Source organism: Apium graveolens, chromosome 1 (genome assembly GCF_009905375.1).
Source record: "Apium graveolens cultivar Ventura chromosome 1, ASM990537v1, whole genome shotgun sequence".
Lineage (NCBI taxonomy): Eukaryota > Viridiplantae > Streptophyta > Magnoliopsida > Apiales > Apiaceae > Apium > Apium graveolens.
In genome coordinates, this window is record NC_133647.1 from 191,168,655 (window position 1) to 191,227,949 (window position 59,295).

The window sequence follows — 59,295 nt, forward strand, 5'->3', positions numbered from 1 at the left end:
CTTGATGTTAATCCTAAAATCTAATGATTGGAAATTGTTCAATGATATTTGAACTTAAATTTTCATGTATGGTTTTAAGAATTTTCTTAATGAAATACATAAGAAATGAGAGTTGAAAGTAGCTTGGAAAAGCTTGGAAAAAATTTTGAGAATGTTTGTCCCACATTGAAATAAATAAAGGGGGTTGTGTGATTTATATGGTATTACCCACATGAGTAGTATACAACTACTAAGGTGTGTGATGGTCCATTGTGTTGTTATGTGCTTCACGCACGCGCACACACACGCGCCGCCACCCCGCCACGCCACGCACCGCACCGGACCGGGTCGGGTCGAAGGGCGATTTGGGCGAATGTCTCGGCATCTCGCGTACGCGAGGCGACCTGGGCGAGGATTTTATTTATTTGAGAATTAATTTTAATTCGAATTTATTTATCAGTGATTGGATTATTATAAATTGTTGGGCTTAGTCTAAATACCTTGAACCTGGACAAATAATATAATCTGATCTGTAACTGATGAATAAAATCAGAACTTAAGTTCTGATATGATATCTCAGAACTTAACTTAAGTTCTGATATCAGATCAGAAATTGACTTAAGTTCTGATAGTAATGTGGGTGTTAATGTGAAAAGTTACAAGAAATTTAAATTCAAAATCTGATCAGTTTTGATTTTTATTAATGAAGCAGTTTAATTCAGACATTAAGTGTGTGGACAGTTTCATTTTCTCCTCTCCTATAAATAGAGGTTAAAGTGAATGTATTATATACACTACATTCTCTTCTCTTCTCTTCAACCTCTCTGCATTTCTCTCCCAAAAGTCCTGAAGTGCTGATATTTTCCGGCGACTGAGGTGCTAGTCGAAGTGGAGCTTTTGTTGCTGCTGTTAAAATAAACTCCGAGCTGTTTTATCCTGGTGGAGATATTGTGCGCATCCCAAACGCAGCAGGTAGGGGCTATATTCTCTTCAAGAGCAGCCAGGACTTCGAGCAAGGCCTGGTGACTCAGCTGTGATCATTTTTCTTGGCATTTTGTATCTGTGAACCTTTATTTCAGTCACTGTTAAAAGCTATGGTTTCGGGTACATCTTTCTTTCTCTCTTCGTTATTTCAGTTACTGATTTTGTTTACCTGCATTATTTGTTTTGTTAACTGTGGTCTTGGCCTAAACTTGCTAAATTCTTTATATACTCTTTTCTATGTTGCTATATTTGTTAGTGAGATTTACAACAGTTGTAAAGCGAAGTATGCAGGGTCGTGAGAAAATGTAAAGAGGTCAGGTGGTGGGTTAGGGTATAGTTGTTCTTCAGATGGTGTTTCCAGTTGAATTAGTGGATCAGAAAACAGAGTCACATTTTCAGATTGCACAATAGTAAGAAACTTAGCTTGGCAAACATGGCTTGGCCTAAATTTTTAATCACATTTAAAATAGAGACCTTTGTCTTTGCGTTGTTGAATTTATGTGGGTGTGAGGCGGCGAAAAGTGTTGGAGTTTGGTGGTGTTTTAGCAGAGGACACGGATGTTGGTGGTGATAGAAAGAAGCGCGGGGGTGTCGAGGAGACAGGAGGTTGGGAAGAACGAAACTGGGTTCATGGAGTTTAGGAGGCTAATTTGTCTTCAATAAGAGGACGGGGCCGGTTGCTTGAGATATGGAAGTGGGATGAAAAAGTCGTAGTTCACGCTGAATTTCAAGTTTTAAACCAGAGAGAAAGCAGTTAAGGAGCGAGTGTGAAGAAATACCAATGACACGATTTGAAATGGACTCGAAGGCTGTTTGGTAGGTAGAGACGGATGTGGTCTGGTGGATTTTATATAGTGTAGCTTCATGGTTAATAAAAGAAGAAGGTCCAAATCGTAATTACAGGGCGCGTGTGAATTCAGGCCAGGTAGTTAGCTGGTTGTTTTGATACATCCAGTTGAACCAACTTAAGGCTTCGCCTCGGAAGAAAAAGGATGCAACTTCAATACGATAGTAAGGTGCAGTTTGATGGAGGTTAAAATATCTATTAGCTTGAAGAATCTAATCTAATGGATTAAATCCATCAAAAAGAGCAATTTCAAATCGAAGAGGGCGGATTATAAATGGGTTTGTGGAGGCGGGGTTAGTATCAGTCAGTTGAGGGCGAAAGAAAGGATTTTTATGAAGTTTGGTGAAGATGGATACGTAGGTGGAGTAATTGGGCATTTCTGGAGCCGCGCCAATTGGGAGGCGATGGTGGAGACAGATTCACCGAGAGAGGTGAGGGTGGTGGAAACCTGATCAAGCTTGGAGTTGGTTATGTGGGAGCGTTGAAGAAGTTCAGGAATGGAAGCATCATGGGACGCAGCGGTAGCCTAGAGTTGATTTGTAATTGAAGTGAGTTGAGATATTTGTTCATCTGTAGTTTGTCATCTGGTATTTGGAGCCATGGAGATGGGTAAGAAGTCAATGAAAGCACCATTTGATAGGTTAATATTCATGTTTCGAGTACAGGTTTACACCATGAAAGAAAAAGAAGAAAATATGCTTAATTTCCATTCCTGAATATCCTAATATTTTACTCTAATCCTCTGTATATAGAGGTTGCAGTTACATAATAAGAAAAATACGTGGAACTAAACATGGGTGTAGGGCCTAATAGAATAATATCGTGGCTTAAAGCATACACTTTAGTGCTAATATGCAGACTCCTAAATAAATGCTAACAGGCAGTTACAAATTGAAACTAATTTTACAGAGTTGTTGCCCTTTTTATAGGAATTATCCAACAGTGTAGTCAACAGACTTTTGAGGAGCTTTTCTTATCCTATTGGTGCGTGCCTGGGGTTGTGGAACCGTATCAGATCCTCACCCCCTCAACTTGACTGTTAGGAATATGTGTATTAGTTTGATGATAAGTTAAACAAAACACTTAAGTAGAAATCTAGTGTTTGTAGCCTCAACGGATAAGATCATATTGGCTATCCGTTGAAGGAGTAGCTTTACTTAGCAATAAGTTTAGTATTGTAGCACATTTCATTATCTGGATTTAAGTTGTAATTCTTAGATGTTGTAGGAAATTATCAGTCATGTTGACTACTAATGGATATGCAAATAGGAGGGCTAATTGTAAATATTTCATACCTTGTAATTTTGTATAAGTGAAAAAGTATCAACGGATATTGAAGACCTTCAACGGATAAGAAACAAAGCTTCAACGGATGTCTCTAATGCTTCAACGGATAATATCCATCAACGGATAAGTGCTTCAACGGATAAAGACTTCAACTGATAATGCATCAACGGATAAAACTTCAACGGATAAAGCCTCAACGGATAAGGCATCAACGGATGAAAGCTTCAACGGATGCTTAGTTTATTAGCAGTTGATAGTGACAATTCACAAGCTGACAGAGGCACATGGGTTGACAGAGACAAACTGGAATGTGGAAACCTCTAGGAGGAATCAAGAAAATGCAGCATTTCTATTCTGATGCAAACAAGGGAGTATTCAAAGATTCACAGATTATCCTAGATTGCATTGGATAGAGAAATGAAGAAGAAACATGTGAAGAATCTTTTTAATTGTATTTTACAGTTTTGTCTTCACTTGTAAACTTGGTGATATATAAACCAAGTAGCATCTAGTAATTAGAAAAGAATTTTCCTGAGCTGTTTAGAAATATCCAGAGAGAAAATCATCTAGTTTGTACTAGGAAGCAGCTGTGATTTAATTCTTTGAATCACAGATTTTCTGAAATAACACATCTCTGGTGGAACAATAAATCCACCAGAAAAGTTTTTAAGTTCTTTGTGTTCTTTACATTTGTGTTTGAATATATATCTGTCTGTATCAGCTTCAAGCAATTCACACACATTTGTTCACTTAAACACTTAGCCTTAGAAACTACTCAAAACTTGAAAAAGTTTTGAGATTTAAATTCAACCCCCCTTCTGTAAATCTCATTGTTAGTCCACTGGGAATAACAATTGGTATCAGAGCAAGCTCTTAACATTCAAAGAGTTTAAAGATCTATTCTGCTAACATCATGAGTAAGAAGGATATTGGTGTAAAGATTCCAATCCTGGAAAGAGATAACTATCATCACTGGAAGGTGAAGATGCATTTACATCTTCTCTCTCAAGATGAAAGCTACATCAACTGCATTGAGAATGGTCCTCACATCCCACACAAGGTGGCAACAGCTGCTACTGCAACAGTTGCTGTTGAACAGTCTATTCCCAAGCCAAAGGTAGAATGGACTGTTGAAGATATTGAAGAGGTCCACAAGGACAAGAAAGCCATGAACATTCTGTTTAATGGCCTGGATCAAGATATGTTTGACAATGTCATCAACAGCCAAACTGCTAAGGAAATTTGGGATACTGTGCAGCTTATCTGTGAAGGTACTGAGCAAGTTAGAGAAAACAAAATGCAGCTTCTCATTCAACAGTATGAATATTTTCACTTTGAAGAAGGAGAATCATTGAATGATACCTTCAACAGATTTCAGAAACTGTTGAATAGATTGAAGCTGTATGGGAGAGTGTACCAAGTCAAGGACTCCAATTTAAAATTTCTAAGGTCTCTACCAAAGGAATGGAAGCCTATGACTGTTTCTCTAAGAAATTCTCAAGATTATAAGGACTTCACACTTGAAAGATTATATGGAATTTTGAAGACTTATGAACTTGAGATGGAGCAAGATGAGCTGTTGGAAAAGGGAAAGAGAAAAGGAGGATCAGTTGCACTTGTAGCTGACAGTGAAAAAGTTGAAGCCAGGAGTGAGGAAAAGACAATGCCAAGTCTCAAAATTGGCACAAGCAAATCAGAATCAAGCAAGGGTAAAGAATAAGTTGCTGAGGATGAAGACAATTCCAGTCAGGATGACTCTGATGATATTGATGAACATCTGGCCTTTCTGTCCAGGAGGTTTACAAAGATGAAGTTCAGGAAAAATACAAAATTCACTAAGCCAAACAAAAATATGGTGGACAAATCAAAGTTCAAATGTTACAACTGTGGCATTAGTGGACACTTTGCAAGTGAGTGTAGGAAGCCAACTTCTGATAAAAAGAAATTTGAGAAAGTTGATTACAAAAAGAAGTATTTTGATTTGCTCAAACAAAAGGAAAGAGCTTTTCTCACTCAAGATGATTGGGCAGCAGATGGGGTCAATGAAGATGATGATGTGGAATATGTCAACCTAGCCCTGATGGCTAATTCTGATGAAAATGAAACTAGTTCATCAAGCAACCAGGTAATTACTACTGATCTTTCTCAGCTTTCTAAACATGAATGCAATGAAGCCATAAATGATATGTCCAATGAATTATATCATTTGCGGGTTTCCCTTAAATCACTAGCTAAAGAAAACACTAGGATCAAAGAGAATAATGTGTTTTTAAGTGATAGGAATGATGTGTTAGAGAATCAGGTAATTGAGCTTGAAAAGATTAAACTTAAATGCTTGACTGTTGAGAGTGAACTAGAAGAAGCTGTTAAGAAAGTAGAAATTCTTTCTAAACAGTTAGAAAGTGAGCAAGAGGTAATCAAGGCCTGGAAAACATCTAGGAATGTTAGTGTTCAAATTGCCAAGGTTCAGGGAATTGAATCATTCTGTGAGGATGCCTGGAAGAAAAATAAAAAGGAGTTAGAATTAATTGATGGATTGTCAACGGATGTGGAATCAACGGATGATGAAAGTTATCCGTTGAAGGAAGAAAAGGAGCATCCGTTGAAGGCTCATCAATTAAAACAGGCAAGTAATTTTAAAAATAAAAACCTTAATAAGAAGAATGATTCTACTCTCAAGAACTTTGTCAAAGAAGGAGCTAGCACATCCAAAGATGCCAGTAAGGTGAATATAGGACACATGACTTTGGATCAGCTGAAAAATAGGCTTAAGTTGGTTGAGGATAAGAAGGAAATTAAAAGAAAATCTAAAAGAAATGGGAAGGTAGGGATTAACAAATATAACAATTACACACCTGATAGGTATGCTCCTAGAAAAAGCTGTGTGCATTGTAAAAGTGTTAATCACCTATCTGATAATTGCAAATCTGTTAAAAATGCTCCCATGCCTTCAAATCCCTCCATGCCTAACATGTCTATGTCACCTCTGCATGTTATGCCTGTTATGTCTCATCAGAATCCTCATGCACATTTTGCAAACATGCCATATATTAATAATCCTTATTTTACTGCATTTAGTATGCCTCACATGTCATACAATATGCCTATGTGGAATAACATGTTTGCACAATCTATGCCTTATCAATCAAATGTGCTAAATGATTCTGTGACTAACCCTACACTTCAACCAACCACATCTGAGATCAAGGTTGACCCAAAGTTACCTAAGTCAAAAGATGCAGGAGGAATGAAGTCTAGGAAAAAGACTAACAAGGCTGGACCCAAGGAAACTTGGGTACCAAAATCAACTTAATTGATTTTATTGTATGCAGGGACAAAGAAGGAATCTATGGTACTTGGACAGTGGCTGTTTAAGACACATGATAGGAGATTTCACCCTGCTCACAGAGTTTAGAGCTGGCCCTAGCATAACCTTTGGAGATGACAACAAAGGATTCACTATGGGATATGGCTTGATTTCAAAAGGAAATGTCATCATTGATGAAGTTGCATTGGTTGATGGTCTCAAACACAACTTATTGAGCATCAGTCAACTATGTGATAAAGGGAATACTGTTTCATTCAATTCTGAAGCCTGTATTGTCACAAGTAAAAAGGACAATAAAGTGGTTCTAACTGGAGTTAGAAAAGGGAATGTGTACTTAGCTGACTTCAACTCTACATATGCAAAATCCATTACTTGTCTTTTCAGCAAAGCAGGTGCAGTTGAAAGTTGGCTATGGCACAAGAAGCTGTCCCATTTGAATTTCAAGACAATGAATGATCTAGTCAAAAAGGACTTGGTTAGAGGAATGCCTCTAGTGGAATTCACAAGGGATGGACTGTGTGATGCTTATCAGAAAGAAAAGCAAAAGAAAGTATCATTCAGTAAGAAGCTTGAATCTGCAATTGATGAACCATTGCAACTGCTACACATGGATCTTTTTGGACCAGTCAATGTATTGTCAATTTCAAGGAAAAGATATTGCCTAGTGATTGTTGATGATTTCTCTAAGTTTTCATGGGTCTATTTTCTTGGATCAAAGGATGAAGCTAGTGAAATCATTATCAATCATATCAAGCAAGTCAACAATCATCCTGATTTCAAAGTAAGGAATATTAGGAGTGACAATGGAACTGAGTTCAAGAATTCAACCATGAAGTTGTTCTGTGAAGAAAATGGGATCATGCATGAGTTCTCAGCTCCAAGGACTCCACAACAAAATGGTGTGGTGGAAAGGAAGAACATATCACTAATTGAGGCTGCAAGGACAATGCTTGAAGAGTCAAAACTCCCAACTTACTTTTGGGCTGAGGCTGTTAACTGTGCATGTTACACTCAGAATATTTCTCTAATCAATCAGGTAAAAGGCATGACTCCCTATCAATTATTCAAGAGAAGAAAACCAACTTTAAACTTTATGCATGTCTTTGGTTGCTAATGTTACATCTTAAGGAATCAATCTGATCACAAAGGGAAGTTTGATGCAAAGGCTGATGAAGGAATATTTGTTGGTTATTCTACTGGAAAATCTTATAGGGTCTACAATCTAAGAACCAACATTGTCATGGAATCTGTGCATGTTGTGTTTGATGATAAAAAGATTGATGGACTAACAGATGAGGAACGTCATGAAGGACTCAAACTTGACAACATTGAGATATACTGTGATGATAGTGAAGATGAGAATGATGAAGAAGGCATCTCAAGAAGAATTCAGAATCTGCCTTTGGATAATGCACAGAATGCTGCATCCATTGAAAGTCACAATTCAGCTTCCGTTGAAAGAAGCAATGCAGCATCCGTTGAAAGACAAAGTGCATCATCCGTTGAAGTTCATAATGAAGCATCCGTTGATCACAGTCTGTCAACGGATAATCAATTCACTTCATCAGTTGATAGAGCTCCCAATTCCTTTTAAAGGATCAGCAACTCAGGGGAAGTTTCAATCAATCAACATTCTATCTCACATCATGACAATACTGAGGCAACCTCATCTAGAGCTAATCTACCACCTCAAAGGAAATGGACCAAGAATCACCCTTTTGAACTGATCATTGGTGATGCTACATCTAAAGTGCAAACTAGAAGGGCTACTCAAGATGAATGTCTGTATAGTAGCTTTCTATCACAGGAGGAACCTAAGAGAGTGGAAGAAGCTCTATTGGATCCAGATTGGATTTTAGCAATGCAAGAGGAGCTAAACCAATTTGAGAGGAACAAAGTATGGAAGCTAGTACCCAAGCCAAAGAACAAGAGTTCTATTGACACAAAATGGGTATTCAGAAACAAGATGGATGAAAATGGCATCGTCATAAGGAATAAAGCCAGATTGGTTGCTAAAGGCTATTCTCAATAAGAAGGAATAGATTTTGATGAAACATTTGCTCCAGTTGCCAGACTTGAGGCCATCAAAATCTTTCTAGCCTATGCAGCTCATGCCAATTTCAAAGTCTATCAAATGGATGTCAAGAGTGCATTTCTAAATGGGGAATTGGAGGAGGAAGTTTATGTAAGCCAACCTCCAGGATTTGAAGATCCAAACTTTCCAGACTATGTGTATTATCTGTTGAAAGCACTCTAAGGACTAAAGCAAGCACCTAGAGCCTGGTATGAGACTTTGTCAAAATTCCTTCTAGATAATCATTTCACAAGAGGTACTGTTGACAAAACTCTCTTCTTTAGAAATGTTAATGGCTCTAAAATACTTGTTCAAATTTATGTAGAAAAATTTATATTTGGATCTACAGATGATAAGCTTTATAAAAAGTTTGCTAAGTTAATGCAAAGTAAATATGAAATGAGCATGATGGGAGAGCTAACTTATTTTCTTGGTTTACAAGTTAAACAAGTTAGTGATGGAATTTTCATTAGTCAAACTAAATATATTTATGATCTTTTAAAGAAGTTTGACTTAATGGATTGTTCATCTGCAAAAACTCCCATGGACACTGCCACCAAGCTTGAATTAAACAAGGCTGAAAAGTCTGTGGATATTTCAAGTTATAGAGGCATGGTTGGCTCACTTTTATATTTAACTGCTAGTAGACCTGATATAATGTTTTCTACATGTCTCTGTGCTAGATTTCAAGCTGACCCTAAAGAATCTCACTTAGTGGCTATTAAAAGAATATTCAGATATCTCAAAGGGACTCCAAATCTAGGAATTTGGTACCCTAGAGAGTCTGGTTTTGATCTAATTGGCTACTCAGATGCAGATTATGCAGGCTGTAAAATAGACAGGAAAAGCACAACTGGCATCTGTCAATTTCTAGGGAACAAGCTTGTGTCATGGTTCAGCAAGAAGCAAAATTATGTTTCTACATCAACAGCTGAAGCTGAGTACATTGCTGTTGGTAGTTGTTGTGCACGGATACTATGGATGAGGAATCAATTATTTGACTATGGTTTGACTGTTGACAAAATTCTAATATTCTGTGACAACACAAGTGCCATTTCCATTACTGAAAATCCAGTGCAGCACTCAAGAACCAAGCACATTGACATCAAGTACCATTTCATTAGGGAACATGTGATGAAAGGTACAGTGGAACTTCATTTTGTTCCAAGTGAAAAGCAGATTGCAGACATATTTACCAAGCCACTTGATGAATCAACATTCACAAGATTAGTAAGTGAGATAGGTATGCTTAATTATTCATAATTTATGTTCTCTATATAATCTGTCTTGAAGCCTGAAATGAATTTGCTGCAAGAACAAAGTTGGCTTGAAGAAAGACCTATCCTATCAACGGATATTCCCTATCCGTTGAAAGCCAAAATTGTTCTATCAACGGATGTTCATTATCCGTTGAAAGACAAATACATTTCTGGTAATTTTATCCCTCAACGGATAAAATAGTGTTGGTCATCAACGGATAACTATTTACCTTATCCGTTGAAGTGTCACATCAGTTACTTTCAGTAAATCACAGCCGTTGATTTATTTACTTAACCGTTGATACAGATATACACTGTTGTATGTATTTATTTTAAAGGCAGTTTAGAATTTCTACAGTTTTATTTATTCTTAAATGGCTGTAATTTACTTAAAAGTATCATTTTATTTACGTTTTAATTCAAGAAAGTATAAAAGCCCATTCAACTCTTATTTTTCACTTTACGCTTTCTTGCAATTTTCATTCTCCTTCTCTTCCAAAATTCTCAAGTTTTTCTCTGCAACCTCTACTCACAACAATGGCACCAGTAGTCAAAATTTGTCTCAAACAGGATTTGTTTATGAAAAGAATAATTTTGTAGCCTTGGTTGAAAAGAATGAATCCCATTCTGATTATCACAAGATGATGGACTTCATCAAACACTGCAAACTGAGCTATGCAATGCTGGAAGCCCCAACCATCTACTGTGAGGTGATTGAGGAGATTTGGACAACTACAGAGTTCAACTCCACAGATATGACTATTGCCTTCTCTCTCAAAGGTAAGGATTATTGCATTAACTGTGATGATATACAGTCTTGCTTTAAGTTGCCTGAGAATAATGCCATAACACCACACACTGATAAAGATGTATCTGCTATGTTAGATTCCATAGGATATGCTTTTGATTCTGCTAGTTTAGGTAGTATTAGAAGGAAAGGCCTTAGGAAAGAATGGAGTTTTCTTGGAGATGCCTTTATCAAGGTTTTCTCTGGGAAGATTAGCAATTTTGATGCCATAACTTCATCTCTTGTTAATATGCTCTACATGCTAGTTTCTGATAGGTACTTTAATTTTAGCAACTGTGTCATGCTAGAATTAGGTTCCAGATTAGGTAACAAAGCTAATAGACCACATAATATCTACTATGCTAGATTCTTTATGTTATTGGCTAACCATGTTGCTGAAGGATTGGTCATATCAAATGAGAATAATAAACTCAAATGCTGGGCACAAGAGAAAAGGGTCCTTGCAGACCTTTTGAGAATGAACCTCAACAGCCAGGTGTCATTGGTATATTTGTCAATCATGAATGCACCACATGTAAGTGAGGTAAACACTTCTATAACTCCTACTATCTCCAATCCCATTGTTTCTTTGTCTTCAAGTGTGGCAATGGGATCTGTGTCTTTGCCCAAACAGGTTCCTACCAAAGCCACCAAAACTAAAATTTCAAAACTCAAGTCAAAGAAAACTACCTCTGTTGTTTCTCAAAAGACAACAGTTGTAACAACTACCATAAACCCTGAAGGGAGTGAACAGGGTGTGAGTGGTGAGGGGAGGGGTGAACATCAAGAAACCCCCCAGGATAAGGTGGGAGAGGTGAGTGGTACCCAAGCCAGCCAAGCCACAGTCTCTCAAAAGACTGTGGTGGTTCAAAAGGAGTCTAACACATCCCTAGTTGCATCCTCCCAAAAGGGTGCAACTATTGAAAATAGTCCCCAATCAGGGACACAGACCAAAAGAGGGAGGAACACTGAAGCCACACATTCACCAATTAAAGCCTTTTCAAGGAAGAAGGCCAAGACCCTAGTTTCCACACAAGGGGCACACACAGCACAGATACATCCACCTGTATCTATGCCTTCACAAATTCAGCTTGATGTGATTCCAGCAAATGTGGAGTCACAGCCCCATTCTCTCATAATAGAAACACACCAATCATCAAACTCTCCATCACCCTCTCTGGATGTGGATATGATATTCACATCAATTCATGATTCTCCCTCATTAAAACTAAGGGAGGAGCCCCACTCAAAACCTGATGATCATCATCTTTTAGATGATTTGTTGGATCATCAGCCAATTCTTTCAGATGTGGTTGAAGAATTTGTGTTACCTCACTTAAAATCAATTCACACAGATTCAATAATTATGTCACTTTCTATATCTACATCTTTTCCTTCTTCAACGGATATCTCACATCCGTTGACAAGTGGTTGTTCTTCAACGGATAAGCTTAACAGCAGTTATCCGTTGATACCATCAGTTTCCACTTCAACGGATACTCCCTATCCGTTGATGGTCTCTACACACATAACAGAAACAATTCCAACTGTAGAGGACATGGCTACTGTACAATCACTTTTAGGTTTGAGGGAAGGGAGTGATCTTTTGAGTGAGAGGCTGGGTTGCTCCCAGGCAAAAGGAGAGGTTGAGAGTCACCATATGCATGCTATTTCTTCCAGCATGGCAAAAGTGAGTGAGGGGAGTGCCACCTTAGAAGGTGAGGGTGAGGGTGTGAGGGTGTGTGTGAGCCAGGGGGAGCCCCTGATGCAAGAAAATAGAGAAAAAGAGAGAAAGGCAGGTACAAAAGCTATAAGGGTGTATCCAGTCATTGCTAGTGAGTCAATGAAAGTGGATGATGCGGAAAAGGAAAGACAATTTCAGCAACATTACAAAACTGTAATTGATAACATTTCCTTGGATGCTGACACTTTTACTCATCCTGTTTCAGCCTATCAATTATTGGCTGCTCAGGGCAATGTGGAGGCAGAACAGATATTAAACATTGTACACACTTCAGAATCTCTTCTCAGAGACAAAGCTGCTGTTAACAAGCTGCCTTCTCAAGCTGGTGAGCCATCTGAAGAATTTGGAGTAAATTTTAATGATGATGACTCTGATTCTTTGGATGAGAGCATGAACTTAGGGGGAGTAGCAGGCCCAAGTTCTGTTCCAGATCTTCCTGAATGGGCATGGGCAAAAGCATCAACACCAGGAGAGTTTGGTGTCACTTTGGTCAGACAAGTTATGACAATTCAGAAGACCCTTCAGGAGACTACAGATGCTGGTACCAAGGCAATTCTTCAAGCTCATCTGGAATCTCTGCATCTCCTGCAGTTGCAGTACTTCAAACATAATCTAAGTGTGGATGAGCTCAAGCAGGATATTGCTGATCTAAAATCCTACAATGCTGAGAAGTTGGATTCAGTCATACCTTATGGTACTATGCAAGATTTGTTGGGGAGACTGAGGAAAGAATCTGATGCTGACAAGAGACTAGCCAGATTGGAAACCAGAGTTCAGATCATTGAAGACTCTATGGTCACCATTGTTCAGAATCAACAAACTCAAACAAATCTACTCATGCAGCTGGCAAATGCACAAGGCTTGACCCCTACCCTTGATGATAACAAAAAGGGGGAGAATAAAAGGGAAGGGGAAGGAGAGCCATCAACAAAAGTTCAAATTTCTCAAGTGCTAGTTCCTGCCATCACCACTTCTCCAATTATTCAAATCAAAGGAAAGCTTGATGGAATTGATCTAATCCAGATAGCAGCAGCTGAATTGCAAGTCAAAGAGCAAAGGAAGAAGATTGATGAAAAGATGCAACAAATATTTGGTTCTACAACTTCTCAATCACAATCTGTGAAGCATAGCACAAAAGTGGAATCAATTATTATGGAGCTCAAGCCAGTAGGGAGGAATAAGGTTGGAGAGACTTCTTCCAAGGATCTGAAACCTATGGTTCTCAAGCCCAACAACAGATCCAATAAGGACTCTACAAAGAATCCTCTGAAAGAAGTGGATTTTCCTCTTCCAAAGGCTGATGAGGACAAGCTTTTGGGTAGAAGTATCTCAAAACTCAAAGAGACCATGGATGTGGCGGTAAGGAGGAACATAGCTATTATCTTCAGAGAGGGAAAGAGCATATATGTGATGCAAGGACATCCCAAATTCTCAATAGCCAAGAGGGAAGAAACCAGAAGGTTGAAGGAAGAAGCCAAACAGCTAAAGGCTGACAAAAGAGCACAAGCAAAGCTTGAAAAACAGCTAAAGTCAAGTCAGGCTAAAGAACAGAAAGAAATTGAAGACAAAAGTGAAGATGAAGCTATGGGGGACATGGTTGATACTGATATGGAGGAAAGAAGTAAGGGAAGAGAAGAATGGCAAAAAGGGAACAGAAAGAAGGTCAATGCAAAGAGAAAGATGGTAGATGAGACTGAAGAAACCCAATCAATATCCAAACCACTACCCTCTATTCCTGAACCCATTGTGCCTGACCCCTTCATGAACATTCATGGTGAAACAATCATTCCCAAGGAGGAACCAATTGATTAGGACACCATCAAATTGCCCACCTTCCTAACCTCTTCTCCACCATCAAAGAAGCAGAAAAGAAGAATCAAATCAATACCCTCTAAAGCCTCAATCAAATTCACACAGAAGCCTAAGCCTAAGCCTCAAGCCTCTAAGGATGATTATGTTCACATCTGTGACATAAAAGAATTTTCAGACATTGAACTCTATTTGGATGAGCTGGAGAAAGTAAGGGGAATAGCTGCCTACAGACAGCTACCAGAAAGACTAGTGTTCAAATACAAAGGAGATGGGGAAAGAACCTGGCCTCTTTACAGAATTCTGAATGAAGGCTACTCTACCTTGATTAGAGTCTACTCAGCCATACAAAGGGATTCTGGCTTTACCAGGACTGCCAAGACTGAGATTCTCAACAAGATTGCCAACATAAGGAAAACTTGGAGGGAGCCCAATGTTTTGCCTAGAACATTACTCATTCAAGAAAGAGGAATTACAATTCACAAATCACCTCATTGGTTGATGGAGTTCAGAGACAACAAAGGAGTCAGAAGATTTTTCAGAATTGAAGATCAGCTCAAGATTGCCAGTAATGAAACTCTCAAGGATATGCAATCTAAGTTAGACATCAATGAAGAAGATGAAGTTGAATTCTACAGACAACTTCAACTTCAAATAGAGGAGAATGACAGGAGGCTAGGAAAGAAAACAAGGAATCAAAGGAAAATAAACTAATCTGCTCAGGCTAAAGGAGCACCCTTGAAAATAATGTAACTCTTCAATTCCATCTCAGCATACACATTTTTGTAGCACTTTTGAATTTCTGCTTTATTACAGTTTATATATTTGTCAAGTGTTTTGTTATCATCAAGCTAAACTCAAATTTATGCCTGCAGTTCTAGTAGACATAAATAGGGGGAGATTGTTAGGAATATGTGTATTAGTTTGATGATAAGTTAAACAAAATACTTAAGTAGAAATCTAGTGTTTGTAGCCTCAACGGATAAGACCATCTTGGCTATCCGTTGAAGGAGTAGCTTTACTTAGCAATAAGTTTGGTATTGTAGCACATTTCATTATCTGGATTCAAGTTGTAATTCTTAGATGTTGTAGGAAATTATCAGTCATGTTGACTACTAATGGATATGCAAATAGGAGGGCTAATTGTAAATATTTCATGCCTTGTAATTTTGTATAAGTGAAGAAGTATCAACGGATATTGAAGACCTTCAACGGATAAGAAACAAAGCTTCAACGGATGTCTCTAATGCTTCAACAGATAATATCCATCAACGGATAAGTGCTTCAACGGATAAAGACTTCAACTGATAATGCATCAACGGATAAAGCTTCAACGGATAAAGCCTCAACGGATAAGGCATCAACGGATGAAAACTTCAACGGATGCTTAGTTCATTAGCAGTTGATAGTGACAATTCACAAGCTGACAGAGGCACATGGGTTGACAGAGACAAACTGGAATGTGGAAGCCTCTAGGAGAAATCAAGAAAATGCAGCATTTCTATTCTGATGCAAACAAGGGAGTATTCAAAGATTCACAGATTATCCTAGATTGCATTGGATAGAGAAATGAAGAAGAAACATGTGAAGAATATTTTTAATTGTATTTTACAGTTTTGTCTTCACTTGTAAACTTGGTGATATATAAACCAAGTAGCAGCTAGTAATTAGAAAAGAATTTTCCTGGGCTGTTTAGAAATATCCAGAGAGAAAATCATCTAGTTTGTACTAGGAAGCAGCTGTGATTTAATTATTTGAATCACAGATTTTCTGAAATAACACATCTCTGGTGGAACAACAAATCCACCAGAAAAGTTTTTAAGTTCTTTGTGTTCTTTACATTTGTGTTTGAATATATATCTGTCTGTATCAGCTTCAAGCAATTCACACACATTTGTTCACTTAAACACTTAGCCTTAGAAACTACTCAAAACTTGAAAAAGTTTTGAGATTTACATTCAACCCCCCTTCTGTAAATCTCATTGTTAGTCCACTGGGAATAACATTGACATATGAAGTTGGAATGATCGCAGATCACGAGCATGACTTCGACTGCGAGCGTTGCTCTCGTGAAATAAAAAAACTCGTGGTTCTACAATTGCAGTAAAGTTATCTTACCACCAAACACCATTACGCATATGTCAAGTTTGGTGCTACTGACATAATCATAGAAAGTCTCCATCTCCACGGACTCACATTTGTTTTGAACAAAAAGGTTCATAGTTGTACATGTCAGCCATTGTGAACTGGTCCTCCCATGTTCGCCATATAATACTATGGGTGAGCAAACTAAAACCGAAAAACCAAAACCTAGCCGAAAAATCGAAAAGCCGTACTGAAAAAATTGAAACCGACAAAAATCAAAAAAGGCTGTAATCGAACCAAACTGATATTATAACTGTTAGGTTATGGTTTCGATTTCACCCTCAAAACCGAACCGAAAAACCGAATCTCTTATAATATTTATTAAGTTATTAGAATTATTTATGTCTGGTATCTTATTAAATATTCATAATAAATTTTTTACTATACATAATCTTAATAGTCGAAATAAACCACTACTTTGCTGCTTGTTGTATTTACTCTTGTCGTGTCCCTATTCATGTATATGTTTATGTTTATTGAACATATACACTTCACTATCAACAGTCTTTCTAGAATGTTGTTCAGTTTCATCATAAATTATGTAATAAATTTAATTTCTAAATTTCTAGATTATAAAGTTGATGGACTAAATACAATGGTAAAATGACAGTTATACTTTCTTATAATTATAGAAAATTTTAGTTTTTAAAATTAAAAACCGAAAAAACCGAAACCGACGTACGATTAACTGAACCGAAAAAAATCATTCCGCATGGTTTGGTTACGATTATTAGGTAGAAACTAAACCGAATCGATATACGGTTTGGTAACGGTTTTCAGTAAAAACCAAACCGAACTGATCCGTACACCCCCCTATATAATACCATATGCTACATGACTTGCTACCATTAGTGCTAGGTTTTAAAAATGTCGGTTATCACTCCACTATGTGATCTCTTATTTTGTACCCCTCCAATTTTTATAGTTCTTTTTTTATAAATCTGTTTACTTTTATTATCTTCCAATTCTAGATATTGAGAAAATGTGTTGCGAGTCTCCCAGATATCTCTTATGTCTTGTCATACAATTTGAATAATTCAAGTGAAATATTGTTTAGAGATCACATTGAAACATTGATACCAATAGCTGAACAAATTAAGTTAATATATTAACATTTTAATCAAACTCAACGACTAAAACCAGCAACTGTATGACAATATTTCCTCCCCAGCAACTGTAATATGTGTAAACCGTATGTTGTGGATCACATATCCGTGACCTCATATATTTTCTCTTTTAGATTATACAGGTATTTTGGAATCCACTTTCTTTGTATTGCCACAAGGTCATTACCTTCATGATATTTTTGAGTTGGGGAGCATATTTAATGCAAATTACACCGGTAATGAGATATATATGCGCCTTATATTGGCTTTTTGCATTATAACTAAGAAAAATGATAAGTCTCCTAATATTGTTATAATTTTTTTCCCAAATGATTTCCTAATATTATTATATATATACGCTAACTAATTTAAATTTGGCCCATTTGTCATGGCACGTTATTTTATAATTATTTTTAAAAAATATTTAGGTACGTAGCATTAATCTTTTAAGTTAAAAGGATAGATACATGATAGTAAATTAGTATAATATATTTTTGAAATTCTTTAACATATTCGTAGAATATTGTCCCTTTTAAATATGTTAAGTCCAAAATTTGGTATAAGAAGTATTCGGGTCAAAACCAGGTCGATTGAAATCACTTAGGACAAAGTGTCCAGCAATTGATTTATCTCAAGATAAAATTAGGGATCGCCCTCTTCCCGGAAAAGGGAGGACGCGCCTTCTAGACAACAAATTAGGGAAAGCCCTAACTTCAATAAAAGTTAGGGTGCGCCCTCAGTACTGATGCAAGATGGCGCCAACACAAGAAATGTTACGGTGCGCCCTCAATTCTACTTGGCACAAGATACGACTCAAACATGCTATTTGGATGGACTTTTTTGGATACTTTGGGAGGACGATGGATGATTATTACTAACCTATTTTTTACAGGTATTCTATTGAAGAACTACTTCCTGTAATGCAAGTACAAAAAGGTGGTGTCTGAGGTTAGAGACCTCCAGGACTATACCTGGACGGAATGCCTCCTCCTGTAGTCAATGAGTGTCTTCATGGGGAGCATTAATATCTGGTGTGTGCTCTATGAGCTATGTCTCTATAATCAAGGGGTGTCCTCGTTGGGAGATTTCGGAATATCTTGCTCTTTGCACCCAAAAACTTGGGATCACTTGTCCTGTAATTTGTTAAGGGCTCCTTATCTAGGGATAAGAATGCGTCCAATATTTGGGGTAAACCATGGTTATACCTGCGTCCACGGATTAGAGAAACAGCTGGTAGCGGAGGGTTATCCTCGGCCGAGGAGACGCCTTATCCGCGAAGTCTCGAAGCCATGAACGAGCATTGGGCCTTTGTGGTTAGACCTCATCGACGGATATTCCTAAAGCTAGTAGAACACAGGTTCCGATAGGTTTTCTACCGGAATTACTCGGGATGAGAAATCTAAGCACATTAGGTTTCCTATTTCCCAAGAACTACGTTGGTTTGATTTCCTATCAATAGGGATACGTAGGCAAATTTTAAGGGGTCTGAAGTTAGCGCAAAGGAGGCACCACTAACCCTAAACAATCTCATCCACCATTAAAACATGACCACCACGCTCTGTTCAATATTTCAGCAATGAACCACCGTCACATATATTGTTTCCGGTAACATACCTCGAATTTTGTTATTACCAAATTGCTCCGTCAACGAAATATCTCATATTTAAAATTATTTAGTAATATATCAACTTATTAAAGTTACATTAAAATCTCTATAAACTAATATCGGTGAGATCATTAAATTTTATTAATTTATTGAGATTGTTGAATTATCAAGGTTAATTTAAATTGACCCTATTATAACAAGTACAAAAATTTGTGTTAAAAATATTAATTTATAATGAATAATTAATTTATCAATTACTCCCTCCGTCTCAATTTATTTGTCATATTTGATTTTTTGCGGTCAAACTGACTCAATTTTGACTGAAAATTTCATATAGTATATAATCGAAAAAAATTATAAAAATTATATCATTAGAAACTACATGTAATCTATTTTAATACGTATTCCTCGATTTTTCAAAATATTGAAAAATTGATATTTAATTTATAGTTAAAATTGAGTCAAATTAATCACAAAAAGTCAAATAAGACAGATAAATTGGAACGGAGGGAATATTAATTAGCGAGACTTCACTTCATATTCCTATATATATTTAAAATACTCGTACAATATATTGTCTCTTCAGTATTTATGGACTTGCTTTATTTTCCTCGTATCGGTAATTCCAAACGTGTTTGATTTGTATTGTACTGTGCGCGGACTTTACGAGATTAGAAATCGAAGAAAACAACGTTTTCCAAATCATCCACCTAAACTCTCCTGTCTCTCTCTCTCTCTCGATCTCTCTGACTCTCTCTCTCTCTTAAAAGCAAGTCATTACATTACATCTCTCTCAACAGATTCATCAACTCTCTGTTGTTTTAAAACACACGGAACTGCAAGTCTCCATAGCAACATATATTTAGACTTACATATATAAGCTATGGCGGCTACGAGTTTTGTCAAGTTGAATGCAACCTCATCACAGTGGATCGGTCAACGACCGTTTAGTCAACGCTCTGGATTAACCTCCTTTTGTCCAGCTCGTCGGGTTTCTGTTGTTCGGGCCGGATCTTACAGTGAAGAGCTTGTTAAAACTGCTGTAACTTTCTCACCTTGTGTATTTAATATAATTGTTTAAATGTTGTGTTCAAGTGTACATTTGTGTGTGAATTAATTTAATTTGTGATCGATTTTGATTTTAGTATGTGTTGTAAATTTATTGAAGAGTGTTGATTGCTAGTTTTGTTTGATTATTGTTTTCATTAAGAATAATGATCTGATCGACATATGAATATGTATAATGAATTCGCGCAAACATTTTATTTCATTTCTGTCATTCTTTTGGTTGCTTGGGATTTAAATGAATGAAACTACATAAGAGTGTGTTGCATGTGAAAAACAAATAGGTTGTATTAAAAAAAATTGCGAGTAATGCTAGCAGGTATACCAAATTGGAACCGAAATAAATCATGAATATTGATGTTGAGATGTGCAGTTGGTTGTAATTAGATGTGTACCCCTGTGGCCCCTTTTTCTGAGAAAAAATAGTTATGAAAGTTGTTTGGAATCATGAAAATGTAGGATGATTTTATAAATCAAAATAAGGGAGCAATCTGATGTAATTTATCATGTTTTGTATTTTATTTTGTTTTTGTTATAGAAAACTATTGCGTCCCCTGGTCGGGGTATTCTTGCCATTGACGAGTCCAATGCAACCTGTGGGAAGAGATTGGCATCTATTGGATTGGACAATACCGAGGTCAACAGACAGGCTTATAGGCAACTTTTGCTGACTACTCCTGGTCTGGGTGAATACATTTCCGGGGCCATTATGTTTGAAGAGACACTCTTCCAATCAACAACAGATGGAAAGAAGATGGTTGACTGCTTGCTTGAACAAAATATTGTCCCCGGCATCAAAGTTGACAAGGTGTGTAATTTACACTTCAGAGAAAACTTCAATCCATATTCATACACTAAAACTTTGTCTAAAATTTCATTTTTAAATAATTATTGTTATCTTCTTACACTTCCGTTCAGGGTTTGGTTCCCCTGCCAGGTTCCAACAATGAGTCTTGGTGTCAAGGGTTAGATGGATTGGCTTCTAGATCGGCTGAATACTACAATCAAGGTGCTCGCTTTGCAAAGTGGTGAGTTATCTTTATTTCTTTTTAACATTTTTGAAATTTTTTAGGAAACTTGTTTTAATTTTGTTATTGGAGAAAGTATAGTTCCTGGCATATCTAATCTTTTTAGAGGTGTTTTTATATCTAGGCGCACAGTTGTCAGTATTCCTTGTGGTCCTTCTGCATTGGCCGTTAAAGAAGCTGCATGGGGACTTGCACGTTATGCTGCTATATCTCAGGTATCTCCTTGTGGTTTGTTTAACTAGTTTGATTTTAATTAATTGGTTGAAAGTAGCAGAATATAATTTGAATGATACACAGATACTTATTGAAATACTTGACCTTGTTGAGGATATTTTAATTGGGCAGATTTTATCATCAAATTAAACTTAGGAAGCAAACAGTCAATGTAAAGTGTCTATTTGTTCATCCATGAATGAATCTTTGCTGACTATGATCTTTATCCATAAATTTTGGGCTGGTTGTACACCAAATATCAAATATATGTCCGCATCTCTTTTGATTAAATGCAATACTATAGTAGCCATGTATGAAAACAAATCACCATCTATGAACTTTATGCTAACAAAATTTTATTTTGTTTTGTTTTAAGATAAAACCTTACATGTACTCAGTTATTTAAGATACAGCCTTTGATATTTTTGTATTCCCTTAGAAAACACTAACAGAATTTCTATTGTGTTTCAACTACAATGACTTAAGCTGAAGTCTAATTGCTTTCCCCATCGCTTTTAGTTGTTTACAATGACAATTTATGCTATTCTGACATCTTGTGCAGGATAATGGTCTAGTGCCCATAGTGGAGCCTGAGATTCTTCTTGATGGGGATCACTCAATTGATAGGACACTGGAAGTGGCAGAGAAAGTATGGTCCGAAGTCTTTTATTACCTGGCAGAAAATAATGTGATGTTTGAGGGAATTCTACTCAAACCCAGCATGGTGACTCCAGGAGCTGAGCACAAGGAGAAGGCTTCTCCAGAGACCATTGCGAAATATACACTCACCATGCTTAAGAGGAGAGTACCTCCTGCGGTTCCGGGAATTATGGTACGTGATTTGAGTCATTCCTAATTTCTATCTTGATATTGTTTTTACTTGATTATTAGTCCGTTTTTTTTAAAACCAATAGTATATCGAGTTACTACTTGGCCATATGTAGGAGACTTATACTAAAAATCACCTCTTATAATCATGTGGTTTAGAACTGAGAACTTGAGTCTCAGAACTTGATTATTGTGAATATGATTGATCACCTTGCATATTTCTCGTTCTTTTCTTTACATTATTTTAAAGTTCTATATTATAAATACATTGTGATAATTATCAGTTCTAAATATTTTAACAGAATACTTGTTTACAATATGTATAGTTTTTGTCTGGAGGACAGTCTGAAATGGAAGCTACACTGAACCTAAACGCAATGAATCAGACCCCCAACCCCTGGCATGTATCTTTCTCTTATGCACGTGCTCTGCAGAACACAGTCCTAAAAACATGGCAAGGACTTCCTGAGAATGTCGATGCTGCGAAACAATCTCTTTTGGTGCGTGCAAAGGCTAATTCCCTGGCACAACTTGGCAAGTACACTGCTGATGGTGAGAGCGATGATGCTAAGAAAGGGATGTTTGTTAAGGGTTATACCTATTAAGTCCAAATTAGTAGCAAAGGACAGCACTTGTTTAGTAGTGAGTAGTACTAGATCTTTACTGTATCCTTTGGGAACCTTCTGGTTTTTTATGGCAATGAATGCTGAGAAAGACTTGCTCTAGGGACTAAGCTTTGATTTTACCCACATACTTTGTTTAAGGAATTGTTACGAAGAAATTTGTCTATTAGTGTCACTCGAGGTTATGTAATACGATATATACTCGTAATTTTATAGATTCCTATTTGTCCCGATCACAAAAAACGGAGTAGCATGTGTTTACTTGGTTTTGATATTTGTCAATGTTTAATGAATATGTACCGGTCTAGGGTGTACACGTTCGGATTGGTCGGGTTCGGAGATTTTAACAACCCAAACTAATTAAATCGGGTTTATAAATTTTAAAATCAACCCATAAAATATAAATTTTTAATCTAATCCATTTAACGTACTTCGGTTTGGATTAATTTGGGTTGGAATGTTCGGTTAAAAAACAAGTAACTAATTTTTATGAAATAATAATAAACAAGTAACTTTTTAATTTGTATCAGTTTGTATATTTTTTTTTTGAAATCCAAAAGCAAAATCATTAGAATAAAAGAAGCAGTCACGAATGTATAATATATATATATAGATACTAAACTGCTCCATTGTGTAGGTGGGACTTTATTTGAACCGGATTCTACATAAATTTAAACTTAACTTATTAACCATGTTCATTATTTAAAGGGGCTTATAATAATAGCAGAAAGTCTCAGTGTTATTGTAACGCCATCACCAGGATAGACAGCTAAGGTAATATATTAATGTATATATATTTTCTAATCGGGTTGGATTGGTTCAGTTAAAAAAAACGAAACCCATATCCAATCCATTTAAATCGGGTTCACCATTTTTCAATCCAATTATATTCGGTTTAAAAAAATTCGGTTTGGATCGGGTGAAATAGTGTCGGTTTGGATTATGTTGGGCGGTTTAACCCGAACCGTGTACAATACCGGTCATTTCTTTGTCGAACGCATTATATAGCGCCCTTTTTTTGGGAAATGTTGGGTAAGACATAAATTAATTTTATAACCTTATATCTATATATTAATTTTTTTAGTTACATGATTATAATTTAACTGAAAATATTTTAAACTAGAGTGAAGGTCGATAATACTAAAATTTTCAAAAAAAATAAAATATTCATATTTGATAAATGTGAACCAAAATATTGACTACATAAATAAATCGCTCACGAATAATGATCAATTATCGAGTATAATCTTTAATACTCTTGATAGTACATATAGCTCCTGGGAGGACTACTCCTAGGCTTTTAATTCTATACAACTCCTAGGAGGACTACTCCTAAACTCCAAACTCCATATAGCTCCTGGGAGGGCTACTCCTAGGCTCCTACCTCCACATAGCTCCTGGGAGTACTACTCCTAGCCTCCTAACTACACGCAGCTCCTGGAAGGACTAGGCTCCCAACTACATACAGCTCCTGGAAGGACTAGTCCTAGACTCCTAATTCCATACAGCTCCTGGGAGGATTAGTCCTAGACTCCTAACTCCATACAGCTCCTAGAAGGACTGGCCCCAGACTCCTAACTCCATACAGCTCCTGGGAGGATTAGTCCTAGCCTCCCAACTCAGTCTAGTCCTAACACTACAGTCCTGACTAGTCCAGTCCCGCGACCCCAACCTTGAGTAATCCCAGCACGTGAGACGCTGACCCAAGCACATGATGGGAGTAACTGTCACGCATCAATCATGGAAATAATCAAGGCACGTGTCAGAGGATCCTCAAAACATTCATCGGCCAGTCCCGCACTGACACATGTAAAGCATCCACTCCCGTCAGGTGTCCTCCGCTCCCAGAACCAATGGCTACGATTCAAAGGTACCAACCCCAAAACCCTATCCTTGGGCTATAAATAGCCCAAGAAGGTGAGATTTTGGGGTTAATCATTCTTTCACACTCATATACACACACAGCCACCGTACATTCATATTCATCCTCATCTTCCCAAAAAGCTAGTTCTTACTCTCACGCCGGAGGCGCCGCGGGACTCCAAGCCCCCTTCCGGTGTTGTTTTATAGGAACCCAACCACAGCTACACCTCTACAGCGGCGAAGGATCCAGGACGGCGTCGAAGGAGCAGCCCCGCCACCAAGAGTTATCATTTGGCGCTAGAATTAATTTTCTAAGTAAAGAAGCCACCACTAGTCTGGACAAGATATTAGTCAGGACTAGAGCAACCATATTTACTTAGAATTAAGGCAAAAAGTAATCCTGGTCTGGGGCCATGCTTGAACCTGGACTAGCACAATGATCTTATACTTAGAAATATTTTTTCTAAGGCAAAAAACAATCCTAGTCTGGGGCCATGCTTGAACCCGGACTACCACAATGATCTTATACTTAGAAAAAAAAATTCCAAGGCAAAAAGCAAAACATTTCTCTCCTTCAACCCGGATCGGGGCAATAAACAAGCGCATTTTTCTCAAAGTAGACAAATTTTCTCTACTTAGACTTGGGTTGGTCTCTACATACCCAACCCGGATTGGGGGCAATAAAACAACAAGTTTTCCTCTCAAGCCAGCACAACTCTCCATCTTTGAATCCATATTGGTCTTACATAGTCCAGTAATACCCTGGGTCCCGCAACACCCTAATCCAGCAACACCCGGGTCCAACAACAACCAGGTCCAAGGACACCAATGTCGAGGAACGCCCGGGTCCAACAACACACGGGTCCAGCAACAACATCTAGGTCCCGCAACACCCCGGGTCCAGCAACACCCGGGTCCAGCAATATCCCGGGTCCAGCAATATCGCGGGTCCCGCAACACCTAGGTCCCGCAACACCCCGGGACCAGCAACACCCGGGTCCAGCAACACCCAAGTCCAGCAACACCCGAGTCCAGCAACAACATCTAGGTCCCGTAACACCTAAGTCCCTCAACACCTAAGTCCCTCAACACCTAAGTCCCAGGTCCAGCAACACCCGGGTCCAGCAACACCCCGATCCAGCAATACCCCGGGTCCCGCAACACCCGGGTCCAACAACAACCAGGTCCAAGGACACCAATGTCGAGGAACGCCCGGGTCCAGCAACACCCCGGTCCAGCAATACTCTGGGTCCCGCAACACCCGAGTCCAGCAACACTCGGGTCCAGCAACACCTGGGTCCAACAACACCCCGGTCCAGCAATATCCCAGGTCCCGCAACACCCTCGTCCAGCAACATCCGGGTCCAGCAACACCCAGGTCCAAGGACACCGAGGTCGAGGAACGCCCGGGTCCAGCAATAACACCTAGGTCCAAGAACAACACCTAGGTCCAACAACACCCAGGTCTAACAACAACATCTAGGTCCCGTAACACCCCGGTCCAACAATACCCCAGGTCCCGCAACACCCTAGTCCAGCAACATCCGGGTCCAGCAATACCCCGGTCCAAGGACACTGAGGTCGAGGAACGCCCGAGTCCAGCAACAACACCTAGGTCCAAGAACAACACCTAGGTCCGGCAACAACATCTTGGTCCCGCAACACCCCGGTCCAGCAATACCTCGGGTCCCGCAACATCCTAGTCCAGCAACATCCGGGTCTAGCAACGCCCGAGTCCAACACACTTGGACTCGACAACAACTGAAATTCTTCAACACAAGTCCGGGTAGTCTATTGCAACGCAATCCAGACTAGGGGGCAAGAAAATTACAAAATCTTCTAAGGACAACCAACTTTAGTCCTGATTCGCTGAACTCAACGCAATCCGGATTGGGGGCAAGAAAAGCTCAATTCCTGCCAAAGACAACCACCTTAGTCCTGATTTGCCGAACTTAGCGCAATCCAGACTGGGGGCAAGAAAAGCTCAACTCCTTACAACGCCAACAACCTTAGTCCTGATTCGCCTAACTCAGCGCAATCCGGATTGGGAGCAAGAAAAGCTCAACTCCTGACAAGGACAACCACCTTAAGCCTGATTCGCCGAACTCAGCACAATCCGGACTGGGGGCCAAGAAAAGCTCAACTCCTGACAAGGACAACTACCTTAGTCCTGATTTGCCGAACTCAGCGCAATCCGGACTGGGGAGCAAAAAACAAATGCTCAACTCCTGCCAAAGACAACCACCTCAGTCCTGATACGCCGAACTCACCGTAATCCGGACTTGGGGGGCAAGAAAACCTCAAATTCTTCTAACAAAACAGTCAAAAGCTCATGTTCTATAAAAAAACCCAAATTCACTCCCCCATCCAGAAAATCTGCATAAGGGAGTGGGGGACACATGATAGTACATATAGCTCCTGGGAGGACTACTCCTAGGCTTTTAATTCTATACAGCTCCTAGGAGGACTACTCCTAAGCTCCAAACTCCATATAGCTCCTGGGAGGGCTACTCCTAGGCTCCTAACTCCACATAGCTCCTGGGAGTACTACTCCTAGCCTCCTAACTACACGCAGCTCCCGGAAGGACTAGGCTCCCAACTACATACAGCTCCTGGAAGGACTAGTCCTAGACTCCTAATTACATACAGCTCCTGGGAGGACTAGTCCTAGACTCCTAACTCCATACAGCTCCTAGAAGGACTGGCCCCAGACTCCTAACTCCATACAGCTCCTGGGAGGACTAGTCCTGGCCTCCCAACTCAGTCTAGTCCTAACACTACAGTCCTGACTAGTCCAGTCCCGCGACCCCAACCTTGAGTAATCCCAGCACGTGAGACGCTGACCCAAGCACATGATGGGAGTAACTGTCACGCATCAATCATGGGAATAATCAAGGCACATGTCAGAGGATCCTCAAAACATTCCTCGGCCAGTCCCGCACTGACACATGTAAAGCATCCACTCCCGTCAGGTGTCCTCCGCTCCCAGAACCAATGGCTACGATTCAAAGGTATCAACCCTAAAACGCTATCCTTGGGCTATAAATAGCCCAAGAAGGTGAGGTTTTGGGGTTAATCATTCTTTCACACTCATATACACACACAGCCACCGTACATTCATATTCATCCTCATCTTCCCAAAAAGCTAGTTCTTACTCTCACGCCGGAGGCGCCGCGAGACTCCTACCCTCTTTTCGGTGTTGTTTTGTAGGAACCCAACCACAACTACATCTCTACAGCGGCGAAGGATCCAGGACGGCGTCGAAGGAGCAGCCCCGCCACCAGGAGCTATCAACTCTAGAAATAACGATAAATTATCGAGTGTAATCTTTAATACTCTAAAAATGATAATGAAATATGTGAATGCTTAATACACCGCGACAGTGAAAGATTAATTATATTATATGCCATCAATCATGGATTATTCACCTTTAAAATTGACAACAAATTATTTGAATGTTTAGTAATCCGGATACTAAAAGGAAGTATTTGAACATTTACCAAATGATGTTACTTATGATTTTAATTTATGGGCGCATATACATGCATGTGATATTTCATATTATTATTAAAAATCTTACCAAATATTCATATGACACATTATATTTGGAGAATTTTTTAATGTAAAAATTTGAGGTTTGTAGTATTTTTCTTTTATTATATATTAGCTCCAGAAACAAAATAACTTCTCCGAAAATAAAATAACTTCTCCGAAAATAAAATTTTCCTTTATTTATTACCATAATTGTAAAAATTAATCCCAAAAAACAAAGACGTGGCAGCTCCCCAAATCACGAGTCAGGAGCACAGTAAAACAAGCCACACCCATGACATACCAATCTTTTCCAACTCATTCAGTTGAACTAACTCAACGCGCCGCCACTTCCCTACGCGCTGTCATGAGGCTCAACTCTCGATAACTCCAATTAATACACACACATACATGCAAGCCACTTCTTCTCTTCAATTACTCATCTCTAATTTATCTCTTAAAACCCTAGAAATTTTCGCACAATCACTAAAAATGAAGGATAAGTCTCGACCGTTACCTAGCGCTGGCGTCTACGTTCCGCCGCACCAGCGGCTTCGTTCCGTTATCACCGCCGCATCGCCGTCGCCGAATTTATCGGCGGTTACGAATTTTAACTCGAATTCGAGCAGGACTGTGAAGTCGAGTAGTGTTAGTGATCCGTATCCGTATTTGTTTGATTTGCATGAGCTTCAGGAGAAGAAGCAGAAGCAGGAGATGAATTTGAAGTTCGATTCGAGAAATGTCGAATTGTCGAGTCAATCGGTTAGTTTGTTGTTTTTACTTAGTGTATTGTGAGTAGAAAGTTGTTAATTGTGTTTGTTTTGATTGAATTGCGAGTGAATTTACATTTTCGGTGAGTAGGAAGTTAGTATGTAACTGTCTACTCTATTCGATATTGCATCGTATGGCAAGTATAAGCTCATTGTTCGTGTTATTGTGTGTGTATTACATTTTTTATGACTTGAGGTTGTTATGTAGTGTATAAAGTGCATTGCAGTAAAGTTCGAGAAATGGAGTGATGGAGTGGTTTCTGAGCAACTGTTGACTCGATTGTTTATTGTATTTTTGTTATGTAATTGTTTTGCAAGTCTTAGCATTAACCTCGTTGATTGAGTTTGTTACTGCATGTGAAAAATACATTTTCATTGATTTGAGGTTGTTGTGTAAACTATGAAGTGTTCTCAGTTTGATTTGAAACTGGAGTAGTTTATCACCAACTGTCGACTCGACCAGCTAGTGTGTTGTTTTTTATTTATTGTATTGCTAGTATAAGCTCAGTAAGTTTGTTTCTCTATTTAAATATGTGTTTGAAATTTTGAATTACAGTTTTTGGTGACTAGAGGTTGTTATGTGAGCTATTAAGTATGTTGCATGAAGTTGCATATGTAAATATAGGCAGTGATTTATCTGAGAACAAATTTTAATGTGAGAATGCACTTCTAAAGAAAAGCAGAACAATACAGCATAAAAATGTAGAAAGTAACAATACAACATAAAATGTAGAAAATGTGCAGAACGTAAGAAAGTGTAGTACGCGACCCGTATATATATATATATAATAGATATTCAGATATACAACTGAGCAACTACTTGCTTTCCATTGACCTACATTTGTCTGTGTAATGCTAGGTTTTTAAAAAATATACTTGAGAAGAGAAAAGGGTGCAAGTTAATGAGGCTTATAAATCCGTGAAATCTTAGTTAGTGATAAAATTGTTAAAGGCATGAAGGCATTCAAGACTGGCCCACAATGAAGCAAAAAGCATATTTCTACCCTAAGAGTAATGGAAGGGCAGATTATGGTTGCTAGTCAGGCTGTAATTTGAATTAACTACACTTGAGCTTCCACTTACTGAGCTTGATGTTTTCGTTATGCTGAGCTTGACTTGTTAAATGGAAAAAATTGGTGTTAGAGACTTGGAGCTTAAGTTTTCATTTATATAAAAGTGGTCAATTCGAGTATTAACTTATGGATGATATCCTCTTTGGTAATGTGAATTATCAGTTATAGTTACACCTATGACGAGTGTTGCTACTTTTTGTGCTTTTTCCCTCTCCAAACTCCCAAATAATAAGCATAACATAACTCTTCGAAGAGAAAAACAGCACACGTCATCCACAAAAATATGTACAAATATATATCTATAGAATCAAGTATAAGAGGAGAGTTCCAGCTTCCAACAATGAAAAGAGAGGTCAATAGTTCCAACTATTTCAATATCGAGGCATTTGAATTTTTAACTGTTGTTACCCTCCATATATATGTGTTAGTATAGGATGTGTTATTTTCTTGCCAAAATGTGATTCATTTACTGTTTTTAATCTTCTTGGCATGTTCATTAAGGTTTTCAGCCTGCGGTACAGAGTGGGGAAGCTAGTCATGTTCTTAAATTTGTGGTTACTGTTTGTTTGTCCATATTTAAGGGTTTAAATAGTTTTATTTCAATGTTAATTGCTAGGGTGTAGCTTCTACCTCGGATAATATTGATGCTTGGAAATGGAAATTAATGACTCTTATACGCGACAAGGACAAGCAAGAGATAGTCTCGCGGGAGAAGAAGGACCGTCGTGATTTTGAGCAGATAGCTGCTTTGGCAATCCAAATGGGCTTGCACAGGTATATTACATGTTTATCAGGACACGTTTTTGTGCAAAATGTTCTTTGTACTAGGGAATGTTTAACCAAGTTACTCCTTGCAGCTGTTTATATACTAAAGTTCTTGTTGTCAGCAAGACCCCGTTGCCTAACTATCGACCTGATCTCGATGATAAGCGTCCTCAGCGAGAGGTGATATCATCTGCCTTCTATCAATTGGTTCCTGTTCATTTCTGCTTTAGGGTTTGTTTTATTTATCACGACAATGCTTTATGAACTAATTGTCTTACAATCTATTTGTTTTTTTATCTTTCACTGAGAACGGAACATTCTCTTTGGAATAGATTTTGGAGCACCTGATGCTTATGCATGTTTCAGAAAGAAAAAATAATTATTATATTCTTCGCAAGTTTCTAAAATGTTTAGCCAAAGCTTTATTAACAGGTAGTGCTGCCTCCTGGGTTGGAGAGGAGAGTTGATGTGCACCTGAAAGAGTATCTTTCACTGAAAACAAAAACTGCAGAAGGTTTCCGGCATGTATTCACCCGGTCAAACAGTGATGGTAGTATCTCCAGTGATGAGGGTATTTTTGAGCAACCAGAGCCACTATCATCTAGTAAAGCTGCAATGGAGAAAATTATAACGAGGAGGAGTATGCAACTGTACACTGAGCAAAAAGCTTGGCAGGTTTGATCGCTAGAGTTTTTTGACAATATGATCTATATCTGTGTTATTTGTTACTTTAATCTCTCTTAAATATAATTTCTTTCCAGAACCACATATTTTTTGTGTGCCACATCTCAGCTAATCAAGTATTTACATGATTTAATTTACTTCCCAACATTATGCAACTATGTTATTGGTATGCTGATTTGTTAATGACACGTATATGAGCACGATAATTGAGGATCTTATTGAGACACATATAGAAAATAAACTATATTAGTATTGTTATGCTAATATCTCTATAACTGGATCTATTTCTCTCTTCATATTTTTGTGAATTAAAATAGATACATATACTAGTATTGACTGAATATTATCATCCTAATTCCCAAGTATCTAACTGTTATTTTCCTTCGAATATTATCATAAGGTAATTCTCTATAAAGTATGAATATAATGTGTATATCTAAAGAAATGTCATTTCCAGACCAATGCAAGCTTATATTTTTCCGTGCTAGACATGGATCATAGAACTTACACTAAAAGCTGCTTTGGAAAAAATAATTTCCCCACTTTTATTTTCCGAAGATAGGAAATTGTATACATATTAGTGCCTCTATTTGCGGTTCATATCATACTACCCTGTCGTTGATAATCGTGCAAGGATAATGTGTCCACAGTATTTAGTTTCAAACAGAGAGAACCATATAGATAGATATTAATATTGCGTTGTTTGAGTTTTGTTACAATATTAGCGATTCCTTAACAGGGTACTACCACTCCACAGTTTTTTCTTCGTACTCTAAGATGGCTCTATTAAGTTCAAGGACATTATGTGTACACTACACCATATATGGCCTATTGTAACAGGTTTTTTCAGTGTAATCAGCTAAAGTGTGACCATATCTCTCTCTCCCTCCCTCCCCCTCTCTCTCTCTCTCCCCCTCTCCCTCCCTCCCTCCCTCCCTCCCTCCCTCGCTCTCTCTCTCTCAAGAAATTATTCGTCTTTCATAGTGAAGTCGGATTGTGAATTGAGGAAGCAGCGCCCAGTAGTGCCCAGCTGTAATGACCCTAAATGGTTCAGCTGGGGTCGGCTCTCTCTCTCTCTCTCTATCTCTCTCTCTCTCTATCTCTATCTCTATCTCTCTCTCTCTCTATCTATCTTTCGTAACTTTAACTACAATCCGGTCTTGTTTCAAAAAAAAACTACAATCGGGTCTGCATTTGGGTCTTCAGTATATACATATGTGTGTGTGTGTGTGGATGTATTGTGCTAAAATCTTCTTGTACTTTTAAAAATCAGGATATCTTCTGATGCTAATTTGAAAATTCTAATGCCTCTTGTAAAAAATTGTTGCTGTGACGCAGAGTCTTGCACCTTTGATAACTAAAGATTCCGATCTTGTTTAATTTTTTATCTCTCTTTCTGGTTATGCTCTATGGAAATATATTATATATGTGTGCATATACATATTGTTGCTCCCTTGAAGGGTGTGGTTTCTGTTGTAAGACTCTTCTTATTTTTGACTATCTTTATATGATTTGTATTTAAAGAATTTGTTCTTTATAGGAATCTACTATAGAAGGTCAAAAGATGTTGGAAGCTCGCAAAGGTCTCCCTGCTTATAAGGAGAAGGATGCAATACTAAATTCCATATCACAGAATCAGGTAGCTTATAGTATGACCCAACCACTCATATACTGCTCGTGAAGGATTAGACATATGTTTCGAAAGCAGAAAGGACTGCTTTACTGATTAGTTGTTATTGTTCAGTTGACTATTTTCAGTTAGTAAACAATGACACTCAGCAAGCTTCATCTTCTTTCAAAAACCTTTACGTCTGCAGTATTTGTTCTTCTGTTTTCTTTTCCCTGTTCATTGGTACAATTCCCTTGAATATAGTACTTCAACGCGAAATGCATGAGATGCAATTTCATTTTTCAGCTGACATTTTCTGATAGTAGTTGATTCATGTGATTAGTTAATGAATAGTTAAAAAATTTAAGTGTTCATAATAATATTATACCAAGTATTGAACCGTAGACCTTTGAATAAAGAAATTTTGTGTTAATTTTTTGTAGTTGTCAAGTTTCAAATCCCACACCTTTTTTAATGCAGGGATGTAATATAATACATACTATGGTGTGCCATTGAATTGAACTTTTGGCTTCGTTAGTAGTTGATAATAGCTTAGATGATGTTGTATTATGGATGAAATTTTCAATTTTACAGGTGGTTGTTATCTCCGGTGAAACTGGCTGTGGAAAGACTACACAAATTCCCCAGTTTATTTTGGAATCTGAGATTGAGTCTGTACGTGGAGCTTCGTGTAGTATTATATGCACTCAGCCTAGAAGAATATCCGCTATATCTGTTTCTGAAAGAGTTGCTACTGAGAGGGGGGAGCAGTTGGGTGAATCAGTGAGTTTGTTATGACTTGCTGCACTATATATCTACTCTATTGTACTATTGGTCTGTTTGAAAATTTAAGAGAGTATATATTTTCATGAAGGTTGGATATAAAGTTCGGTTGGAGGGTGTTAAAGGGAGGGATACCCGTCTGCTATTTTGCACAACCGGCATCCTGTTGAGAAGATTGCTTGTAGATAGAAACTTGAAGGGTGTAACACATGTGATTGTTGATGAAATTCATGAACGTGGAATAAATGAAGGTATTGCTGGCTTTATAAAGGTTTAATAACTGTAGGTGATAATGTAATTTCTAACCGGAAGTCATGCCAGATTTTCTACTCATTGTCCTCAAAGATATGCTGCCTCATCGGCCTGAATTAAGGTTAATCTTGATGAGTGCAACCTTAGATGCAGAGCTTTTCTCATCTTACTTTGGGGGGGCTCCTGTGATTCATATTCCGGTGAGCATTTTCTATGCCTGTTTTTGTAAACTAAGTAAAGCTCATAAATATTATGGGTTACATGGAACTAATTTGTATGCTCAGATTTGTTTAAATTGGGACTATATATATTTACAGTATCTTCATGCACTGTTGTAATGATGCAGCAATTAATAACTGACCAGATTTAAAACATAGTATGTAAACTTGGGTGGATACTGAGGTAACTTTTAAAGGGGATCAACTGACTTTTAATATTTGCATGTGTAAGAGCAAGCCCAATGCATAGCTATAGTTGGTCTTATAGCTATAATATAGAACCAAAATGAAAAAAAATCTACTCCAGTGCATAGGTATACTTGATCTTATAAATGCATAAATGGATAGTTGGTCCTTTTAGGACTGAAGATAGCTATTGTTATCCTTTGCCACATCATTGAATAACTATAACTGAAATGTATGTTGGTTTGCTTTAAATGAAATTTAGGAGAGAGAGACAAAACTTCACTAAATTTGGAAATATTTTGGTTGTAAAATAGAACTAGCTTTGGAGTTGGAAGTCCTATTTTAGCACCAATATGCACTTTTTGGTCTCAAACTATAACAATAGCTATAGTCGTTTTAGCTTTAGCATTCGACTTGCTCTAAGGTGTAAAAGTATGGATGCAAATATATAATTTATGATCTATTTGCCTTACTGCGAAATATGTTTATCCTCCAAACTTTATAAGCTTCCTACTGTCGATCCCGTCACCACAGTCAACTTTGTGTAATGTTGACCTGATAATAATTTCATGAGTTGCGAATGCGATGACTGAACTTTCAGAAATTTCCTAAATAAAATTTGTTATTGATGATAGAATTTATTGGCGCTTGTGAATAACAATGTTGCTAATTTGTAATTTATTGACCATGTGTATATATATCATATATGGTGGAGGGCCAGGTTTAGTTTTCTTTGCCGTGGAGCAGTTCAAGTTTATGCATATGTATGTTTGTGGATAGTCCTCCAATATTATATGTCATGTAGTAACTAGAGTATTTCCGATCATGAGATTTTCCTGTTTTTAAAATAGAGTCTCCTCACATCACGCTGTTGTATTTGATCGTATGGCTTGCTGAACCTGCTAATGAGAATTGAAATTATTCCAGATTTGGCAGATTCAGTGTAACAATATTATTTTCTTGTTTGCTTAGGGTTTTACGTATCCTGTACAAGCTCATTTTCTAGAAAATATTTTGGAAATGACTGGATACAGATTAACTTCACATAACCAAATCGATGATTATGGGCTAGAGAAAGCATGGAGAATGAACAAACAAACTTCAAGAAAGAGGAAGAGTCAAATTGCTTCTGCTGTCGAGGTATGCAAAGTAGTTCACTAGTATATAGTATAATTAATTCTTTAGTGCTTATGGTTCCATCATGTACTTGGAAATTGTAACAGGATTCACTTAAAGTTGCTGACTTCAAGGAATATAGCAGAGAAACACAAGAGTCATTGTCATGCTGGAATCCTGATTGTCTTGGTTTCAATCTCATTGAACATCTTTTATGCAAAATTTGTGAGAATGAAAAACCTGGAGCTGTGTTGGTTTTCATGACTGGATGGGAAGACATTAGTTGTCTGAAGGATAAGCTCCAACTTCATCCAATGCTGGGAGATACAAGCCGCGTTTTATTGCTGGCGTGCCACGGTTCAATGGCTACCTTGGATCAGGTATTTATTTAATACCTATCATTCGCAACTTGGCACTTGCATTGTACTTGCAAAGTTTCGTTTTTTTTTTATATTTCAGTTTTTGCTTTGGGGACCTGGGGTTGTACAAACAAGTAGATTTGTACATCTGTTTGCTTTTGTTATAGAGAATCATTTGTTGATCGATGGTTCTGAGCTAACAACAATTCTTTAATTGCAGAATTATTGTATCCCACTTCATTCACATTCATAAAATGGTATATGAGAAACTTCCGACGTCCCTTTTAATAGTTTCCTTATTACATTTATAGCTATACCGATTATAAATTCTTGCCGCCTCACTGATTGTCAAAGTGTTTGTATGTCCTTCAATGCGAAAAATCGATAGGTGTGTGCTTAATAGCAATATAAGGTTAGGGAGCAAGGACGAAATTATAAAGGTACATAGGTCAAAGGAAGCAATGAGGTAATTGATTTGTCCAAGTCTCCAAGTCGAAATACTAATTCCATAAAAATCTAGCTTTTTTGCATGTATGACGAATTAAATAGATTAACGTGCCCAGTCGCACAACCTCTTGCTAAATGCATAAAATTGGACATATCATGCAAAACATGAGACCAATAATATATTTCGACTCGTGCTTCTAGCTCTTACGAATTGTCGATGATAATGCAGACTGATAGTTTAAAGACGTGCTTATTGGTTTCTCTTGATGAATATGTGACCACAATGGAGAAATTTACTAGATCAATAATACATGGTCATAAAAAATGAAGGTCGAGGACAGTACTGGGAGCGTGGATAGATACTTGGCAAAACAAATGAAGCAAACATGAATTGTATTTGTTTTATTTGTTATCTGCACTATAACAGCTTTCGGGTTATCTCTTCACTCTTGGCAGACAAATCCTTGACACTTGAAGAATTGAAACTTTTGAGTCTAGCTTCACTTCTTCTCTACATTAAGATCTTTCTTCTCCGCATAAATTTCAGCTACTTAATCTTCTAGAAACATTCCTTTAATATACTTTATATATTAGCATAGTTTTCCATCAATTTAAAATGGTTGTGCTGATTTGTTAAATAATCAAATCTTTTCCCCTTGCTTGACAAATGTTACTATGAATTTTTTTGTTTACAGAAATTAATATTTAAGAAGCCTGAAGGTGAATTGAGGAAAATAGTACTAGCTACTAATATAGCTGAAACTAGTATTACTATTGATGATGTGGTTTTCGTTATTGATTGTGGAAAAGCCAAAGAGTCGTCATATGATGCATTGAATAACACACCTTGTTTGCTTCCTACCTGGATTTCAAAGGCTTCTGCTCAACAGGTGAGTTAATTCATTTAGCTGAAATTTATAGTTTCTGCTTTTAAATGCTTAAACAGCTATTTTATGACTATCTTAATCTAAAGTTCTAAACAAAGTTTACATAAATTCTTGTGTCGTGTTTTGGTATCTTACATTTTTAAGTATAGAATTATCATGACTATTCATAAATGTAAATAATGCGTCATTTACCATTTATGCATTTCTTATGGTTCACATATACCTTACCCTTCTTGATTAGTTCATAGTCTATGTAGTTACTTTCTTTACAAAATTCTTATGGCATAAAAAAGTACTGTCAAACCAGTGGTACAAGTATTCCCTGTCCAAATGAATTATTCTTTGGACTATTGAGCATATATAGAAATAATATTTATCTTAATTACTATGGGCATTGAGACCGAATGTAGTAGACTCAATTTTTTTTTATATGAATACTACCTAGTGGTTGATAGTTAAAGACTTTTGTCTTTGAGCATGAATTTTTTATCCTGTCTAAATAGAGCCCTTATCAGCTAATTTCACTTCTCCTACATTTCTTCTGTGTAATTATTGAACAAAAGAGTGTAACGTGGGCCTAAACTTTCCAGGAGCATTCGCCTACTAAGGTGGCCCATTTTGGTGGTATTGACAATTTATGTACATACATGGCCAAATACCCCTACTGTGATTTGCACCCTCATGTCCTCCCCCCTCCCTGGGGTTAGTTGTATGGATTCTTTTTCTGGTACAAGCTATCCCATTCTTCTCATCTCCCTTTCTAATCTTCTTCGTTGTTCGAGAGTCGGAGACTCTAAAATACTTGAACTAGTAGGATACTAGTGATTCCTCGAAATGTTGACTGCTCTTGACATGCTAAAAACCACTTGATTTTCTGTGGGTGCTGTAATGTGATACAAACGGAACCTTAAACGTTTGTTTTTATTAATGGATTATTCTGAACCTTCTCCATGTACCTAATTGATTTTTCTTAAATTCTTTATTTCAAGTTCACACTTTTTAAATTCGAATCTTAAGTTTTTGGCATGTACAATTTAAACTTTGCTTTTCTGGAGATTAGGATTCAAACCTTATGTACGGTGTAAATTTCAGTTTAAAATATGGATTGTGCTATTTAGGCTTTTTTTACAATTTAAACGAGATGTCAACAGAATGTTTGGTTTCTTGAACATCGTGATCTAAGTTGTACCAACCAGTGATGTTGAAGGTGTGAACTGTAAAGAAGCCTTTCTAATAACATAAAACCATCCCCTGGCAGATAGCCAATATATTTTGTTTCTCATCTATTTTTGTACAAATATAAATTACTTATTCTTGGAGGATATGGTTTTTTATGTACAGACGTTTCTGTATGCAGCCAAACTCTACTCTTTTTGTTTGATTATATTGTATGATACATACTTCCACTGTGATGGTGCAAATTTCCAAAAGAGACAAAAACAAGTGAAGAGTATACAGATGATTGATAAAATCAAGACTAAACCTTGTTCTCTAAACTCTGGTTTGGCATGTGGATGTTTTTATAAGTGGGTGAGTAGGTCCTCAAATTTCATGCAGTCTGTGATGCATTTCACTATATTCTTTAGGCACCTTGTTTGGAATGAAGTCCAGTCTAGTAAGCTCCTTTCGCCTGTCTTAATATATCAATATCCCTACAACAAATTCTGAACATGTTTGTTCTTTGCAATATGGCATTCTTAGCGAAGAGGAAGAGCTGGCCGTGTGCAACCAGGTGAATGTTTCCATCTCTATCCCAGATGTGTTTTTGATGCTTTTGCTGATTATCAGTTGCCCGAGATTTTGAGGACGCCGTTGCAGTCCCTCTGTCTGCAGATAAAAAGTTTGGAACTTGGAAGTATTACTGATTTTCTATCTAGGGCTTTGCAGTCACCGGAGTCGCTAGCGGTAATGGTCATCAAATTCAAATCTGATTTATCACATATGGAAGTCTTGTATAGTATACATGGAACTGGGACCAACTACAGTATCTATCATATATATAGAGGGTTCGAGACCTGCGACCAAAATAATTACAATTTTAATTAGTAAAACATAAGCAAAATTACACAATTGAAAATTAATGAAATAGTCCAAAGTGATTTTGCGGTAGAATCAAATTGATCCAAAATGATTCAACGGTAGAATTATATTAAATTCAATTTTTATGTTTAACTTTTAAGTGATAAATACTTTGTAAAGTTTATATATCGTTAGTATTCTACTTTAGAACCAAATTTATATAGTGTGAGATATAATTTTACAATTATTTATGAGATTCTATAGTAAAATCAATGGTTCTCTTCCGGTTCTATATAAGAAGTTTTTCTATACAGTAATGGCATATATATTTGATCCCTTTGTTGTACTTGTACAGTTGTCATATATGTTTTTACTCAGCTGTTTAACTGTTAACCCACCGGTAATGACCCTTCTGCACAATCTGTATGGCAGGTTCAAAATGCTATTGAATATCTGAAGATCATTGGAGCTTTAGATGAGAATAGAAACTTGACAGTCTTAGGTATCAAGTTTATTTTGTATTGTTTGATCCTGTTCGACACTTGTATGGAAGTGATATCTTGATATGGTTTGTGTGCTTTACAGGACGGTATCTGGCAAAGCTTCCGGTGGAACCAAAACTCGGAAAAATGCTTATAATGGGCTCAATACTCAACTGCTTGGACCCAGTCTTAACTATTGTTGCTGGTCTTAGTGTCAGAGACCCTTTCTTGTCACCAGTGGATAAGAAGGATGTGAGTAGACAACAGACTTATTACTAGTTGCTACTTGATATTTTTTTTTCTATCAGATCTTTCTCAGCCATATGCATTCCCCTAGAATACAAATTTGCACTGTTGTCTCCATCTCTTTATGATATTACAATGTTCATCTCAATTATCAGTAATTGCATCGATTTTTTTATTTTTGTTTCCTTTTGAGACTTATCACCTTGTTTGAGGCTAATCCTGACCAAAGCCGTTCTTTTTTTGTTCTGATTTTTCTACCAAAATTTATAGGGAATAATGAACTCCTCTTCCCGACAAAGTGTCTCACCCTTTTTTGATAGGCAAGCGGGTTTGTTAAAGAGGGATCCTACTCCTTACAAAGTTTCAAATCCGTGACCTTGTCATGGGGGATGAAGATAGACCTTCACCACCAGGCCAACCTTGAATCCTGAAACCATAATCTTCCCAACATTCTTACTTCCAAGGGGTACCAAACTTGATGCTGTTTACCCTATTCCTTGACAAGCTCCTTGGGGCTGGGACCCGGCCTTTGGTTTAACCTGGTTTTTAATTATTTACCCTGGGAGATAGGATTATTAGTAGTAATTTACCTGACCACATCTATAAGACATAATAAGTAAGGTTCTTTAAATTAATAAAATTCCTTATACTATAATTTTTAATATAATGCTGCTTGAAAATAAAGAGGCTAAGTAACTCATACCTTCACTTTTTATCCTTAGTTCATTAGTCATTTATTGTTTAACATTGACACGAACAATATTGTATAGTTTGAGGATAACTGATATAGGTATTTGTTTGGAAGAAAATAAACCAATTGTAATTAAATGAAAACCTGGAACATTATTATGTTATGTGATGCTGTTGTATTCAAACCTTATCTAGACATGTTCTATAATAGATAAAGAAAGTTTGCTTGACATTGTACTTAAGAAACCCGACCCAGGATCATCGAAATGGAGTTGGTGTAGAGGATGCTGGGATTTAAATGCAAAATAGAATTATGATGCAGATTCAACTAAGTAAAAAAATTTATGTCCGGAGTTCTTGTTTTCAGCAAGCAGAAGCAGCAAAAGCACAGTTTTCTCGTGCTTACAGTGACCACCTAGCCCTGGTCCGTGCTTATGAAGGGTGGAAAACTGCCGAGTTAGATCTAGCAGAATACAAATATTGTTGGAAAAACTTTCTATCTGCGCAGTCAATGAAATCAATTGATTCTCTTCGAGAGGAATTTTATTCTTTGCTTAGGGAAACTGGCCTTGTTGACAGCAACACAAATGTACACAATGTGTGGAGCTATGATGAGAATCTCCTTAGGGCAGTTATTTGCTATGGCTTGTATCCTGGAATTTGCTCTATTGTGGTAAGCTGTGATCCACCTTTCGTTAAGCTGAACTTATATGCAAGCTTGGCCCAGCTTATAATTTTAGCCAAGAAACCTCTTGTTAATTTTTCTTCTTTTATTGCTTATTTAATATTTCTTAATCATGATCTAGTTGTCATTTCATGCAATCATTAATGCATATACCTTAGAGTGCCTCAGTAGTTCTCTCTTTGGGGTGAGCCTCTTGAAAGATTTGATGTTGCCTTCCGCTGATATGTAAAGATAAATTTATTGGTCCTGGCATAAAAGAGTTTTAACACAAGTGCAACAAAAAGATGTATGCACTCCAAATTTGCCATCTGAACTTCATTGTAGAACAAAATTTGCCCATTACAACGAAATAGTGGAGTGCACATGGAGAAGAGGGCGTTTTCCTTTTATATTTTGTAATTAAAAAAAATGAAAAAAACACTTCATTTACATGAAAAGTGCACTAGTTTCGAGCTTCCACTGGTTAGCACTTACATAAATGTATGTAGACCTTCGATTTTATCTCTACTCTCTCTTTCTGTTTTATCGTACTCCATTTGTGGTCACATTGATACATCTAAAGCATGGTAAGAGGTCATGGTTGATCAATTTTGCGGTCATATATGCCTTTGTGGTTATGTTTAAAGATGGTAGATTATTTTACCCATGCAGTCATATTTTAGTTCTGTTTGCTTTATCTTATTGTTGAAAGATAAGTCGTTTTTGCAGCACAATGAGAAAACATTTTCATTGAAGTCAATGGAGGATGGTCAAGTTAATTTGTATTCTGTAAGTATCCATTTCTATTTTGTACCGTTGCTAAAGTGTGTTTAAAAAAAGAAAAAAAGAAATGCAAGCATTTGAAGATTAAGCACGAATTCTGATTATTTTCTAAAGCAGTTTCTGTTTTCCAATTTGTTATTTACCAGAACTCAGTAAATGCCCGGGCCTCTAAAATTCCATTTCCATGGTTGGTTTTCAATGAGAAAATCAAAGTAAACTCGGTTTTTCTTCGAGATTCAACTGCCATATCAGATTCCGCGCTTCTTTTATTTGGAGGAAGCGTTTCTAGAGGGGATATTGTGAGTCTCTCAAGTTTGCCAGATAGTTAAATTACTTTTATGTATATAAAAATACTTTTCTTTATTTCTATCTAATTGTGCCATGGATCAATTCCTTCTATACACAGGATGGTCATTTAAAGATGTTGGGGGGGTATTTAGAATTCTTTATGGAACCCGGGACAGCAGAAATGTATCAAAGCTTAAGGAGAGAGCTTGAAGAGTTGATTCAAAACAAAGTAAATATCTTGTGCTTGTTTCGTCGTATGCAGTTTTGTCTATTAGAATTATGTTACTCTTTTAAAGTTTTTATTTTTGTTTCTAGTGTAGATACTGCATTCTGCTTCTACTTGGAAATTTTAGACTTAAAAAAGTCAATGCGAGCAGAGATAACTAATACTAGTAACCTTTCTATGTAGCTGCTGAACCCAAGCATGGACTTGCACGCACACCATGCACTTCTATCCGCAATGCGGTTGCTTCTTGCTGAAGATCAATGTAGTGGAAGATTTGTTTTTAACCGTTTAGTGACACAAAACCCCTCTAAACCATTGGTTACAGTGGTGGAACCACAATCTATGGTTTCTAGAACAGAGAGCGGACCTGGGGGTGATAATTCAAAGAGCCAGCTCCAAACGTTGCTTACTCGGGCTGGGCATCCTGCCCCCATGTACAAATCAAAGCAACTGGACAACAACCAGTTTCAATCCACTGTAGAATTCAATGGAATGCAGATAATGGGGAAGCCTTGCAATGCTAAAAAACAAGCAGAAAAAGACGCTGCATCCGAAGCTTTGCAGTGGTTAATGGGGAAAAAACACATGGGGCGTGAATACATTGACCAGATGTCAATGATGCTGAAAAAGAGCAAGAAGGATCATAATTAGAACTTCTATATATGACAAAACACTTCAGTGGTGCTTGGAGCAGCCGGGAGTATAATTACAAGTCAAAACAGTCTATCATGAATCTGAGAAGCTGTCACAGCATCGAACATCACACAGTCATGCCTATAACTTTTATTTGTTATCTACCCTTTTAGTATCCTTCTCTTAATAATAGACAGAGAATATTAATTAGAAAAAAACAATCAATGGGGATGAATTCTGCCTATCCGGAGGCGTTCTGTAGATATATTTTTTGGACCATTTTCCGCCGAAGTACGACTATAGTGTCATGGTCAGTGATGAACCCCCGAGTTTTAGGTACAAACCTTTCGGGGAAGAAGGCCACTCTAGGGCATCAGATTGTTCTATACATGTAACAATATTTAGCTGGATATACATTAGCTGCTAGGATTGTAATATGATGCTTCCTTGTGTATATTAAAACGGTAATCTTAATGGCTTGCAGTTAGTGATGTTGGTAGCCATTGTTGACCCGCTTGGGCACTTGTCTGTACAAAGTATGTTTTTAAAATTTTCCTGCATCATGTAAACTCTATGATTCAGTAGTTGCATACTTGCATGCAAACTCAAGCATAAAATGAATGGTATAATAATACTATAATCTCACAAGAAGGAAATTGAACACCATAATAGTTGCTTCCCTCCCCTTCTATTTGGCTTAAAATTCAAATTAATAGCAATGTCAGTGAATATTAGTGAATAGTTATGCTAATAATATGAGTTTTGGAATGTACATATGTATATATTCAGTAATTTTATGAGCTGCAGAAAAATATTTAAAGTTTAAACAGTTTTTGCGTACTGTTTACATACAAATAAACAAGTAAATATCTTAGATTACATTACTTGCACGAGATTCTATTAATCAACAAAAAAAAACAAATATTAAGATAATATTGTTTGTTATTTGGGTGAGCAAGATTGATTATTGTCATGGTACTACTAGACTACTACTAGTACCACTGCTGTTAGAAATTTAAAAAACCTGAAACTAAGGACAACGGAGATGGCAAGTAATTCCAGCGTAATTCATGGGACATCACAGTGTGGTAACTGGTGAAGGTTGACCAAAGAGACAGAGAGATCCACAGAGAGAGACAGCTGTTGGACCACCTAAAATACAGTAGTTAGTATTTTTCCCCCAAAATAAAAATTCACATTTATCTGGACACTAGAAATAAAGAAATGGACCTCGAAAAGCTACATTGATCTGGCTGTCTGAAATCACACTCTAATTGATTACATAAAATAATGTTGTGAGAAATGGAATCTGACCATTTGTGTTTCAGACAGCTAGGGTGATGAAGATTGGCCTTCCTCTCCCTCCTTGTCCTCCTTATTTTTATTATTCATCATCCCCTTTTAAATCTTTTTTATTCAAAAACAAACATTATTTTTGAAATTTAGCTGAGCCATTCAGCATAAATTAATCAAGGCACCAAAATGTTGCTGAAAAGTGACTACAACTGCATAGCTGTCTACTGAGTGTTGAATTATTATTACATGATGATTTCATAACCCTCTTCCCCCATGTGTTTGCATAACACAAATCTTATTAACCAGTGTCCGTTACTAAGCAAATTTGGGGGTGGAATAACAAAATTCCACAGATATTTGATTAATAATATTTCCACCAAAAACTTTTAAATTGAAAAGAATGCATTAGTAACAAGATACGGATACAACTTGGATTTACTAACCAAACTTGGAATGAAAAAGCGTAAGTGCATGAGATAGGCGAGCTAACAATTGCGTCGTAATAATTCATTAAATAAATATCCTATGAAAATATATTTTTTCGAGCATGCAGTCATTTCATTTCAAAAGTGTCCAAATATAACTTTTGTCTTGTACAATTTACATATCATTCTCTATGTCCTAAAATTCGGCGATTAGTCGGTAATTAATCGTTATTTGATAAAAAATGATTTGATTAAGCGAAACAAGAATCGGTCAAAATCGGGAGAAAATTGGATTATCCGGTCAAAATTCAAGTTAATCGGTCAAAAATTGGACTCATTAGTAGAAAATTTAAAATATATATATAGAAAAATTAAAAAATTTAAATTTATAAAAAAATTAAGAAAAATATTATTCTCGTATACATAATTGCTTTTTTAAATGGTTAAATAATTAAATATCTTAATAAATTGACCTCGGTTAATAAGTTAGATCTTAAAAATTATATTTAATTTAATAATATGACCCGATTATGACCCGATCCATCCCTCAACAGTGCCTCCACCAACTAACAACGATTCCCTCTTTTTACAATCATTTCAGTTAATGATGTTTTGTTCCATACTTTTTTAATAATATCCTGTCAACAAATTATTATCATACTACATCTTTCAAGTAGTGTCAACTGTCAAGATCAGAAAACCGACCAAACCTCACAAAACAGCAACAACAAGACGCATATGAAATCGTTGTTACATAGTTAAAAGTCCATATAATTGATCAGTGCACTGCAAAGCAAGCAGTGGCAGTAGGTGGGTTGATTTGGACAAAGGGTTTGGTATATGTTTAAACATAATTTCACTTGAATTGACACCAATGTTTTTCAAGGGCCCGAATGGGTTCTCTAAAGTTTATTAGTTTAGTTTATTGTGTGTGTTGAAATGGACTCTTTACTATGCTACACTACGTGGATACTTATTTGCTACAAATAGAGGGAGCCCCTCCGTCTGTGGGTCAGTAGTGCCTTTTGTTTTCTGTTTGCTATCTCTCTATTTTATGGCCTCTAGTTAAACATAGATTGGATCTTAGGTTTTTTTTTTTACTCGCATTAAAATTCTTTATTTATTGTTCACATCACATGTAGTTTATTTTATCCAAAGGGAAAATTTATTTTTTAAGGTTCTTGGGGTTTGGTCCATAAAAAATTAGGACAATCAAGTCATTACGTTGTTGTGTGTAGTTTACCAAGGTGGCTAGGTTGGATATTGGCATTTCTTTTTCTTTTATTTTTTATTTTTTGACAAGTTTCTTGGTAAAAATTATATTATAATTATAGTTTTGACTATTAGGCCATCTTCCACCGTTTTGATACAAAAATTTAAATTTGAATCATCAATTGATCCTTTGATAATGGTTAAACATTAAATTTAAAAATAAGAGTTTAATATAATATTTATGTATTATAATATGTAAACTATAATTTGGATCACGCTGTATTTGAATATATTATATTTGATAGATTGTTTAAATCAAGAACAAAAAAATTTAATATACGTAAAAATAATTAAAAGTTGTATGCTTAATTAATGAATAACACATTCATTTCATTAATTAAGATATAAAACATTATTAACATTCATTATTATTCTCAAGTTAATTTTAAATCTAATAAACTCAAATATATTAATAATAAAATTTTTATTTTATATTAATTCAAATTTGTATAGTGAACAATTGTGATCCAAATTTGGATCACTATTATTTATTGATCCAAATTTTCATTTGAATTAATGTTTTGGAGGAGAATTTTGGATAATTTATCTAAAATTTAGATTTTTGGATCATGGTTAGAAATGACTACTTAATGTATTACTTATTGTATACTACCTCCGTCCCATGAAATTATATACGTTCACTGTTTGCATGAATTTCGAGTCTTCTATAAAGTATAGTTTCGTAACATTTTTTACATTTTTTTTAAATAAAAGTTTAAACATAAAAATTTTATTCAGAAAAAAAATTAAAAATATTGTGAAATTATATTTTAAATAAGTATTAAAAAGCATGTAAAAACGTAATATATAGAAAAATATCGGGAGTATAAAAAAGGAATGTAACTCAGTCAATCAACCACTCATGAGTCCTATATGCACCATAATCAAACCTACACATGCTTTAAGGAAAGTATTGCTATTATTTATTTAACTTAAGTATTTAAATTTTAACTTTTTAACTTTTTAAAACTTTTTAATGGTACTATTTAATATCAACTACAACCTCCTAATTATGGAACTGAAGTCATTTACTTAAATCTCATCCTCCCGGGATTTTATTACAACACATTTGAATTAAGTGTTGGGGTCACTAGATTGTGGAGTGGCTTTACATTGTCGCCATTGTACGTTACAGAAAGCTATATTAGTTTAATAAATGTTTTGGAATTTTCTGCGGCTACTAGTGATTACTAGTTCCTCCGCTTCACTATTTTTTAACAGTTTTTTTCTCATATTTGATATATATTTTAAAATTATTAAAAAGTATGATTTTTTTAATAATATTTTATATTAAATTTTGAATATTATATTTTTATTTACAAAAAAAAATTAAAAAAATTAGACCATTACATTTTATAAAAGGACTAAAATATGTGTCAGAGTTTCCGTCCCACAATATAAAAAATTAGGTGAGATGAAGGGGTATGATTTACTCACTACAATAATTAAAAACATATTATATCAGACTCATTTCTCCTCCTCTTGCTCTCGGTCCTAAGTATCCGAGAGATTTTTTAAAGCTTAACAGTTAAATGGACACTTAAGCGAAATTTTAAGCGGATTTATAATCCAATAAATAATATTTATTTAAAATTTTAATAATAATAATAATATGTTTAATACTAAAATAATAAAAACAGATAAAGTATCAAGTATATAAACATAGATTTTTAAAAAATATATATATATACTTTTTTAATTTTTTAATCAAGATCAATGTTTAATTAAAACAAATATTAATATTTACAATTTAAAATTTGATAGGTCAAAATCGGTTTGATCGCTTAATTACCGTTTAATCCGCTTAATAATCGATTAATTCGTTTACAAGACTCCTTAATCCTTAAAAACATTTATTTATCCTATTAATATAAAATCGAAGCGTTTTATTGTTTGATTTCGCATTAAGCAACCGCTTAGGCGACCGCTTAATGCGCTTTGTAGAACAATGATATACACTCTTGTTTAGCTATAATTGGAGCCCTATCGAACTCGTTCATTTGAGTTCCGCTAGACCAGAACATGTATATGAGCTCACCTTTGAACATAAGTTTGAATTTGTTTGGCTACATGAATTGAGTGTACGTCGAATTTGATGAATACATTTCAAATTTTTGAAATTTTATGTCGACTTGAGTTTGAACTTGATATTGTTTATAGTTTATATTATTAAATTATTACCAGATTATATTTTCATTTTTTATAAATTGAGATTTTATTTTATTCAATTTAATTTTAAATTGATTAGCTCGATTGTATACTCGGTTCAGCTCGTTCAAACTCAGCTTGAACCGGATCGTTTTAAAATGAACGGCTTATGTTTAATGAGGAAGGTAACCTTTCCCCAACCCCCTTAATGTTTTATGTAAGTAAATAAATCAACCGGTTATCAATTATTTTGTTATAATATGGAGTATAATAAAAAAGCGTTTTCTACTTAATTTGATTTAATTAAACTGAAGTTACCTGGGAGCAACAGCTTGAGAAAATGAATGCGGTCAAAAAGAGAGGATAGAAATAACGGAATCGAAAATGAAAATGATTCAGGTGAAATAAGTACACCATTTATGTGTCTGCTCTGAGTTCTTCGGTACGAACTTGAGTGTGGGTGGTCATTGTTTCTAAGCTTTATGTCCAATCCCCCCACATCTGCCTGGCTCCTACGAGGACTGCACACGAGTTGGGTCGGGTTGGTTTGCCTATTTTAACGACCCAATTTATTTAAAATATGTTACAAAAATATCAACCAATTAAATTCAAAAAAATTATGAAACTCAACCTTTTTAATTATGTGATGGGTTGGGTTATTCGAGTTAATCTAATTATACATACGACAAACACCAGGCAACCTAATTTAATAAAATTAGCATGTATTTGTAATGGTAAAAGGATAAGATGCTGCTATTTAATTGTTCTCGGAAATAAAACTATAAAAAAGAAACAAAAATAAGAGACTAGTATTATTTAAAATTCCTGCTTATTACAATTGATCATGAATTATCTTCCAAATGGATGATTTTAGGTTAAATGAGAGTTATCTGAATTACAAAAAAAAAAAAAAATAAGACTCCACTAATACATTTTAAGAACGAATCAAGAACTGTGTGTTCATAATTTATTTAAGGGTTCTTTATTTATTATACTCTGGCTTGTGTTCCGTAAAGCAAATAACACAAACAGCTAGCTAGACTGCAAAGGAAACCGGTACTAAAATGGGTTGGTCCTATACAGTAGAACCGGGTTGAGTTGGGTTGGGTTGGGTTAAGATTTTATTTATCAAAATTTTGACCCAACCCATAATAAACAGTCCAACTAAAAAATAACTCAATTAACCCATGGTTCAGAATGAGTGGGTTTGGTCGGCGATATTAAGGGTTGTGTTGGTTTGGTTTGGGCGGGTTTGACAACCTATGAGCAGCCCTAGCTCCTACCACTATTCTCTTGAAATTGAATCCTTATCCCTATTTTTTCTGATATTAAAATATATTTTTTAGACAAAATACGGAATTTACTACTCCCGTTGAATAGTATACGTTTCGTTTGGGTAAGAATGTTAAAAAAAATGTAATATTATAAAAAAATAAGCTAAAAAATGATGTGGTCAATCAATATTAAATGTATAAAGTTAGCGTAGTGGAAGAAGATAGTAGATGTAAATGGTTGTAGTTAATTTTTATATTAAACTTAATTTTTTTATTATTTTTAGTAAATTTTAAAATGTATAAAATTGAACAGGATATCCAAAATAAAAATTGTATAAAAATGAATTGAACTTGTGATACTGGCTAATCTACTTTAAGCTGAAAGCGGTAACGCCGTACAAGCCTTTACGGTCAGAATCCAAATTAGTTAATTATGACAACAAGAATGATTGGTCAAACAAACGTTGTGGGGGGCTGGTGGCGCGTACACTTAGAGCCCCGTTTGGCTAAACTCTACTTTAGGAGGTTGTTAAAATTAATATTTATTCTAAGATAAAAAATTAATTTACGTAATAAGTTTAAAATAATTAAAAATTAATTTTAAGTGGAAAGTTATAAGAATTATTTTTAATATTCTATTGTTGTTTAACAATTTTATTTATGAATACGAGTTTCTTTATTTAATTTAATAAAACTCAAATCTGTCATATTTTATAATTCTAATAACTCATAAGTTGTAAAATAATCCAAACAGATATTCATTTAAAATTTTAATTACTTATTTACGCTTTTAAATCATTTGAAGTCATAAGTAAATAAATAATATCCATACTCAGTTTTTGTAATAAGAAAAGGGACTGCGAACCCTTCAAATTAATCATAAAAATATAATTTTTAAGAGTATAAGATTTTTTTCGTAACTTTTTCTAATACCTTGAGTGTTTATAGCGGCCGATTCCTACACGTGGTATCAGATCTCAGGCTTATTCAAGTTCGATTCCTACAATTCCCAATATTTTTTCGAGTGAAGGGTAATATTAAAATATTAATATAAGATCATGGAAAGGTATTACATCGACCTTAAGATTTTAGAGTTAGTGGTTACTTAACATGGTATAAAAAGTTAGTTTAGGAAGGGACTCGAGTTCGAGTTCTCTTGAGGGACAGTGTTAAGAGTATAAGATTTTGTTCTTATCTTCTTTTGAAATTTTAGGGTCGTTTGGTTTGGAAGTTTCTCAAATGAGTTTCGTTCATTATAATCTCATATGTTATGTTTGGTTGAGATTTTCTTTAAACCCATTCCTTAAACCCGGGTTTTCATATCGTACGGGGTAGACGCGTATGAGAAACTGTTATGAATAATCGACTTTATTTTTATTATTTTCATCATTGTTTAAACAATTAAATTCAAATTTTTAATGTAAAATAAATTAATAAATTAAAAAAATAATAACATAAATTGAAATAAATATTGTTAATTAATTTATATCATTGACTAAAAAAATTTAAATCAGACATATTCATTACAATACTCAATCAAACACGTGATACTATAAAAGATATCTCAATCTCATATGATTTTAACTCGAGTCCGGATTCCAATACAATACAATTTTCTGAATCAAATAACCCCTTAAGATTTTTAGACGACCTGACTACTCAACATCTCATATATTATTATTTATTCATTTAAAATTCTAGTTACTTAGTTGGGATTGTTGGCCCTGGAATTACCCCATAAAATATGCATGAGATTAAAAAAAAATAAGTGTAGTATAAGGATATTTTTGATATAGGGAGTCGTGTTTATATTTACAGATTTGCTTTTAAAATATTACACCGTAAAATATCATAATCTCAAGTAATTTGTCCGGGACAACCTCATACCGTTTTTTCTTACCTAGTTATCCTTTTAAATAATTTTAAGCATAAGTACATGGATAAGGAAATTTCAACCATATGTTCATAGACACATGACAAGGTCGCGTTATTAATAATAATAAATTTCTTGCATATATAAAAATATTTATCAATAAAAATAAGTCTAACTCATAAAAAATATTTAAATATTAGTGTTTATAATGTGCCAGAAATACAAAGCTGAAAGATCGAACAAATGGTAATACCCATGTTCAATTTTTGTAGTAAGAAAGGGGCAGCGTGCCGTCCAAAGTAATCATAAAAACATAATTACGGGTAGAACACGGATTTGCAGTTCACGAAAGCAATTTATGCTTTTATCAACTACTCCATTATAAGCAGCTTTTCTGAGGAATATAACCTATATTGCCAGCCAATTGTAATGATAGAACATGAAACCAAAATCCTAACAAATGTACACCAAGGCTATCCGCTATCCCCCTATCTTTTCTTTGCGAGCTTTCTACTTTAATCATTGTCTTAACATGTGAATATAAGTATTTGTTACGGGCCGATTTTAATTATTCACAAGGCGGCCCAATTTAATTATTGATAGAATTTGATAGGGTATAAGAGACCCAACTAAGATTCAACCTGGATCTAAAGGGTATCAGACTCAATCGAACAACCAATACCTCCCTCTCCCAGAACAACAGAGTGGAGAGACCCGGCTCGGGCCAACCCATGACACCACCAGGGTAGAGGTGGCCAGACGGGCGGTTCAAACCGGCCGAACTCGCCCCGGCTCGCCAACAAAACCGTATAAATTCAATCCGTCGCGGGGCGACTTAAACTCGGCACGACCCGGGAATAGTAACGAGGCGAGTACGGGTTGAATATTTGTTAACCGCAGACCGGCACGGCACGACTCGCATCACCGGCACGGCACGACAACTTGTAGACCCGCCTGTACAGCACGGCAAGCCAGCCTGTGTGAACCGCCTACCCGCGTGAACTTTCTGAACATGTAACATGCATATACTATCTGTATCTGGTTTTAATAGTTAAGTGATTATAACTTATGTTAATGTGTTGGTTCTTGTAATTGTTTGTATTTGCTACGACAAAAACGTGGTCGACTCCCTCCAAATTATGGCAGCAACGCCACTAATTACGTCTAAAATTTAACTCATTTTATCAACTAATTTATTTTTGAGATGAATATTTAATATAATTTTGGAAAAAAATAAAATCAAGATAATTATCGGTATAGTTGTTAGTTGTTTACAATTTAATTGTTATAATATTATAACTAAAATAATTGCAACTTGCACAAATAGATGATAAACAAGCTGCTTGATTTTTATAATATATTATAACTAAATGAATATTATAAGCCTTCTTGCACAAACAGATTGATAAACAAGCCTTCTTGTTTGATTCTGCAACTCGTCCCAACCCGTGTCGCCCCACAAACCGCCGACTCGCCCCGCCAACCGCAGACACGCACCGCTTATAGCCTTAAATTCTTGCAGTTCTGTCTTACATCTACCTAACCCGTGTAGCTCGTATAAACCGCGAGCTGCATGCGACTTCAACTTCCCTGACTCGGCACGAACCCGGCACGAATCGTACAGTTAAACGTGTCGTCTACGAGTCCTGAGTGAGGAGACTCGGCCCGCCAAAAACCCGGCACGGCACGTCCGACACACTCGTTTGGCCACCACTACCAGGGGGGTCCCAGCAAACACATGCACATCCCACAACCTGCCAAAGAACGATACGTGGGCACGTGACGGTGACAGCTATCAACAACCAACATACCAGACAAGCACGATGCGTGTCAGAAGGCCGTTAGGACACCCTGAAGGTGGTCCTCCCTGGACACGTGTAAGCAATCCACCCAAGTCAGGCGTCCTCTGCTCCCAAGATCCAACGACCCTGATTTAGAGGTAACAACCCCTAAACCCTACCTTTGGGCTATATATACCCTCAAGGGTGAAGGGTTTAGGGGTTAGAAAAATATGGACACTTTCGAAGATAGAGACACGAATCGGAGCATGCAAAAACTTGAAAATAAAACACAAGAAACGGCGAAAGAAAAATAGAAAAAGAAGGAGACTTACGAGTTATGGAAAGAGGGAAAAGCACGGAGAGCAACGACGGAAGCAACCGCAATTCAAAGACTTCAAGCCACAGCAAAAGCTCCGAAAAATCTCAAGAAGAGGAAGGGACTGTCGTTTTCTTTGGCAAATGAATAAAAAAGAGAAAGAAAAGGGGCTTAGCTTTTTATAGGGGGGAGGGAACCGCCCCTGCCACGTGGCAGCCAGGGGTTGGTTAGCCCAACAGTTACAAATTATATACATATATATATACATATATTGTATATATACAAACAATTAAAATCACATTTAAACCCCATAATCATTATGGAGGCGATTTTCTAGGAAAACAACTGCCCAAATTCAAAATTATTGGGGGGGGGGAACCGGAAATCGTTACAAATTCCAAATCCTTTCAGAACCCATATCCCTCGACCCAGATCAATGACCATTACCCAGATCCGCCATATCCGGATTGGGGGGCAACCAGGAGCAGAAATTTTTCTAAGGCACCAAAATTCTACTACCTTAATCCGGATTGGTCTCTACTACACCAGATCCGGATTAGGGGGCGACCGGGAGCAGAAATTTTTCTGAAGCATCAACTCTTCTACCTTAATCCGGATTGGTATCTAATACACCAAATACGGATTGGGGGGCAACCATGAGCAGAAATTTTTCTAAAGCATCGAATCTTCTACCTTAATCCGGATTGACATCTACTACACCAGATCCGGATTGGGGGGCAACCTGGAGCAGAAATTTCCTCTAAAGCAGCCAAGTTTTACTACCTTCATCCGGATCTAACCACTCAACACCAGACCCGGATTGGGGGCCAACAGATTTACAGAATTTTTCTCCTAAGGCAACAACCACGTGATTCTACTGTACTCCCTCATACAGAAAATCTGCATAAGGGAGTGGGGGTAAATGATAGGGTATAAGAGATCCGACTAGTAATCAATGTGGATCTAAAGGGTATCAGGCTCAACCGAAGAACCAAGACCCCTCTCTCCCAGAACAACAGAGTGGAGAGACCAGGCCTGGGCCAACCCATGACCCGAGTCACCCGCCAACCCGGTTTCATCCGGGACCTGGATCACTTGCCTACCAGGATCCGGCCCATGACCTGGATCATCTGCCTACCTAGGTCCGGATCTGAGCCAATAACACCACCAGGGGGTCTCAGCAAACACATGCACATCCCACAACCCACCAAGAAAGGGTACGTGGGCACGTGACGGTGACAGCTATCAACAACCAACATACCAGACAAGCACGACGCGTGTCAGAAGGCCGTTAGGACACCCTGGAGGTGGTCCTCCCCTGGACACGTGTAAGCAATCCACCCAAGTCAGGCGTCCTCTGCTCCCAAGATCCAACGGCCCTGATTTAGAGGTAACAACCCCTAAACCCTACCTTTGGGCTATATATACCCCCAAGGGTGAAGGGTTTAGGGGTTAGAAAAATATGAACACTTTTGCACCCTCACTCTCTCATATCCATACACACACACAACAACCTCTCTATTAAATACATACACCTTCATCTTCTCCAAGACCCTGTTCTTATTCTTACACCGGAGGCGTCGTGGGAGCCAAACCCCCCTTCCGGTGTTGTTTTGTAGATACCCAACTAGCAGCTACACCTCATTCATACCCAGAAGGTCCCGGAACGGCGTCGGACGGAGCCGCCCGCTCACCGGAGTTATCAGAATTAATATTGTTCCACGAGGTTATTTGGCTCGCAAGATGATATTGGTTTAAAATAAAAAATTGGACTAACTTGATATGGGGTAGATAAATTATTTTTTAATATCATGTGTTTGATTCGGTGCTGTAATGAAATCTGTTTAATTTAAATAATTTTTATTCATTAATTGAATCATATTTTTATATATTGGATATGTCAAATTTAAGTCGTTATACAACTTACAAACAAAAAAATTATATATAAGTGATTAAAAAAATTAAAAAATAAAATTTTAATATTAATTTAAAATACTTAAACAAATAAAAATAAAATATTACTAATTAGTTAAGATAAAAATAAGCACATCTTATTTAAGATTAAACATCATGATATTTGAAATATATGTTTAAGATTTTATTTAACTTTATAAATAAAAATGAAATAACAAATTTAATTTGATGATCTTATACTCACTAACACCTCAATCATACTATACTGTACACTTTGCTAAGATTAACAACAACACATATAATCAATACTAATACCAATAACAACTATTAAAATTAAATAAATGGGGGTGAGATTTTTGGAATTAAACCTAATATGTGGTATAGGCTTGGTGATACAAGACATTATTGGATTGGGTAATAATTATATATGTTGACAATAATTATCATAATGAGATTATGTGATAATTGTGTGAGTAGAAAATTATTATTATAATCATATTAGGTATGTCTTGTTAACTAAGTTTGTGATAACTATATATACATAGTTATGTTATTGTTTGATGTATGCTTAAAATATGAAGTCCTCTTATGTATCATGCTGGAGATACTTGAATATTTGTTGTATTATTGATAATATTAGTTTGGGACACCAATGAGGTGCTACGTATTGTTGTATTATTGATAATAAATTTGATTAACAATACAAGTTGGGACGTGGATTTTCCACGTCAATATATTGTTGTGTGTGTACTCTGTATTGGTATAACTGAATCTCGAATATGTGTGTGTTTCCTCATAACAAGTGATATCAGAGCCGAGGTTCGAGGTTCGTGATGAATTGGGCTGTAGGAAAGTTTGAGGTTCAATTGGTATGGTGAAGTACATGATGAATTGATGACAAAGTTACGTGCGGTATGGAGGTTAACTTGCACTGTGGATCAATTCGTTCGGATTCGAGATGGAAGTAATCATTTCAATTGTTCTAATGGTTTTATATTGGATCGACCCGGTGAAGAATTTTGTTTGATGCTCGTGATGTTTTTCAAAAGAGACCGAAGGATTGTGAAAGTAAGGATCAGGTGGCTCAGAAATGAAAGGAGCACTCGTAGTTGATGCACATGCTTTTGCGGAGGTATTGGAGGTCACTATACGGGTTTTAGTGATTTTCAAAAGTTGGAAGAGCGAGATAAAATGATTCTTGTTCAAGGGGATGTATTGGCGAACGGAAGTCAATGACTTGATGGTGACCGTTAATTCGGTTGTAAAATGGTATTAGGTTGAAGGGGATGATTGTTGGGGTTAAAATCAATATGTGGTATGAACTTGGTGATACAAGACATAATTGGATTGTGTAATAATTATATGTGTTGACAATTATTATCATAATGAGATTTGGATTGGATAATAATTGTATGGGTAGACAATTATTATAATAATCAGATTATGTTTGTCTTGTTGGCTAAGTTTGTGATGACTATATATACATAATCATTTATTATTTTGATGTATGCTTAAGAGTTTATGAGATGTAATCGTCTAAGGTGTCGTGTGAGAGATGTTTGAGTATTGGTTGATTTATGTATTAGATTGGGACACCATTAAGGTGCTATGTATTGATATATTATGATAGTTGATTTGTTAAATAATATAAGTCGGGACATCGGTTTTTCGTATTAATGTATTGTTGTGTGTGTACTATGTATTGGTAAAATTGAATTTCGAATATTTGTGTGTTTCCTCTAATAAGGAGGACTCGAAGCCGAATCTCTCCTTAAACCGAGTTTTGATAGTTAATTAACCATGGCACTGTAAAATATTAAGATAATAGAGGAAAACCCGAACATTATCTTATACTCCTTAACAAAAATGATAGTACAATAAACAACTATATAAAATTTTGGCAAAAAAACAACTATATAAAATAAAATACCCCATTACTTTTTAGATATCGGGGGTCAAAAACAAATGGATATGAGTTTGAATGAGGAATTAAGTTAAAATGATATTACCAAAATACACGTGTGACGAAAAATATTGAATGCATATATGGTTAAATGAACACTAAATTTGAAGTAACGATGAACAAAATAATAACATCTGGACAAAATAGATAATGATCAGAAGGCCAAACTATTGGGGGTCAAGACTTTAATAAAGGCGCCCCGGGTAAATAAAATGTGAAAATGAACTTTTCAGAAAAAGAAGTGTAAGGCATATTATTTTCACGTACAGGTATATGCCTACTGTATTCATTCTCGTTCGGTTGAAAATCAAGGTCTAACACGAACTATGCAGTTACGTTACCTTTTGATATAATCTGAATTCTGAACTTTAACACAAGTAAAGCTTGGGATTTTTGAGTTTGTAGTTTGCTGTACTTAAAGAGTGACATTTATGGAAGAGAAAATGATACTAATAATTATGTTTCTAGTTATTCTCTGGGATTTTTATCCTGGATAGATGATATTTTCTGATTTTCTATTGATTTAGGCACACATAATTTCACGAAAAAAATCAACATATATAAAGAGTGTACACAAAAATTGTGTTCGAATTCAAATTCGTTAATAACCAAAATATACTCAAATTATATCGAACCAAAAAGAGTCAGCTTGACCCTTTATGAACAGAACTTTATCATTTAATTTGAAAAAAGTTGTTGAAACCTATTTGGACTACCCTATCATGAGTTTCGACACAAACCAAACTCGAATTTAAATCTATTATCTTTTAATAAACCAAATTAATTGTGGATTAAATATTTGGTGAAATTTAAATATAAAATGTTTAGGAATATTAATAAAAATTAGAATATTTATATATTGTTTTTTATTTTTTTACGAGCCGAGTTCGAGTCACAAATGATAAAACTCAGTTTGAACTCGTTAAACTTAACGCGAATATCTTCAAGTTTGAGTTCTTAAAAGGTGAGTTAAACTGAGGCCTTATCGAATCCGGTTGATTTTGAGCAACACATAATAAATTCAATCGATTGAGCTTGTTGAGCTTAACGCATATTTTTTTAAATTTGACCTCTAACTCTCTTATAGATATTTTAAGTGCGACCTCTAACTCTCTTATAGATGTCATATGGGCATATTTGTTTGCCGACTTATAAATTACTTACAATTTACAAGCTCAAAAGAACCCATTGATAAATATTTGTTAACCTAATTTATAAATCAAATTTATATCTTATAAGATGATAAATTATATGTTAGTAACAACATATTTTTTTCAATTTATTTTGATTTTTTGTTTTTTTATTAGTTTCAATTTCTAGATAGTTATTTTAAAATGTTAATCTAAATTTAAAATTTACAAATTAAGATAATTACATTTAAAAATTATTTATTTTAATTTATTTAAGTTAAAAAGATCTGAATTATAAGTAAATTCAGCCAAAAACTTAAATAAATTATAAGTAATTAATCTACTTATCATTTTTAACATATTTATTTATTTTAAATTATAAATTACTTATTTTAAAATTTTCCAAACGGACACTACTTAGCTTGAAAGTTCCTTAAATATTGTACAGAGAATATTTGTAGATTATTATACTAACATAAATGGTATATCTGAATTTCAATTAATTTTTTGATTATTTAGTTCACATAAATATTTTTTTTGACAATTAATTCATATAAATATTGAATAATTTTTTGATATAAGGTCAGAACGAAAAAGTAGAAATATTTACTTTTGC

At 36.0% G+C, this 59,295-nt stretch overlaps 2 protein-coding genes across 2 annotated transcripts; both read left to right on the forward strand.

Annotated features, from left to right (window-relative positions):
* Positions 1 to 19,596: 19,596 nt before the first annotated feature.
* LOC141674163 (fructose-bisphosphate aldolase 1, chloroplastic-like) lies at positions 19,597 to 22,927 on the forward strand. Its single transcript, XM_074480885.1, has 6 exons — positions 19,597 to 19,997; positions 20,559 to 20,828; positions 20,939 to 21,048; positions 21,173 to 21,263; positions 21,824 to 22,093; positions 22,416 to 22,927. The coding sequence occupies exons 1-6, from the start codon at positions 19,839 to 19,841 to the stop codon at positions 22,692 to 22,694; spliced, it is 1,179 nt and encodes a 392-aa protein (XP_074336986.1). The 5' UTR covers positions 19,597 to 19,838; the 3' UTR covers positions 22,695 to 22,927.
* A 5,433-nt stretch (positions 22,928 to 28,360) lies between these two features.
* LOC141674169 (DExH-box ATP-dependent RNA helicase DExH5, mitochondrial) lies at positions 28,361 to 43,778 on the forward strand. The gene is made up of 19 exons (XM_074480891.1): positions 28,361 to 28,869; positions 30,567 to 30,724; positions 30,808 to 30,895; positions 31,148 to 31,390; positions 32,940 to 33,038; positions 33,603 to 33,791; positions 33,883 to 34,042; positions 34,113 to 34,243; positions 35,420 to 35,587; positions 35,671 to 35,943; positions 37,065 to 37,259; positions 38,958 to 39,161; positions 39,708 to 39,777; positions 39,861 to 40,009; positions 41,061 to 41,366; positions 42,087 to 42,146; positions 42,287 to 42,439; positions 42,547 to 42,657; positions 42,838 to 43,778. The coding sequence occupies exons 1-19, from the start codon at positions 28,519 to 28,521 to the stop codon at positions 43,303 to 43,305; spliced, it is 3,576 nt and encodes a 1,191-aa protein (XP_074336992.1). The 5' UTR covers positions 28,361 to 28,518; the 3' UTR covers positions 43,306 to 43,778.
* The last annotated feature ends 15,517 nt before the right edge of the window (positions 43,779 to 59,295 follow it).

Coding starts and splice junctions, on each gene's coding strand:
- LOC141674163 (XM_074480885.1), top strand. CDS start 19,839: ATGGCGGCTACGAGTTTTGTCAAGTTGAATGCAACCTCATCACAGTGG. Junction 19,998..20,558: donor AAGAGCTTGTTAAAACTGCT/GTAACTTTCTCA, acceptor TTTTTGTTATAG/AAAACTATTGCGTCCCCTGG. Junction 21,049..21,172: donor GGTGCTCGCTTTGCAAAGTG/GTGAGTTATCTT, acceptor TTTTATATCTAG/GCGCACAGTTGTCAGTATTC.
- LOC141674169 (XM_074480891.1), top strand. CDS start 28,519: ATGCAAGCCACTTCTTCTCTTCAATTACTCATCTCTAATTTATCTCTT. Junction 34,043..34,112: donor TGAACGTGGAATAAATGAAG/GTATTGCTGGCT, acceptor AAGTCATGCCAG/ATTTTCTACTCATTGTCCTC. Junction 35,944..37,064: donor CAATGGCTACCTTGGATCAG/GTATTTATTTAA, acceptor TTTTGTTTACAG/AAATTAATATTTAAGAAGCC.